Here is a 59,588-nt window from a genome sequence, read left to right on the forward strand (position 1 = left end):
TAAGAATGAATGTTTTCTTGTGTTGTTGATCTTGATAATCTGTATGAAGTGTCTATGAGTGTTGTTTTGAGTTCCTCTTAGCTGTTTAAGAAGTCAGCCTAGAGTCCAGCGCTCTTTACCCACTAGACCTATTCTTCATTGTACTTTCCATCCCCTTTGTAAAAATTCGGTGGAACAATCACACCCCTGAAGAAGTTCCTCATCTTATTGGGAGTTCAAGTATGCTTTCAATTTCGAGGACGAAATTATTTTAAGGGGGGGAGATTGTAAAATCCCACCTAACCCTAACCTTGCTGCTGTGCCGAATGCATACCTACCAACCCCAAATAGAACTACACTTCTAGGTTAGATCTAACCCCATGCGACGCTCAAACATGATATTTAACTACATCTCCTTCACGAAATCAAATGCAAACTTTCTCCACACACCATCTTCGCTTATATGTGAGGTATCCTCATTGATCTCACATATATCATTCAACATGCATCATCTCAAGGTACCCAACCTTGGGTACGGGTGTCGCTTGACCCGTATCTTCAGACACTTCAGAATGGATTTCACTAACACGGAAAATTGAGGGAGAAAAATTCGGAGAACTTCCTTCGTCCAAAATTTCTCAACCTCCACCCAAGCGTTAACAACCTTGACTCCACCTTCTACTATCACAGATGCCCAGAGTTACTTCACTCGGCTTTATTATGTTTCAAACATATTTTATTATGCGTGTTTGTCCACGTTCTTTCACTTGATATTGGGTTGTAATATTTTAGAACCTAAATATTTTATAAATTATGCACTTTACTGTTTCATATGCTTTATTGTGTTTTATGCTTTTGTTTAATTAATGATATTCATGATTTTGTGTTTCATATACTTATTGTATCTTATTCAAGTTGATTCATTATGCAACATTACAATAAATTTTCTAAGTTCATGTTGAGCCTATTATTCACTTCTATTTAATAGAGTCATTTTTGGATCGATGACTCAAGATGCCCCTACTCAATCTGGGGGATTTCACATTATATATGTTTTTTATTTAGATCTGAGGTTCATCCGCCAGCTTACTCCAGACCTCAACTATTTTCTCAGGGAGCTTTTTATAATATAAAAACCAGAAAAGTAATATTATTCATTTATTTATTAAATTAATGAGCAAATTGCAGTAGCACCCCAAATTGGAGGCTGTAAATCACTCATACCCCACTTTTTGTTTAAAAAACATATAGGTCATATTCTGATAGAATCGTTAGTTTTATTATCGTAAAGACTATTATACCTTTTCAAGAAATCTTATTTTCATGTACCAAAAAAGAAAAAAAAAATTTATTCCGCTTATGAAAGTTATTTGATGAAGATGTTATGATGAATTTTTTATTTCCTCAGATTTTGGTAAAGGCATTTTTAAAATTAAAGAAAAATAAACAATTGATTAATCGTTTTACTAATAGAATGGACTTATGTCTTGAATAAATTGGGGTGTTTGTATTTTAAGCAAATTGCACTGGCGCCCCAATTTATGTTTAAAAAGCACTGATATCCCAAAATTGAATTTTTATTATATATACTTGTCAAATTTGTCACGGAAAGCAGTTAAATCACTGTTTATTTTAAAAAATAACCCTATAATAAATAGTGTCGAAAAGGTTTTTAGTGAAAATTTAAAAAAACATATTAAATGAAAATTCAATTTTGGGGTCTTAGTGCTTTTTAAACATAAAATGGGGGTGTCAGTGCTTTCAGACCTCTATTTTGGGGTGCCAATGCAATTTGCTCTTGTATTTTTCAAAGAAAACGTAGAGCTTCAGTGCTTTAAAGCCTCCATTTTGAGGTGTAAGTTTCAATTTCCTCTTTATTTAACTCTTGAAACCAGCTGACTTGGGTGAAATGAGGGTAAATTTAGGTAATTGGAATCGTCTTTGCCAAGTGGGTTGAGCTGATTTCCCAAAAGAAATATATATATTTCTCAATCGCATCTCCAAAGATGCCGGATATGCCGCTGTGCGCTTCCCTTTTAAGCAGTTGAGAAAGAACAGGAATCCTAAATCTTTACTCTTCTTTCTTCACGGATATAAGTATTACTTCAATCCTTCCCATATTTCTTATTGAGAGAAACCCACAACACATCTTCCCCTGTCTTCTCCACAGCTTCAATCGTTCAAAAAATGGCATCAGAAAGTCAGTTTGTGCAAAATGTGGTTGTATTGAGGCACGGCGATCGGATTGACCATGCAGATCCCAAATGGGTTTTGACGGCTGCCCGCCCTTGGGATCCATATCTGACCGAAGGAGGTAAGATGCGAGCATTCTCCACCGGAAGAACACTCAGAGGGAAACTTGACTTTCCTATTCATAGAGTCTTTACTTCTCCATTCACCCGTTGCCTTCAAACTACTACTGAGGCTGTCTCTGCTCTTTGTGCTGTTAATGATGATGGTTCTCACGTTACAAGCGAAAACGTTAAAATCGATCCTTCAAAACTCAAGGTGGGTTTGTTAGATTATACAGTTTCATTGCTTTTTATTGGTTTGTTTTGATCAGCTTCTAATGGGTTTATGATTATAAACTATTCTTGGTGTTTGTGGTTGATTATTGAATCATTAATGGTTTTGATCATTACCATAAAAAACAAATTAATGGTTTTGATTGAGGAATAGGGCGTGTTTATTTCTGATGAGTTTAAGATTATATGGATTCTCTCAAACTGCTTCTCATGGTTAATGACTGGTAACAAGAACAATTAGCATCAGGAACTAAATTTCAAAATTTTTGGGTAATCAAGTGAATCTTCTTTCAAGAATAAAACTTGATTTTTTTTCTGTCTGAGTTCGTGTTTACAACGTATACTAATGCTTCTTATTTAGAGGATCTGTCCTGCTACTCTTGGTTTATGGTAACTTAGGAGTTGTATGGCAATGTTTCTGTTCCATTTCCCTGTTTTTGGGTAAAAAATAGTTTTTTTTTCTTCTATTACCATGCATTTTCATTGTTTCTTACTGTTTCTGGGGCTGAAATCATGTATGGCTACAAAGGAAAGAAAATGATTTTGTAAAAGAAGAAAAAAATGGAGGAAACAGGGAATTTTTTTATAAGTTTCTAGGGTTTCAATATAGCAGGTGCGCTTCTGCCTTTTCAAAAGAAGTGTTTTCTTCCCTGAGAAGCATCACTTTGGAGTTTTTCAAAGTGGGCTTAAAATTGTGCCAAAGTGCTGGTTCGTCTTAAAAAAGGAAAAAGAAAACACAAAAAATAAATCGGTTACTCATACATCATTTAGGCTGTTTCTGTTCAAAAAATGTAAAAGAACACAAGAAACAAGAAACATGAATGTTGCCATACAACCCTTTAATAATTCTATAATCCTCGAGAGAATTGTAGAAAAAGAAATAATTTTAAGAGGGAATGCTTAACTGCTTGTATGCTATTGTTGGGTTTTCACTTGGAAAAAATACTCATAGCTGGATGTGGAGACTTAGAGATACTTGGACACCTGTCCTAAATGGTTCTTTAGAATTTTAAGCATCTGCCAGGTCCCTAACAGGAGGTATTGTGGTAGGGTATAGCAAGGCTAGAACCGTGGCAACCCATCTGCCTCTGAGGATCCCTAACACTAAAATCAGAATAAACTAGCTGTCCAAAGCTCAAAGCAGGCTTGCTGAATCTTCCTCATAATTAAACCTACAAATATTTCAAAAACAATGTAACCAATTGAACCAAAAGTTCAATGTGCTGAAGGTTTTGAATCAGTTAAAACTTTCTGGAAAGAATGCATGGTTCATTATTTTACCTTGCAGCACACCTTGTTTACTTGATCTAACTGAATGATATTTTAAAATGAAATATAAATCATTTCCTGCATTTTGAATCACCTGTTACACTGAAATTGCACAGATTGTGTTGCCAAGAATGATAATTGACTGCGGTCTGTTATTTGGATGGACATTAAAACTTACTTTCAGGTCTCTATTGAGTATGGACTGTGTGAGTTCTTAAGTACTGAAGCTATCAAAACTGAATATCTTCCGAAGGATGGCAAATTTGTTTATGATATGTCAACTCTTGAAGGGATGTTACCTGCTGGGATGGTAGATAGTTCTGTTGAACCTATTTACAAAGAGGTATACATACTTGAACCTACCTTGATGATTCCCTCAAAAACTCTAAAAGCTTAGGTGAGTTAGGAATTGCAGTTGTGGTTTCTGTATCTTTTTGTGTCTTACTGACATATCAACTTTCTATGAGTAAATGCAGTTGCCAAAGTGGGGAGAGTCGAAAACAGATGTTAGCAACCGATATAGACATGTCATTAAGGCCCTTGCAGACAAATATCCTAATGAAAACTTATTGCTTGTCACACATGGTATGCCTTGTCTTCTTGGTGATCATTGATTCCCTGTTTTCATTTCAAGTCTTGAAATATTATCCTCTAGTAGATGCTTGGATTGTGATCATCTTGAGCTTTTCGCATGTGTATACAGCTGAAGCACTGGTGGTTGCTTTGACTGCATTACTTGAGGACATAACCTTGTCTTCAGTAGATTATTGTGCATATCTGGAGACAAAGAGAAAAGCCTCCCTCAGCGATTGTGAAACTTTGAGTGCCAAAGAGTTCAAATTGATTGGTGATTTCGGTATGCACTACAGTACTGTGGGTACATCTTAAGCGAGTCAACATCGGTTTCCTTCTGCAATCAGCTCTTAGTTAAGAACCCGTGTTCGATGGAAGATTTGTGTTCTTCATAATAATCACTCAATTCTTTTCAGAAAGATTTTGTGAAATTTATTTAATATTTGATAGGTGGAAAAGGACTTGATGAACTGAGCTGAGCTCATTCTCTTGTATGTCATATTTTTACTGTTATGTTAAGTCCTAGATAATAGACTATGAGATGGTTATGAACCCATTCTGTTCCTCTATGAGATACAATTAGAGAAAGCCATGCATAAATTATGACATTTCAGTTGTATTTTGAGCCAGTGGTCTTGTTTCAGCTGTGGAGACTACTTTGAAAGATGATTTAATTGGTCCAGGGTTTCAGGCTGGAGTGATGGACACTCACTCTGTTTTGGCTTAATAATATCTTAGTTCTGGGTTTTTATTGTTTGAACTTAGATTTTTAGACCCTTATTTTCTTTTCTATTCTTCTTGGAGATCTGGATGCCAGAATTTCCTTCACTCTGCTGACCCTATCTTGTGCTGTACCATGAAGCATGAAGAATTCTGAACTATCTTTGACAGGACTGAACAGATTCAAGGGTTGGTTCACTCACCAAACCCAGCTCTACTCTGTTGAGCAAGAGCAAATCATGTCATGTCAAACCCTAATTGGAAGGCAGAGGGTTTAAATGTTGAAACCCATTTGCCAAAAGAAAAGAACTGATATTTTACAGCCACAATGCATGACTTGGCATCAAGAACGCTATCTTTACACCCTTGCACCATACATTCATGAGGGGGCTAACTTTTAGTTGATCTTGTTAGTACTTGGAGGCGAGGTCCCTGCTTGGATGAAATTCAAAATTCGAATCTCCAACAAACCTGATCTAATCCACTCGGTCAAATTCAAAATTGGAATCTCCAACCAATCTTATCCTGTCGATTGATATAATAAGAATCTAACTGAACATCAAGTCTAGTCTCAAATGAACTCTCACAACAGTTGATCCACAAGTTAGGGTTAGCACGTTGGTGCAAAGAACGAAAATTAAATAGTAATAGCAGCCTTTGAATGGTTTTTATAGGGTTAAGGATAAACTAAATACAACTCCATTCCTAATCAAAATTTGATACCAAATAATGAAAATTCAAAATCAAAATTTTCAAATTTAGTTTGGATCGATCCATACTTATCCTCTTGATCCAGCCTTGAGGTTCAGGTACCCTTATAAGTGATACACTTCATAAAAAAACACTTTGTAGAGGATTCAAACTTAAATTTTACAAATGCATATGTGCATCAACAAAACTGCCATTCCATATAGATCGTCGTGGCCATGAGGCGTACTCTGTCCGCCGATCAAGAATCCGAAAAGGGTATCATAAAGACTCGTCTTGTGCTGCAAAAAGGCAGCTCTTCTTCTCGTGCCCTTAAATGCTAGAAGCTTTAAACATAGCTTGCACGTAGAAAGTTCACAAGTCAACAACACTCAGCTTAAAGGTAACTCACACACATACAAAACCATTGGCCTTAAAAAAGAAAAAGAAAAGGGAAACTCATTCAAAACCATCCAAAGTAAATCCTTCTCTCAATTGAGTTTGTAATAGCGATAAGTAGGATCGAATCCACAGAGATTAGTGCAGATTCAACTCATTTCCATTGTTCCTTCTTGTAGAAGTTTTCAGCCAATTCTGCATCATTTTCAATTTTGTCATTTCCATTGTTCTCTTTAACAATGCAATTTTTCTTTTTAACAATGCAATTTTTCTTAATTCAGGTGCTTCATTTATTCCTTGTTGCCCATTCAGTGGTTTTCATTCTTTCTCATTGCCTATTTGCTTGTTTTTATTTATAATTGAGTCACTTTCTAATTCAGCTTCTTCTTTAAATGTTTGATCACAAGAGAGAACGAAATATTTGTTTATTGAATTACAACATTTTATAAAAATCCTTATGATTTAGACAAAATCAAATCTCCAGCTTTGAACATAATCAAATCCCCCATCAACTAAACAAATAACACTTTGAGATTTATTGGAAAAACTTACTTTTTCAAATGTTTTTCCACCCACCTTTATTCTAGCACACAAACGCAGTTGAAAGTTTGAAACCATTTTTTTCTCTTTTTCTTTATCTAGTTTTCCTAGTGAAAGTGTTCCGTTTTCTGACCCAATGACTCCCAAATTTTGCTATAGTAGTTCGAAATATCTTCATTTTTTTCATCTCAGCATCTCCTGGGGAAGCTCATTTGAATAAATGAGGTTTCCTGATCACTGGGGTTGTTCTATTTTCATATAATTTTTCTTGTTTTCACTCTTATTCAAAATTTATCAAATGGGTTCTTCTGCTTGTGGTGATTCTTTTATGTTCATAGTTTTTCTTTTCAATCAACTTAACCTTCCTTCTTGAAGACCATCAATAATGTTTATGGATACAGTGGAAACAGAGAACACGCAGAACAATTTTATTTAACAATAGAAACATATGTTTCTTCTAAGAAATGAATTCTTAATAGAATGAAATTGGAAACAATTAAAAAAGTAAAAATAAATTTAGATCCTTTCAATCTATGAAGAATGCCACTCCGTTCACCTTCTGGTAAGCATAGTCTTTATTGATAGCTTGTTTGGTTCAAGAAATCTTTCTTTGATGAGATGTATTTCCTTCACAACATTATTCATGTTCATACGTTCTTTTGGAGATTCCTTGAAGCACTGCACTGCAATTCAATTATTGAGGTAATGGAACCAGCAAAATATTATTTATTTATTTATTTATTTATTAATTAGTTCTTGAAACCACCGAAAGGAATCTCTTTGCAAGTGGGTTGAGCTGATTTCCCAAAAGATATATATTTTTCCAAAAAGATGCCAGATATGCTGCTGTTAAGCTTCCCTTTGAAGCAGTTGAGAACAGAAATCCTAAATCTTTAATCTTCTTCCTCTTCTTCTTCCCAGATATAAGTGTTACTTCAATCTTCAATCCTTCCTATTTTTCTTATTGAGAGAAACCCACTAACACATCTTCCCCTGTTTTCTGCACTGCTTCAATCGTTCCAAAAATGGCATTAGAAAGTGATCAGTTTGTGCAAAATGTGGTTGTGTTGAGGCACGGCGATCGGATTGACTATACAGATCCAACATGGGTTTTGACGGCTGCCCGGCCTTGGGATGCATATCTGATCGAAGGAGGTATGATGCGAGCATTCTCCACCGGAAGAACACTCAGAGAGAAACTTGACTTCCCTATTCATAGAGTCTTTACTTCTCCATTCACCCGTTGCCTTCAAACTACTACTGAAGCTGTCTCTGCTCTTTGTGCTGTTAATGATGATGGTTCTCACGTTACAAGCAATAACGTTGAAATCGATCCTTCAAAACTCAAGGTTAGTTTGTTGGATTATACAGTTTCATTGCTTTTTATTGGCTTGTTTTGATCAGCTTCTAATGGGTTTAAGATTATAAACTATTCTTGGCGTTTGTGATTGATTACTGAATCATTAATGGTTTTGATCATTACCCCCCCAAAAAAAAAAGTGGTTTTGATTGAGGAATAGGGCGTGTTTATTTCTGATGAGTTTAAGATTGTATGGTTTCTCTCTAACTGCTTCTCATGGTTAATGACTGGTAATAAAAACAATTCGCATAAGAAGCAAATGCCGGCCTGATGAAAACAACATCATCAAAATTGACTCTCTGCTGGGTTGGATGAATATGAGTGGATAGATCTGGGTTGAAAATAAGGAAGGTATTGTGGTTGGGTATGGCAAGACCGGAACTATGGCAACCCATCTGCCTCCAAGGATGAAATCCAAGAAGGAACCTCACCTTAGAAGAGTGAATTCAACGCAGTCCCTAACACTAAATCAGAACAAACTAGCTGACCAAAGCTCAAAGCAGGCTTGCTGATTCTTCCTTATAATGAAACCTACAAATATTTCAAAAACAATGTAACCAAGCGAACTAAAAGTTCAATGTGCTGAAGGCCTGTTTTGAATCAGTTAAAACTTTCAGGAAAGAATGGTTCACACCTTGTTTACTTGATCTAACTGAATGATATTTTAAAACGAATTTCCTGAATTTTGAATCACCTGTTACACTGAAATTGCATAGATTGTGTTGCCAAGAATGATAATTGACTGCGGTTTGTTCTTTGGATGGACATTTCAACTTCCTTTCAGGTCTCTATTGAGTATGGATTATGTCAGTTCCTAAGTACTCAATCTATCAAAACTCAATATCTTCCAAAGGATGGAAAATTTGTTTATGATATGTCAACTCTTGAAGGGATGTTACCTGCTGGGATGGTAGATTCTTCTGTTGAACCTATTTACAAAGAGGTATACATACTTCAACCTACCTTGATGATCTTAGGTGAGTGAGGAATTGCAGTTGTGGTTTCTGTATCTTTTTTTTTTTTTTTCTTACTGACATATCAACTTTCTATGAGTAAATGCAGTTGCCAAAGTGGGGAGAGTCAAAAACAGATGTTAGCAACCGATATAAACATGTCATTAAGGCCCTTGCAGACAAATATCCTAATGAAAACTTATTGCTTGTCACACATGGTATGCCTTGTCTTCTTGGTGATCATTGATTCCCAGTTTTCATTTCAAGTATTGAAATATTATCCTCTAGGATTGTGATCATCTTGAGCTTTTCGCGTGTGTATACAGCTGAAGCACTGGTGGTTGCTTTGACTGCATTGGTTGAGGACATAACATTGTCTTCAGTAGATTATTGCGGATATGTGCAGACAAAGAGAATAGCTTCCCTCAGCGATTGTGAAACTTTGAGTGCCAAAGAGTTCAAATTGGTTGGTGATTTTGGTATGCACTAAAGTACTGTGGGTACATCTTAAGCGAGTTAAGAACCCATGTTCAATGGAGGATTTGTGTTCATCATAATAATCACTCAATTCTTTTCAGAAAGATTTTGTGAAATGTATATGATATTTGATAGGTGGAAAAGGACTTGATGAACTGAACTGAGCTCATTCTATTCTTGTATGGCATATTTTTACTGGTTTTGTTAAGTCCTAGATAATAGACTATGAGATGGTTATGAACCCATTCTGTTCCTCTATGAGATACAATTAGAGAAAGCCATGCATAAATTATGACATTTCATTTGTATTTTAAGCAAGTGTTCTTGTTTCAGCTTTGTGAGTCTACTTTGAAAAATGATTTAATTGGTGCAGGGTTTCAGGCTGGAGTGATGGACACTCACTCAGTTTTGGCTTAGTAATATCTTATTTCTGGGTTTTTGTTGTTTGAACTTAGATTTTTAGACCCTTATTTTCTTTTCTATTCTTCTAGGAGATCTGGATCGATGCAAGATTTTCCTTCACTCTGCTGACCCTATCTTGTGCTTTCCCATGAAGCATGAAGAATTCTGAACCATCTTTGACAGGATTGAACAGATTTAAGGGTTGGTTCATTCACCAAACCCAGCTCTGCTCTGGTGAGCAAGAACACATCATGTCATGCCAAACCCTTATTGGAAGGCAGCAGGTTTAAATGTTGAAACCCATTTGCCAAAAGAGAAGAACTGATATTACACAGCCACAATGCATGACTTGGCATCAATAACACTATCTTTAACACTCTTTCACCATACATTCACAAGGGGTTCACTTCTAGTTGATATTGTTAGTACTTGGAGGTGGGTCCCCTTGAATATGTAATAATCTACCTTCACGGGTAGGGGATCTGAGACCCGCCATGCGAGTGGCTCGTTGATTCATATTTTGGCTGGTTTATCCCAATTAATTTGGATTGGCTTTTGTAGGGATGTTACCATTTTGGTTTGATTGCTGTTTTTTTTTTGAAATTGTTCTTTCAAAGCAAAGGGTTAATGAAAAAAAAAAAATTTTTTGTCTAATAAAGAAAGCAGCTATTCTCTTGTTTTTTTTTTGGTTGCCAATCCCGGTTTCCAAGGCTTTGCCCTGACTAATCTAGTGTTCGACTTGGGTTGCACACCTTGCTGTGGTGGGTGAGTCTCCCAGCGGAGATTTTTTGCATCCACAAGGTTTCGATACCAGAACCTTGCTTAAGCGGACCAAGCTGCTTACCACTTGGACCAACCCTCGTCGGTGGCAGCCATTCTTTTTTACTACCAAATTTTCTTTCTTTTGGTTCCACATTCCTATCCCATAATAATAAATTGGGTTTGTATGAGCATTCTGGACGCAACTAATGAAATAGTTTTTCTGGCCACAATTTCTGATATTCCACCCATTTCATAAAGCATTCGTGGTTTAATGACAGAAACCCAATATTTGGGAGATCTTTGCCTGAACCTATACGTGTTTCCGTAGGTCTTTCTGTAACATGCTTGTCTGGAAATATACGTACACATATTTTTTCACCACGACGGGCATTTCGTGTCATACAATATTTTATACTGATTAACATACCTTCAGTATTGGAATCTTATGTTGATTCCATAATAAAATTTTTCTTTCTAACATACCATACGAAATGTGTTATGTATAATACCGTAATTCAGTAAGATTACGGTGTATTTTCGTGGTTATATTAATGCAAAGAACGAAAATTAAATAGTAATAGCAGGCGTTGCATGGTTTTTATAGGGTTAATGATAAATTAAATACAACTCCATTCCTAATCAAAATCTGACCTCAAATAATTCAAATTCAAAAATTTCAAATTTAGTTTAGATTGATCAATCCTTTTCCTCTTGAACCAGCCTTGAGGTTCAGGTACCCTTTCAAGGTGACTCTCATCCAAAACCAAGTGCTCTGTCCACCCATATAGAAAATTAGAAACTTCCCAGATGGGGAAAAAATATCATAAAATAACAAAATATATGAAATAATTTATATAAGCAAGTATTCTTTTTTTATTTGAGAACTTAGTGTTTCATGATATATATAAAATTATAAAATTATTATATATTAAAGTATATAATAACAAATATTTTTTTTAAATTTAAAATCAGACTTTAAATCTCAGTCAATTATTTAGTATAAATGTGCACTACTGTGCACACAACATAGAATTTTTTTTCCTTGCCAACAGTGCCAGTATTAAATATAACACGACATAAATTTTATTAAATCTCAACCGTGCAAAATAATATGTAATGATTATACCAACTTAAGTGAAATAAATCAAAATTTTTAATCCAAAGTTCTTATCCAAACCATTCTTTTTTATGACTAAAATTTAATGAAGTAAAGTGAATGTTAGGCACCACAAACACTACTACTCTTAAGCTAATTGGGCCAGATCGAGAAAGTAACTTCTTCGATTCAAATACCTTATAATTTAGATGCACAACCAGACAAACCTGGAGATGTTGAATCCCATATCTCCACCTATCTCCACCTAATAATCAAAGCTCCATTCATCTAAACACCTAACTCCACTTTGTTTTGGTCCCATTGGTTTCAGTGTTGGTGAAACTTCTTCTTCTTCTTCTTCTTTATAATTGAGAGAAGGAGAGTGAGAGAGAGACAGAGAGGAGGGAAGGGAAGCCATGGATGCCTTAAAGCGAAGCTCTGCAAATTCTTCTCCGCTTACACCAATAGTTTTCCTTGAACGAGCTGCTATTGTCTATGGTGGTTACACTTCAGTCATCTACAACAACACCACCTACACATGGTCGGAAACCTACCGCCGGTGCCGGAAACTTGCCTCCTCTCTTGTCTCCCTCGGCATCCAAAGAAAACAAGTCGTCACAGTCTTTGCTCCCAACATTCCAGCCCTTTATGAACTCCACTTCGCCGTCCCCATGAGCGGCGCAACCCTCAACACCCTCAACACTCGCCTTGACGCCACCACCATCTCCGTTCTTCTCCAGCACAGTGAATCAAAGCTTCTCTTCGTCGATTACCCTTCTCGTCACCTTATCTTCGAAGCCATTTCTTTGTTCCCAAAAGGCACTTCACCACCTTCGATCTACTTCATCACCGACGTTGATCAAGAATCTTTGCAATTCAATGATCCTGACCGTACATATGAAGGGCTTATCAGAAAAGGTGATCCGGAATTCCACTGGATCAGACCGGAGAGTGAATGGGATCCTGTCGTTCTCAATTACACATCAGGGACCACTTCTGCTCCTAAAGGAGTGGTTCACTGCCATCGAGGTGTCTTCATCATGGCCCTTGACACTTTGATCGATTGGTCTGTACCAAAACAACCCGTTTTCTTGTGGGTCCTACCGATGTTCCATGCCAACGGCTGGAGTTTCACCTGGGCTACGGCTGCCGTCGGCGCAACTAACATCTGTCTACGGAAATTCGATGGTGCGACCATTTATGACGCAATCCATCGTCATAAGGTATGGGTTTGAGTTGGGTTCACCAAACTGCCACACTCCCTCCCACTTTTTCACTGCAGATATTGGGGAATCTGGATCATCATCCTGTCAGGGGAGCACTCTGTGTTCCCTGGACGGTTTTACCACCAAAAAATTAGTGGGCCCCACAGGTAAAAAATAAAAAATAAAAATAAAAACTCTCATCACCCAACCCCTGGCCCCCTGTAATTTGTGATGATAAAGCCGTCAGTGAGCACAAAGTGCTCCCCAACGGGTTGAGGATCCGGACTCCATATTGGGGTGGGACTCATATGGGAATCACTGAGGCTCTCCCATTTGATTTATTTTATGAGTTTGGATCGCTTTCTCATCGGGGGAGCATATATTATTCCCTTGTTGCTTATTAAACACATAAGATGTGTGAGGTCTACATTTAATACTGGTAAAATAATTAAAAGTTGGACCCCCAATGAATCTTATATGGCTTTACATTTATTATATGGTGGAGAAGCGTCAAGAGAGTAGTATGTGTTTTCCTGATTGGGAGGTTTGACTCTGTTTTATCAACATTCAAAGGTAAACCCCACCTCTATTGCTGAGAAAGAAAGCATCAGGGGAGCTCATACATCTCCTCTGATTGGGAGGTGATCTAGACTCGTTAAGGTTTTTTATTATTCGGGTTGTGTCCAAGCAAGCCGGCCAACCGTTGGATGCTCCACCATAGGTACCATAGGTAGGGCATCCAGTAGTTGGAAGTCCAAACACAGGGGATCTCAATTTGGGTTTGAGAAGTTTGGATCATCTCATTGTCAAGGGAGAACTATATGCTTTCTTAATACTTTTCTATCACACAATAGTGGTGGATCTCACTTTCTAAATATTAACCTAATGAATCATACGTCACATTTTGGTACATATGTCTCACGTAAGCCCCTATTATGTGGTGAAGAAACGTCAAGATAATACATTTCTCTCCTTGTGGAGGGCATTTGTAATCGGGTTTGAATTGGTTCAGTTTTTGATTATTTGGTTTTGAATTGGTTCGACTTTGATTATTTGGTTCAGGTCACACACATGTGCTGTGCACCTATAGTGTTGAACATGCTATCAAGTGTACAAAAGATTAAACCATTGCCGAAGCCGGTTCATATTCTGACTGGTGGTTCACCACCACCGGCGGCGATCTTGTCAAGGATGGAAGCTCTAGGGTTTGTGTTGTCTCATGGGTTTGGGATGACAGAGACAGCCGGTTCGATAATCACATGTACATGGAAACCCGAATGGGATAAGTTACCATTGGTGGAGAGGGCAAGGTTGAAAGCAAGACAAGGAATGAGGACAGCTGCCACAATGGCGGCCGACGTGGTGGATACCGAGTCAGGAGCGAGTGTTAAGTGGGACGGATCGTCACTCGGTGAAATCGTCTTGCGAGGTACAAGTATCACTTTGGGTTACTTGAAAAACCCTAAAGCAACAGCTGAGTCAATGAAAGCGGGTTGGTTCCATACAGGTGACATGGGTGTGATACACCCAGATGGGTATATACAGATCAAGGACCGGTTAAAGGATGTGATTATAAGTGGAGGGGAGAATGTGAGTAGTGTTGAGGTTGAGTCAGTGTTGTATTCTAACCCGGCGGTTCAGGAAGCGGCCGTGGTGGCTCGACCGGATGAGTATTGGGGTGAGACCCCTTGTGCTTTTGTGAGCTTGAAGACTTCATCAGAGTCTAAGAAACCATCAGAGAAGGAGATTATTAAGTTCTGTAGAGCTAACTTGCCTCACTATATGGTCCCTAAAACAGTAATCTTCATGGATGAGCTACCAAAGACATCAACAGGGAAGATTCAGAAGTTCATGCTTAGAGATATTGCCAAGAGTTTGGATCAAGTTCATATGAGTAGGTTGTAAAACTCGAGGTAACTGCTTTGTTAGATTATATAGTGGAATGGGTTCCTCTGTTTTACTGTCTTAGAAATTGTTATGAGATTTTGATCCAGGAACACCTTCTGTTTTATATGATTTTCTTACAAGTTTTTAGAATTGGGTCTTCCAAACTGTCCTGGATTCTTGCTGTAATGCTAGATATGATCATTAACTGTGCTCTGTTTCTTGGATGAATCTTTCATCTTCATTTCAGGTCTCTAGTATGGAATGTTTGAGTACCTAAGTAATAAAAGTCATCAAAACTGAATTTGTCCCAGAAGATGGCAAGTGTATTAATCAAATCTCAAAGCTTGAAGAAATGTTAACAGCTGGGACAGTAGATACCTCTGTTTAACCTGTTTAAGAAGAAGCACAGAAGCCTAGATGAATGAAGACTTGCAGCTGTGTTTTTTGAATTTCAATTCCTGGAAAGCTCAAATTTTCATTGCTGATTAGGTTTCTCTTACTCCTGTTCTGCAACTTTCTAAGTATTGAAGTGGGACTAAGAACAGCAATTACTGTTGATCACTTTGTAGATTTCTTGCATAGACTCAATAAGACTAAGATTGCAATTCTATAAACAGAAATATTAAAGAAATTTAACTCCATGAGCATCTTAATTGAGATAATATAACACTTCAACAATACTAATACAATCCTTGAGGTGATACAAAAAGAGATTAAGACCTTAATGATATTTTACAGCTTCAGCATATTATAATGTGATGGTTGCTGTCTAAGCCATCCTTCTTTGTCAATGAAAGTCAAGTCAATTAACTTATTCACTGTACTGTGACTGAGATTCTTTAGCCAACTCACTCTTTCTGAAGTGTTTGATCCCAATCCATAGCAACTGACTTCAGCAAAAGTTATATCATATCTGACAAATAGTTAAAAGAGTTAATCATCAAATGTAATCTGATGAGAACATAGTTGCTTGTGAGAGAAATAACCATGATGGATGAAATAAGAAGAGAGAAAGAGAGAGAGAGAGAGAGCATACTCATGGCCCTGGAAGTTCCATGCATCCCATCCTTGAGGAACAATAATGGTAGACAAAGATGAATTGTAGAATAACACCCTTGAGTAGTCTCTCCAAGCTCTTCCTAGAAAAGCAGCACCATTTCCAAGCACTGCACAGTGTTTAAACACAAACCCATTTGTATCAAAAGGATTGTTTCTTCCCTGAGCTGTTATATAACCTGGATATAACCATCTCCCATAAGGATCTAGCTTCTCTGCTGTCACGTATATCACACATTTCTGTACAAGAAACAGCTTTAGTAACTTCTGCAAGTCAGTGAAGTTCCCAAAACTAAAATTGCAGGAAAGGAAAGTTGTACATATAAATTAACCTCATAAATGGATTGACCCATGCCAAAGATGAAATCAACTGCTCCTTCTATATGGCAAGATTTATAGTAATGCCGCCCTTGCATGTCCCACAATGTGTCTTGCATTCCATAGAAATTGCATTTGTAGAATGATGATTTGTCACCTGCTATCAGTGCAGCTACTGCTGGTACTCTAGGGTTTTTCCTCTTTGGATCTTCAGTGTTATATGTATTCTGTGGAGAGAGAGAGAGAGAGAGAGAGAGAGAGAGAGAGAGAAAGAGAGGGAATGAAGGTTTATATGTGTTCAGGAATGATCATATTACATACAGGGCAGCACATTAACAAGATCATTACCTTGAAACTTATATGTTTTGCAGCAAAATTGTCTGCAAAAGAACTGAAAGTAGGGCTTTCAGCTATTGTAGCATGATCACCCCATGCAATAATGGTGTTGTTTCTCCCTTCTCCTCGAAGTAAAATGAATGGCTTATCAAATGGAATTAAAACCTTCTCTCTGCATTTATATAAACAAACAGAAAACAAATAGATACATTAAAGATTGAGTACTGAACGTAATTGATAAAACCAAACTGTAAGAATTATATACAAGATTGATTAATTACCTATAGATGCCACGCTTGACTTTGATACTGATCCATTGCTTGTTGTTTGAAGGAACAGAATCAATAGCAGATTGAATGGTTTTGAAATCTCCATACCCAGATGAATCAACCATGATTTTTCTCAATGGATGAAGTCTTGATCCTCTTAACTTTGATTGATGATCACCATTGACCAAATCAAAACCCATAAGTAGTGTTACTAGAATCAGAGAAACCATTACTCTGAACAGTTTACTACAACACATCTTCTGTCTTCTGAATCATGAACTCAGAGGAGAAAAGAGTGGTAAAAGACCTTTTAAAGTTTCTAAGGAAATGATGGAATGAAAGAGGAGAAGAAATAAGAAGAAACAAATTAATCAATGTTCAAAAGGAAACTGTAATTCATTTATTTCTTTAACTGGTTAAAATTATGATTAAATATAATTTTCCTTGTTTTTTGAAGATTTGACTCTTTAGTTTCTAAGCTATTATTTACCAAAGATATTTGGTTTCTTATAATAGAGAAAAAGTCAATCTTTTCTCTAGAAGAAATCAATCTTTTCATCACAATGTAAAAAGGAAGAATTTGAAAGAGAAAACGAGAAATCGGTTTGCTGCAATAGTGCTAGACTGCCTAATAAGGTAGATAAGTATCCATTTAAGGGTGTTGAGAATGATTATATAGAATAGATTTTTAAATCTCTATCTTCATGTATCTTCTCATTGTAAGGTAGAATTTTAATTTTGGATTTGAAAATAGGTTTTGTTTGGTTGGGTGTTTGCAAATCTCAAACCCTCACATTTTTAGGTCAAAATAAGTTCATCAATCACCATCATCTTGATTTAGGGTTAAAAAACCTCAAATTCTAGGTCTAACCTTGTTAGGTTCAACCTAACATAAGCTTGCCCTAATTGACCTTGAACAAATTAGGTTGTGTTGGGCTGAGTTGGAATTTTTTGTCATTTTTGTCCTAAGAAGTCATGTTATTTATTTTCAATATTTGATTTTTTTTTTTGGTATTTATGACCTCTCTACTGAAAAGTATGGATCTTTACCACTCAACCAACCCTGCATTGGCAATATTTGAATAATTTTACTGCGATTAAAAAATTAAGTACAATTAGGACTCAGAAGGAAGAATACACATGTTGACTTGGCGATTCCTTGTTTCGATAGTGCACAAAAGAAAGTTATTGCCATTTGGAAGATTGTATTGATTTTGGAATTCCACGTTACATTGAAAATTCTTGTATTATTCGTTGGGTGTTCATTTTGGTATATGGGCATTTTTGTCTGTTAGCAAATGTGTGAATTTGTGAGAACATAAGAGATGTATTATATCATAGTGTATTATTATTATTATTATTTTTGGTTCCCGCACCAAAACGACAAGCGGGGAAATTTATTAATTGAAAAGCGAAGCCAATGGAACAGAATTAGATAATGTATTATTATTAATATTATAAAAAATAGGTACTGAAGTTGTGGCAATCTTTCACTAGACCAACTTGTCCTGTTTTCCACTAACGAAGACTTCCAATATATTATTAGAAACCAAGTATTTTGGTTGTTTTCATCAACAAAGTTGTCGATTTATATTTTTTTTGACAAATGTTCAATTGGACCAAATTGTCTCATCACCTATAAAGACTTATTATATAGAAAATAGGTGTTTTAATTTTTCTAGAAGGACAAAGATAAACATCAAACATGACTTCCCAATTGAATATTAGAAACCTAACCCAATAGTGATCACTGATTAGATTTCAAGGTGATGTGTCCAAAATCTGCTCAATCTTGAAATCCTTGATGAATGATCTGCAAAACAATATTAGACGTAGCTCGACCATGGGGTCAGGAGGCCACCTCCGAAGGTTAAATCAGTTGAGGAACTGATCACAAACCTTTGACTAGTTACAGAGCAGAAATTGAATACGATAGTAAGAGAAAACGATTTAGATACCTCGTCTAGGCGTCAACTATTTGTTTATATAGGTTTTACCTTTGATTCTCGATTCTTGGATGCGTTCGTGATCCTTCTTGATGGCCGTCTGATTGTAGAGTTTTGCTCCTGTTCTCGGAGGTAAAAGTAGTTTTCTCATAGGTCACAAATTGTCCCCCGCCTAAAGGATAGTTTCTATGATTAACACAATTCCTCACTCCTCAGAGTAGTAGTAATCGTTTATAACTCCATCATGTATCTCGAATTCCTCGGTGTCGTGCTTATCACTATTCTTCGCTTTTCATATTAAATAGAATAAATTACATATAAACTCCTAAATATGTTGCAATTAATTGTATCTACTATCTCAAAAAAAAAATAATAAAATAATAATAATAATTATTACAAAAGTATGCATAAAATTAAGGGTGTCCAATTATGGGCCCAACTAAGACGGACATGATTAAGCCCAACTGAACCCCAACCAACATGGCCCAATACTGGACGGAGCCGAATAGGTCCAATATTTTTGGACTGATAGACCTGGTTAGGCCCGGTCAAGACCTGCCCAGCCAGATCAATTGACACCCCTATTGAAAATTTGTTAAGTTTGAAACCATTTTTTCCCTCTTTTTTCTTTATCTAGTTGTCCTAGTGAAAGGGGGTCCCTTTTCTTCATCTTTCCTCTCTGGTGACCCAATGACTCCCAAAAGTTTGTTACAGTAGTTCGAGTAGTTCGAAATTTCTCTCATCTCTTTCACCTCAGCATCTCCTGGGGAAGCTAGCTCAGTTGAATAAATGAGGTTTCTAATGGGGGTTCTTCTATTTTCATATAATTTTTCACTCTTTTTCAAAATTTGTCAAATGGGTTCTTCTGCTTGTGGTGATTCTTTTATGTTCATAGTTTTCTTTTCAATCAACTTAATCTTCCTTCTTGAAGACTATCAATAATGTTAATGGATACAGTGAAAACAGATCACGCAGAACAATTTTGTTTAACAATGGAAACATATATATGTTTCTTCTAAGAAATGAGAAAGATTTTATTTTTATTTTTTTTTTATTGATAGATTCTTAGTGGAATGAAATTGGAAAACAATGAAAAAAATAAAAGGAAATTTGCCACTCTGATCACCTTCTGGTAAGCATAGCCTTTATTGACAGCTTCCTTGATTCAAGAAAGTCTTTCTTTGATGAGATGTAGTTCCCTTAGAACATCATTCATGTTCATACGTTCTTTTGGAGATTTCTTGGAGCATTGCACTGCAATTTCAATTATTGAGGTAATGGAACCTTGCAATTGATCTACCATATGACTAGGACCTTCATTCCTGTTGATCACAATCTCTTCAATTTCTTCACTGTGTTCTTCTGTGGGCTGGAGTGTTGCATCTAAAATTTGCATCACATGCGTGGGTAAAGCTGCTATTGCAAAGTTATGAAGATTTAGGTCAGCAGTAAACATCTGATCCGTTGGCCTTTTTCCTGTGAACATCTCCAATAAAAGGATCCCGTAGCTAAACACATCCCCTTGTATTGTTACGTTTCCTCCCATTCCGTATTCTAAAATTTAAAAGTCTCATTGTTAGTATGAGAACAAGAAATTTGTACACATTTATTTTTCATACAATAGGAAACACAATATTTAACACTAAAAAATTAGTAATAGTTAATTCTTTTTCAATTAAGAAACCATAATTTTTTTGATGATGTTGAAAAGAATCCAATTATATATAAAATTGTGATCCAAACATACAGATAGAAAAGCATGTTGATATATTCAATCAACTATTAAGAATAATCCCCCATATCAAACAATAATTAACGGATTGGAGTATTAACATAATAAACACCATCATCATTATTTAAGTCATGTTTAACAACCTATAGAAAGATTCAGATTAGAATAGATACATGGATACAAAGGACTACTGATACAATGCATTAATTGATAACTGAAAATAAAATTGTAATGTTATTTGTTACCTGGAGCTGCATAGCCAATAGATCCTTTAATTCCAATCGTACTGCTTTGAGCCTGAGATGAATTGTTGTCAGGTTCTACAAGAAGTCTCGCCAAACCAAAATCACCGACATGGGCAGTCAAATCTCCGTCAAGTAGAATATTGTTGGGTTTCAGATCACAATGAACAATTGGGGCAAAACAGTTATTGTGAAGGTAATCCAAAGCAGAAGCCACATCAATTGCAATGCTTAATCTTTGAAGAAAACTTAACTTTCTTGGAGGATTATGTGTCTCTATTGGCAAATGCAACCAATCATCTAGACTTCCATTCGGCATGAATTCATAAACCAGGGCTTTGAAATCATTACCCTTCGAATCAAGACTTGAGCAAGAAGTTAAAATCTTGACTAGATTTCGATGTCTAATGTTTCTCAATGCTTTGCATTCGGCCATAAAGCTCTTGTGGGCTCTTATATTTTGTAGGTTGAGAACCTTGACGGCAACAATGGTTTCATCTTGATCAATAATCCCTTTGAATACAGACCCAAAACTACCGGAACCTATGAAGTTAGCTGAAGAAAATCCTCTAGTAGCTTCTTGGAGATCTTTGTAAGAAAGCTTTAGAAACTGTTCACCAATTAATGGTGTGGATGATGGTGGTTTCTTTTTTGATCTTTTTATCCAATAAAGAGCAAGTGAGGAAGATATCAAAAGAAAACCAAGAACCACACCGACTATCACCAGGACTATTCTAAGAGCATTGGAGTTCTCTCTCTTGGTGGATCCAGTATGAGTTTTACATGTAGGCAAATGTAACTCTACAATTCCACCACAAAGTTTATCATTTCCATTCACTGAAATTGCACTTGCATTTTGGAAGATTCCTGTCGTGGGTACCTCCCCTTCAAGATTGTTGAAGGATAGATTCAAATTCTTCAACACTTTAAGTTTATCCAGATCTTCCGGGATTTTACCTGATAAATTGTTGATTGAAAGATCTAAATCTTGAAGCCCTTTCAAAAGAGTTATAGATTTAGGAATCGTTCCTTCAAAGAAATTACTCCCCATAAAAAGATATTCCAGACTTTCACACTCACTAATGGAGGAGGGAATTTCTCCAGATAATTTGTTTTTGGAGATATCCATTGTAGTAAGACTCTTCAAAGTACCAATTTCAACAGGTAAGGAACCAACTAGAGAATTGTAAGATAGACTGAGAGATATTGATAAGGAAGAAATGAGGAAGAGTTCCTTAGGTATTGGGCCTTGGAGGCTATTATTATCCAAGGTTAGGACTTGTAGCTGTTGACAAAGTCCAATGCTTGGAGGAATGATCCCATCCAATTTGTTGTTTTCTAAGTAGAGTTCATTCAAAAGAGTGAGATTACTTATTGTAGAAGGTATCTGTCCTGAAAGTCTATTTCCACCCAAGAATAATACTTGAAGTTTTGATAGTTTTCCTATGACAGATGGAATATTACCTTCCAAGAGGTTTATCTCAATGCCCAACTGAATCAAATTGTTGAGGTTCCCAATCCCATTAGGAATGGTTCCTGATATTTGATTCTTTCCTAGAACAAGATGTTGGAGTTGTGATGAGGTGTTTGCTTTAAAGTTGGGAAGGGGACCTTAAAACCATTTTCATCTAGTTGTAGGTATTTTAGATTTGTACAGTTAATCAACGAATGTACAAAATCTAAACCATTTGCTTCTCCCCCAATTCCCAGTTGATTTTCACTAAGGGATAGTATTTCGAGCTCTTGAAGATTTCCTAGGTTGTTTGGGATGGGTCCAATGAAACTGTTTACACCGAAATCAATTAACTTCAATGTTGAAATATTGGAGATGGAACTTGGAATGTTCCCTGAGAAGTGGTTTATCCCAAATTCTAGTACTATGAGATTTGGAGCAAGGTCTATGTCTTGTGGAATGCTTCCATGCAACCTGTTTAGAGGAACAGAAATCATTTTAATAGCTGAGAGATTAAATAATGAGACAGGGAGCATACCAGATAGGTTGTTTTTACCAAGAACTAGACTTTGTAAGTTTTTTAATTGGCCAAAGGATTCTGGAATGGTCCCTTGAAGCTGATTTCCACGCAAAGTGATGGTTTGGATGGAGGAAAGGTTCCCAAAAGAAGCTGGTATTTCTCCTGTTAATTCATTGAAAGCAATATAAAATGCTTCTAGATTTGTCAAAGATTCAAATAGTTCCCTCGGAATATTCCCGTAAAGATAGTTATAGGAGAAGTGAATTTCTCTTAGACAAGTGCACTTGGCCAAGCTGGTAGGAATTTCTCCTTCAAGACTATTGTTTCGAAAAAAGATGTACTCTAGTCGAAACAAATTACCAATTGCTTGGGGGATTTTGCCTTGGAAGCTATTGTTTCCAATGTCAAGGTAATGAAGAAAAGTGAGATTCCCAATGGAAGGAGATACGTTACCTCCCAAGCCCTTTCCTTGTATATCCAACTTGATAACCCTTTGTTGATGACGATGGCTACAATAGATCCCAACCCAGTTGCAAAAATGAATGGAATCGTTCCAAGAACTTAGTGATCCACGCGGATCATAAGTAGTTTTCTTGAATTCTAACAAAGCAAGTCGATCTGTCTCGTTGCTTCTGACGATCATGTTTTCACTATAATTGACTAATTCTACCAGCCTCAATGAGCTCCCAAAGAGAACAATGAAGACAAGAATAAGCTGGTGAGGTGCCATCAGAACCAAATCTAGTTTGAGTTTTGGTAGAATAGCTAGTCTTTGTTTTGATGTCTTTTGGGAGAAGAAGAGTATCACATTTATAAACATGGAATCGCATGCAAACACAAAGGAAGTTCAAAAGTCAACTCTCTCACCTTATTACTTAATTAGATATCATGTAAGATTTTCCCTAAAAAAATGGACGTGAAATAATGAATGGTGTCAAGTGGATCCAAATCTTGGAGTTTGTTTTGGAATCTAAATTGAAGATTCTTTGAGGCTTTCAAAGATTTTTTTTTCTTTTCAATTTTCTTACACACATCTTAACTACGAAAATTGCTTGGGTGCTATGCACGTACAACACTTGCAGGGAATGCTCGATCTCGATTGAAATTTCGATTTTGACATGTATAAAATTATGTTTGATGGCATAACCGTGGTTGACTTTCTCCAAAATTTCTATAATCCAAGTAGAGGATAATTAAGACTTCAATAAGATCATAGACCAATTGTAAGATATTAAAAGGAATTCTTCTTAAATTAATCCCATGCAAAGAGTGCTACGTTATTTTTTTAAAATTATTTATTTAAAGATTTGCACATCGGTGCTTCTGCTACAAAACTGATGATACGCTCTATTCGTCCAAAATTATAGATAGATTCAAAAAAGTTAACACCGTTTCTTGGTGGTTTACAGTTAATGACTGAGGTGAAATGTTCATTATCGAAGATATCTTAGGTTAAATTAAATGGAAGAATCCCTTCACTCATCTTCTTGGTTGCTTCATCAATGAAGAACCCACATTCAACCTCGCTATTCCATATTGGAGACAACATCCGAAGCACATCATGCTCTACCCAGATCGATTTGGCTTGGTAGCATTCTAAGTTAATCAGAGGACGCAAGGCTATGTTCTTCTTCGTCTGCCATGATGATTGTTATCTTTGGTGGCAGAGAGGAGCTGTTGCAAGTAATGATTCTGCTCCAGAAGCCAACAGTCAAAGAATTTGTTAGAAGCTTTACTTTAAGGGAATACCGTTATGAACAGCCTTCATGAAGTCTGCACTGTTTTGGGAGGACAGACATTATTGCTTGGGTAGGGAGTTTTGAGCCTTTGATAATAACTTCATATTATCAATGGAAGAAGTGGTGGATTCCTGGCTTTATAATGGAGTGGGATCGATTAACCTGAAGTGAAAGCCGAGGAGGATTCAAATTGGAACTGGATTGACAGTGATTTGTGTTATGCAAGGAGGGAGAGAAAAAGAGAGAGTGAGAGAGAAAGGGTTAGAAACCGAAAAGAAAAGGAAGAAAAACACACAAAGAAGGGTGGTGGTGGTTCTTTATTTTTTGATTGCTCAACTCTACCAATGAAGAAGATGGGTGAAGGAATCTAATGAAAAGAAATCTCTTAACCATCTTTATGCGTAAAGTTCAACTTCAAAGATAAAGCTCAAGTAGAGAGCATTTGAATCATTTTAATACAAGGAGTATTTTGGTTAGTTTTAAAAATTATTTGAAGTGAATCTATTTATAATTTTTGAACAATTAGGGGTGTCACGAGTTTCTTAAGAGAACGAGAGGTATGCATGTAAAAGACTTCTCTTTTTTTTTTTGACTCTTTTTCTTACTTATCTCTATCTATGATGACTTTTTTTTTATTTAATTAAGAAAATGCCATTTTTATCATTAAAAAAATGTATAAATAAATAAATAAATAAATTTATTTATTTATTTATAGAAATGTATAAATGATTACAAGTTGCATTAGATATTCGTGCAATTTGCATTTAATTACAATTAATCAAACTTGTCTATTATTGAAACTACGTGGGTTCTGTTAACAAAAGTTGATGGAACGTTGCATTATACTTTATGCAAAATGCATTTAATTGATAATATAAAATGAAAAATAAAATGAATGCATGTATTATTGAAAATAAAGCTTTCTCCTTCAAATGCGGAAATCTTAGTGAAGATGTCAACTGGAAATGCTCAATCATTCTTGGTGAAGAGCCCGTATGTTCGATATCTAATATATAATGTATAAAGTTATCTTGATGATTGTACTCGAGGTACACATAAGTTGGCCAAAATGAACTCCAGATCACAAAAAATATAAAATGGTTTATTCTAGTTATTTTCACATGATTGGAATATAATTATAGAACCCATTGGTTCATATTTCTTCTATGCTATTATTTTCAGAATTTTGTTTTTTTGAAGAAATCTATCAAAATCTAGATATGAAATTGGTGAATTTTCTTTTGAACCGAGGTGAGAATATTGTACAAGATTAATAACGGAAGAACTGTCTTCTTTGCCTTTCTTCACAGGCCAAACAGTGAAGTTTATCAAGAAGACCACTCGTATCCAATCAAAGCTCAATAACAAATGATTATATGTGATGTCGGTTTTCATAATCTCAAGCTGATATTAGTAGGGTTTGTAAGGATACTTTGATCTTTTTAATATTAAACTAACAGTGTTACTTTTCAAGGGTACATTGCTAATTGAATTTTTTTAGAGTAATAAAAAAAATTTCAGCAAGTCAATGGAGAGCATATCTCATTTGCTTTTTTGATACAATTGTTATTCAATGGTTCACTGCATATGTATAGACTTAATTTTCATGTTCCAATGAGACGATCATCAAGATTATTGACGAATTGTTAGAGATTAAAAGGAACTTTTCTTGAATATTAATCCATGATTAACAAGTCAAACCCCTTTACATTAGATATTTGTGCAATTTGCATTTAGTTGCAATTAAATAAAATTTTCTATTACGAGTGGAAAGAAGATTACATTATAATTTGGGCAAAATGCATTTAATTAACAACATAAATGGAAAATAAAATAAGTGTATTATTGGGAATGGAGTTTGATAGAAATTCAAATGCAGCAATCTGCGTGAGGAGATTAGTTGGTAATGACTACGCTTCTTAGTGCAAAAGTCATGGATTCGACTCTCTTTGGTGATATATTTAAATTATATAATATGAATATCTACCTTAAGGATGTACTCAAAGTGTACATAAGTTGACCTAGATGAACATTAGATCTATAAAAAAAAAATGCAATTGATGTTCTACTTAGGCCAGTCTACACACACACCTTGACTATTCCTCCGAAAAAATTAGGTATATGAGAAAAAATGCTTCTTCTTTTTTTTTTTTTTGTGTGGTTGGGGGGGGGGGGTGGGGTTGGCAAATGAAATTTAGTTGTGTAGAGAATCACGGGAGAGGGCTCTTGTTAGGTACAAAGTTGGAGAATCTGTAAAAGGATGAACCTCATACTTTGAAACTCAAATTTCAAGACCTGTTTGCTACAAGGTAGGCATCTCCATTTCCATTTCTAGGGCAAGGTATATGACAAAAGAAAAGTGAACTGAAATTACAAAACCATGAAACAATGTCTTCTACTACCAAGGAAGAAGAGCAATCCAGACGATGAACAAAAGGGTTGGAGAAGGCAATTAAATATGGAAAAGCAATCTGAGAAGACTGTGATGGACTTATTTCCATGGCAGCAACTGAAAAAAAAAGAACATCCTGAAAAGTTTCAGCCTCCATTGTTGTAGCTGAGAGAGCCAGCCCTTCAGAATATTGATTGAGCTGCAATGAAACAATCAACAAATCCTATAATTAAACCTCACGACAACTATACAAGAGGTTGAACTTTCGTGGATTTCTTTACCAAAAAGAAAAGTTTTTCATGGATGTTAAGTAATCAACAGAACATAATGAATATAAAGACATTAATTTTAAAATCACCTTCTAGTCGGTATTGCTGCTCCTTATTTATAGATTCTTGGTATAAGAAAATCTTTCTTTGATGAGTTGTAGTTCCCTCAGAACATCATTCATGTTCATACGTTCTCTTGGTGATTCCATAGAGCATTGCACAGCAATTTCAATTAGTGAAGTAATAGAATTTTGCAATTGGTCTATCCTATGACTAGGACCTTCAATTGTATTAGTAACAATCTCTTCAGTTTCTTCACCATGCTCTTCTATGAGTAGGAATTCTGGATCTAAAATCTCTTCAGTTTCTTCACTATGCTCTTCTATGGGTAGGAGTGCTGGATCTAAAATTTGCATTACATGTTCAGGTAAAGCTGCCATTGCAAAGTTGCGGAGATTTAAGTCACCAGTAAAAATTTGATTAGTTGGCCTTTTTCCTGTGAACATCTCCAACAAAAGGATCCCGTAGCTAAATATGTCCCCTTGTATAGTCGCATTTCCACCCATTCCATATTCTGAAATTTAGCAGCCTCATAATGTTAAAAAAAAAAAAAAAAAAAAAATTTTGTATACTAATATATTTTTTTCTATAATAGAAATTATCTTACGAGATACCACAATTATAAGTACAATATTCAACACTAAGCTCTAGATAATCATTTTTATTTTGGGATAATTACTTGGTCCTTCTATACTATAGCTTAATTATTACTTTATTTCCTATACTTTTTTAAATTACTAATCCAACCTTAAACTTCACTTGTAATTACTGTTGCCCTCTTACTGTTAAACTCCATTAGTTAAATGATGTTGTGAAAATTTTTGTTTATTTAAAAGTCTCAAAATAAGCCTAAGGTTTTATTTTACTTATTTATACTTTATACTAAATTATATTATTACCTTAGTAATTAGAAAAAAATAACCGTAATTAGGTAGCCAATTTTTTTTTAATATTTACGTTTCAATTTGGTGTTGCTTTTTAATTTTTGTTATTCACTTTCCAATTTGATGTTATCAATTTGAAGAAGTTTCCATTTCCATTAGATTCATTTATTTACTGTCTGACATTGTCAATTTTAGGAAGTTCATCTTCTTAGCAGAAAAAATAATTTTTTTTGGAATTAAAATAATAAGGATACAATTCTAAAATTGGTATTTGACATTTTTTTTAATGAGGATAATATTGTATTTTGACTTTAATTTTAAAAGGACAAAAGAAACATTAAATATTCAACTGTAACGGTCTCTTAACACTATTAGAATGAGGGGGCAACAATAATTATCATAAAATCCAAGGTCCTTTCAGTAATTAAACTATAATATAGGAGGCCAACGGTCCCTTTTTATTTTTCCAATTTTGCAACCTTATTTCTTTTCATAATGTTAAGAAGAGTCCAATAAAACATAAAATTGTGATCCACCATAATTATTATTGAAAAATGTGTTAATATATTTAACCAGCCATCAAGAACAACGCCCAAACACCTAATAATAATCATTGTATTGAAGTAGTAACATAAATAAATAAATAAATAAAAACACGATCCTTAGGTTTGGAACCTGTTTAGAAAAGTATTTGGAACATGTTTAACAATCTAAAGAAATTTTATGATCAGAATAGATAAATAGATACAAAGAAATACAAATTTAATGCATTGAATGATAACTCAAAGTAAAATTGTGATGTTATTTGTTACCTGGAGCCACATAGCCAATAGATCCTTTAATCCCAATTGTACTGCTTTGAGTCTCAGATGAATTGTTGCCAGGTTCTAAAAGAAGTCTCGCCAAACCAAAATCACCAATATGTGCAATCAAATCTCCATCAAGTAGAATATTGCTAGGTTTCAGATCACAATGAACAACTGGTCCAATGATGTTATTGTGAAGGTAATCCAAACCAGATGCCACATCAATTGAAATGTTTAATCTTTGAAGAAGACTTAAATTTCCTAGAGGAATGTGTGTGTCTGTTGCCAAATGCAACCAATCATCTAGACACCCATTCGGCATGAATTCATAAATCAAGGCTTTGAAATCATTGCCCTTTGAATCAAGACTTGAGCAAGAAGTTAAAATCTTGACTAGGTTTCGATGTCGAATGTTTCTTAAAGCTTTGCATTCAGCCATAAAGCTCTTGTGGGCTCTTAAATTTTGAAGGTTGAGTACCTTGACTGCAACAATGGTTTCATCTCGGTCGATAATCCCTTTGAACACACTCCCAAAACTACCAGAACCCATGAAGTTAGCTGAAGAAAATCCTCTAGTAGCTTGGAATAGATCTTTGTAAGAAAGCTTTAAGAACTGTTCACCAATGAAAGCTGTGGATGGGGGTTTATTTTTTGATCTTCTTTTCAGGTATAGAGTAAGAAAAGAAGATATCAAAATAAAACCAAGAACCGCACTAATTCCCGCAAAGACTATTCGGAGAACATTGTACTTTTCTTGTTTGGTAGATCCATGGTTTGTACATGTAGGCAGATGTAACTGCATAATTCCACCACAAAGTTTTTCATTTCCCTTCACAGAAATTGCACTTGCATTTCCAAAAATTCTTGTCGTAGGTACTTCCCCTTCAAGATTGTTGAAGGATAAATTCAAACTCTTCAACGCTACAAGATTATCCAGATCTTTTGGGATTTGGCCTGATAAATTGTTGATTGAGAGATCTAAATATTGAAGCCCTTTCAAAAGAGTTATAGGTTGAGGAATGGTTCCTTCAAAGAAATTACTTCCCATAAAAAGATATTCCAAACTTTCACACTCACCAATGGAGGAGGGAATTTCTCCAGACAGTCTGTTATTGGAGATATCTAGTGCAGAAAGACTCTTCAACTTACCAATTTCAACTGGTAGGGAACCGGTTAGAGAGTTATAAGATAGGTTGAGAGATATTGAAAAGGCCGGAATAAGGAAGAGTTGCTTAGGTATTGGGCCTTGGAGTCTATTATGATCCAAGGTAAGGATTTGTAGGTGTTGGCACTTTCCAATACTCGAAGGAATGAGTCCATCCAATTTGTTTTCTTCTAAATGGAGTTCATACAAAAGAGTGGGATTGCATATTGAAGAAGGGATTTGTCCCGAAAGTCTATTTCCACCCAAGTATAATTTTTGAAGTTTTGGAAGATTCCCTATGGAAAATGGAATATTACCTTCCAGAAGGTTTGCCTCAATGCCGAAATTGGTCAAGCTGATCAGATTCCCTACCCCTGTAGGAATGGTTCCCGATATTTGATTACTTCCTAAAAGAAGATATGAGAGTTGTGTTGAGTGATTGGCTTTGAAGTTGGGAAGAGGTCCTGTAAAACGATTTTGATCTAGTTCCAAGTCTGTTAGATCTGTGCAATTCATCAGCAAAGAATTTAGAAAATCTAAACCAACTTCTTTCCCTGTTCCTAGTTGATTTCCACTAAAGAATAGCATTTGGAGATTCTTAAGATTTCCTAAATTGTTTGGGACGGGTCCAAAAAAATTGTTGTCAGCAAAATCAATTATTTCTAGAGTTGAAATATTGGAGATGGAGCTTGGAATGTTCCCTGAGAAGAGGTTGCGTGCAATTGCTAGTGTTTTTAGATTTGGAGTACTAAGGCCTATATCTTGTGGAATGCTTCCATGCAGCTTGTTTATGGGAACAGAAATCACTTCAAGAGCTGAGAGGTTAAATAATGAGATTAGGTAACATACCACATAGGTTGTTCCCACCAAGAGCTAGACTTCGTAAGTTTTTTAACTGACCAAAGGATTCTGGAATGCTTCCCTGCAGCTGATTTACACGCAAATTGATGGTTTGGATGGAGGAAAGGTTCCCAAAAGAAGCTGGTATTTCTCCCATTAAGTTATTGAAAGAAATATAAAGTGCTTCCAAGTTTCTCAAAGATTTAAATACTTCTACTGGAATCTCCCCACTAAAATTATTATAAGCGAAGTGAATTTCTCTTAGACGAATGCAGTTTGCCAAGCTGGAAGGAATTTGTCCTTGGAGAGTGTTGTTTCCAAATGCAACATACTGTAGTCGAAAGAGATTACCAATCTCTTGGGGAATTTCGCCATAGAAGCTATTGTTTTGAATGTCAAGGTAATGAAGAAAAGTAAGATTCCCAATGGAAGGAGATATGTTACCTCCCAAGCGCATCCCACGTAAGTCCAAACTGGTAGCCCTTTGTTGATGATGACGGCTACAATAGATCCCAACCCAGTTGCAGAAATAGATGGAATCATTCCAAGAACTTAGTGATCCATACGGATCATACGTCTGTTTCTTGAACTCTAACAAAGCAAGTCGATCTGTCTCATTGCTTCCAATGATAATCTTCTCACTGAAATTGACAGATTCTACCAACCTCAATGACCTGCCAAAGAGAACAATGAAGGCAAGAATAATCTGGACAACTCCCATTAGAACTCAAGAATTTTGGTAGGATACCTATTCTTTGTTTTCGTGTGGTTTAGGAAAACAAAGACAATCTTATTTATAGGAAAGCATTACATGCAACCAGAGAAGACCTTTAAAAGTCAATTCACTCACCTTATTTTTCTTTTTCTAAAATGACAATTTTATATATATTGGGGGTGGTGACTGACACATACATTATCATGGAGAGTTGAACCCTAAACTCTTCACTAGCAGGTGTTCATCACTGCCAACTGAATCAATTCCCTCATCTTATTATTTTATTAAATGCTAAAATATGAATGAATGAATGGCTGTCATGTGGAGCCAAAAGATGTGAAAAAAATTAATGAATAGCTATCTGTCAAGTAGTCCAGATAACTTGGACTTTGATTAAAACCTAGATTGAAATTTCTGTTGTGACTTTTTGGAAGATTTTTCTACTGGGTGAACTGCTTCGGAGACCATTTAAAACATAATATCGGGTGGCAAGAGGTTCAAAGTCTGTGAATTCATGGTCTGGAGTAGTCTGAGAATCTAAGATCAACTAGACAAATTTTTTTTCTTCGTATGGTAACATATTAAAAGGAATTCATCTTAAACTAATCCCATGCAAAGAGTGCCAGGGAAGATATTTGTGCAATTTGCACTTAATTAAAATCGACCAGCTTGATCATTATTGAGAAATTATTATGGTACCAGTTGACCATGAATTTTTATTTTATTTTTTGGTTAAAGATAAGGTTGTATTATAATTTACGCAAAATGCATTAATTGAAAACATGATTACTAAGGCAAAATTTAGTCATCCCTTCGTTGTATTGAATAAAAAAAAAAAAAAAAAAAAAAAAAAAAAAAAGAAGAAGAAGAAAGATAAGTTTCAATTAGAGGTCGTAGGACCTCCTCAAGGGGGCATGAAAAAAACCCCTGAAGGCTTTCAATCGGTGGTAGAGAAACCCAGTTTCTTCCAAAAGTGACTTTCTACCATTAAAGAGCTATAATTATTTTCATGCCATTGGAATACAATTGTAGAACCCATAAATCTTCTAAAATATAATTTTGAATTTTTTTTTTGAACAAATCTATGATCAAGAAATAAAATTAGTGTCAAGCTTTATGTTTTTAAAATTGAGTGTATGAAAAAAAAAATTGAGCTATGATGGACAAAAGCAACTGGTCTTGAAATTGCATACTAAAACCCAAATATTCAACAACTGCAGTATCTCAATTGAGTTATTATGATCCAGCTTGTGATGCCCTAGGCTGGTATCAGGTTATATTTTCAAAATATATTCTTAAGTGAGAACAATAATACTGCAATACATCTTATTATATGATCTAGAACTCTTTCCTTTATTTTTTTTTGTAAGAACACTAAATCGCCAAAGATAATATTCTAAATACAAGCATAATCAATTTATTATCACCTTCTGATAAAGCATAGTTGCCATGACAGCTGATTCTTACTTCAAGAAAAATTTCTTTGACTACGTTTAGCCCCTCACAATATCATTATATTCATACGTACACTCTCTTGTTGATTCCATGAAGCACTGGACTGTAACTTGATTTCATATATTGCATGACATAGGAATTTATTTTCAAAGTTTTTGATAAACATTAAATGGTCAAGACAACTTAATAAATGTAAATATAAAAAGTTCAGAATCAACCCCTTGTTGGGGTAGTTGCTCTTCATTGATAGGTTCTTGACTCAAGCAAGTCTTCCTTTGATTAGATATGGTTTCTTTAGAATATCACTCATGTTGATATGTTTTTTGGAGATTTCATGGAGTAGAGCACTGCAATTTTTATTATTGAATTAATAAAATCTTGCAACTTATCTACCCTACGACTAAGACCTTCAATCCTATTAATCAAAATCTCTTCAATTTCTTCACTGTGTTCTTCTTCCAGTAGGAGCGCTAGATCTAAATTTTGCTTCACATATACAAGTAAAGCTGCCATTGTAGAGTTGTGGAGATTTAAGTCATTAGTAAATATCTGATCTGTTGGCCTCTTTCCTGTGAACATCTCTAGTAAAAGGCACCCATAGCTAAATATGTCTCATTTTATGGTCACATTTCCACCCATTCCATATTCTGAAATTTAGAAAACTCACATTGTTAGTATAACAATAAGAAATTTGTACATATTTATTTTTTCTATATAGAAATTTGTATACACTATTCGACATATATAGTCTGTCCCTCCCCCCCCCCCCCCCCCAAATTGGCAATCATATTTCTTTTGATAATGTGAAGAAGAGTCCAATTAGACTTAAAATTGTGATACACCATAATTAAGATGGAAAAGGTGTGTTGATATATTCAATCAACTATTATGAACAACACCATAAGTTTAATAATCGTTGGATTGAAGTATAAAGCAAATAAAGATGATATTTAGGTTTGCACCCTGATTTAAGTCATTATTTAGAACATGCTTAGCAGCCTATAATAAAATCCTGATTAGAAAAGATAGAAACAAAGGAATATAAGTTTAATGAATTGATTGAAAACTTACAATAAAATTGAAATGTTATTTGTTGCCTGGAGCAGCATAACCAATAGATCATTTAATACCAATGGTACTACTTTGAGACTGGGATGAATTGTTATCAAGCTCTATAAAAAGTCTCGCTGAACCAAAATCCCCAACATGTACAGTCAAATTTTTGTCCAGTAGAATATTGCCGGTTTCAAATCACAACAAAACAGCTATTGTGAAGGTAATCCAAAGCAAAAGTCACATCAATTGCAATGTTTATCTTTGAAGAAGACTTAGCTTCTTGGAGGATTGTGTGTCTCCATAGGCAAATGCAACCAATCATCTAGACTCCCAGCATTCGGCATGAATTCATAAACCATGGCTTTGAAATCATTGCCCATTGAATCAAGACTTGAGCAAGAAGTTAAAATCTTGACTAGGTTTCAATGTCGAATGTTTCTTAAAGCTTTGCATTCAGCCATAAAGTTCTTGTGGGCTCTTAAATTTTGAAGGTTGAGTACCTTGACTGCAACAATGGTTTCATCTCGGTTGATAATCCCTTTGGACACACTCCCAAAACTACCATAACCCATGAAGTTAGCTGAAGAAAATCCTCCGGTAGCTTGGAATAGATCTTTGTAGGAAAGCTTTAAGAACTGTTCACCAATGAAAGGTGTGGATGGGGGTTTATTTTTTGATCTTCTTTTCAGGTATAGAGTAAGAAAAGAAGATATCAAAATAAAACCAAGAAACCGCACTAATTCCTGCCAAGATTATTCTGAGAACATTGTACTTTTCTTGTTTGGTAGATCCATGGTTTGTACATTTACACAAATGTAACTCCATAATTCCACCAAAAAGTTTATCATTTCACTTCACTAAAATGGCACTTGCATTTCCAAAGATTCTTGTTGTGGGCACCTCCCCTTCAAGATTTTTGAAGGATAAATTCAAACTTTGCAATGCTATAAGGTTGTCTAGATCTTTCGAGATTTGACCTGATAAGCTGTTGATTGAGAGATCTAAATCTTGAAGCCCTTTCAAAAGAGTAATAGATTGAGAAATGATTCCTTCAAATAAATTACTCCCCACAAAAAAGATATTCCAAACTTTCACACTCACCAATGGAGAAAATTTCTCCAGACAGTCTGTTGTTGGAGATATCTAATGCAAAAAGACTCTTCAAGTTACCAATTTCAACTGGTAGGGAACCAATTAGAGAATTGTAAGATAGGTTGAGAGGCATTGATAAGGCAAAAATAAGGAAGAGTTGCTTAGGTATCGAGCCTCAGAGGCTATTGTAATCCAAGGTCAGGTAACATATATAGCTGTCTACATTTGCCAATGCTCAAAGGAATGATCCCATCCAATTTGTTTGATTCTAATTGGAGTTCATACAAAAGAGTGGGATTGCATATTGAAGAAGGGATATGTCCTGAAAATATATTTCCAACCAAGAATAATCTTTTAAGTTTTGAAAGTTTCCCTATAACAAAGGGAATATTACCTTCCAAGAAGTAATTTTCGAACCCCAGAAAGTCAACTTGTTGAGATGCCTGATCCCATTAGGAATGGTTCCTGCTATTTTATTCTCTCCAAACAAAGCTCTTCGAGTTGTGATATGGTGTTTGCTTCAAAGTTTGGAAGTGGACCTTTAAAACCATTACCATTTAGTTGCACCTGCTTCAGATTTGTAGATCAAATAATTTACAAAATCCAAACCATTTGCTTCCTCCCCTATTCCCAATTGATTTGCACTAAGGGATAGTATTTGGAGGTTATGAAGACTTCCGAAGATGTTTGGAATGGGTCCAACTAAATTGTTTCCACCGAAATCAATTGATTCCAGCATTGAAATATTGGCGATTGAATTTGGAATGTTTCCTGAGAAGAAGTTCCATGCAAATTCTAGTAATTTGAGATTTCTGAGTATTGAGGTCTATGTCTTGTGTAATGCTCTCATGCAGTTGGTTTACACAGAAATCATTTTTCAAAAGCTGAGAGATTACATAATGAGACAGGTAACTTACCAGATAGGCTGTTTGGACCAAGAAATAGATAGCGTAGGTATTTTTAACTGACCAAAGGATTCTGGAATGCTCCCATGCAATTGATTTTTGGCCAAAAAAATTAATCAGATGAAGGAAATATTCCCAAAAGATGCTGGTAATTTTCCCATTATGTTATTGAAAGAAATATAAAGTACCATACAAAAGACGTGAAGGATGAACTTTTCTCATGCTGACCCAAGAGACTTGGAGGATTGAATAGCTATCATGTTGACCCAAAACTTGGGAGTTTGATAAGTGCATTGTTGTTGGGATAAAAGATAAATAATTAATCAAAAACAGAAAAAGAAAAGCTAAAGTTTTTCTCTAAGATCGTTTTATTAAAATAACAATGAAAAAAGAAAAAAACACCAGTTAAAAACTAAATGAGCAGAACAGACCTCGTTTGGAACATAGGATATTAAGCGTATCAATTCTCTGATAGTGTTTCTTTCCAGCTTCAGTTTCATGTTCAACCCTATTGGATTTCCTCTTGAAGAACCACAGGCTCTTTCACATTTGATGTGGCCTTTCAAGTTGTAACCTGCTTTGCAACTGGTTCATGAGAGCTTCGTTTTCGCAAGACCTTATCTTGGTAAGTGTGTGTGTTTTTTTTTTTGGGTAGTATTTATTTTGAAAGTTGAAGAAATGAAATCAAAATGGCACAAGAGCATTTTGATCATAAAAGTTAAGTAAACTTAAGAAAAGTGATCTGGTCATTATTAAGAAAGTGTCCTTTTTATTTTCTGAATACTAAAAGGGAGGCAAATGCGGAAATGTTACTTTTCTTTACAATCATCACTTGAGTCAAACCTCAATGGGTCCAAATGAAAATTAACTTTCTCTTCTTGCAATATCCCACTTAAAAATCTAGATTCTCTCCCGAAAATGCTGAAACTTCAAGGAAATTTAATGGTTGTCCAATCAATGGCTATTGCATCGCATATGCATCTCAATGCTTTAATGAGATCATATACCACCACAATCAAAGGTCAGCTCAGCTAGTCGTAACCTATGCCTTTAAGAGGGGAGGTTAACATTCAATCCTCCCCGATAATATATATAATAGTCTCCCCCCCCTATTTAGAAGGTTGCATTAGATATTTATACATGCAAGTTGCAATTAATTAGATTTATCCATCACGTACACTACTAGGCAAAGGTATCATTGACCATGATCAAGTTGTATGTTAAGATAAGGTTGCATCATAATTTTATTTTACAAAATGCATTTTAAAAATGTAAAATATAAAACTCTTGCAAAAAATTTATATAAGTCCAATGGCACCATTATATTGATTACAAAAATAATGTGTTGCACCATATATAATATTGTTTGTTTAAGTCAACCGATAGATAGCTATAATAAAGCTGGGGGGGGGGGGGGGGGCAAAATGATGTGTTAATCGTTGGCACCATTATATTGATTACAAAATAATGTGTCCATAATTGCATTGCACCAAATATAACATTTTTTTTTTTTGCCAAATTTAACTTCTTTTTTTTTTTTACATTTTTTTTATGAAGTTTATTTGGGCCAACTTGCGCGCACCACGATTACATCCTCAAATTAATGCCGCCGAATGGGTGTGAACCCAAGACCTCCCCGTGGGAGGTAGAGTCTTTAATGTGTCATTGTTCAAGTCAACCGATGTCTACTATAAAGTTGTCATTGTACCATATATAACATTGTCATTGAACCATATATAACATTGTCATTGTTCAAGTCAACCGATGTCTACTATAAAGTTGCTGCAAGGGTGGGGGCAAAATGATGTATTCATTGTTGCCACCATATATATATATATATATATATATATATTTGTTTTGAGCTCTATGGTTCAATCAAGCCCGTTTACACGCACCTCAAGTACATTTTTAGGATAGCTTTTATATATAATTTAAATATACCACTAAAGAAATCTAATCAAATTATTTACAGTAGAAAGTAAAATAATGTGTACACCGTTAAATTGTTGGTTCAGTTGGCAATGATCAACATCTCTTAGCAAAGAAGTAAAGATTTGACTTGACCGAGTATATATCTCCACCCCCAACATATATAAAACGTCAGTTACAAAATAATGTGTCCATGATCACTAGTACCGTGATTTTGTGTGAGTCAATCATTGATGTAATGTGGGATAGGGTGGTGATGGGGAGAATAAGCAGGGAGAGGAGTGGGTCCCAAAGAACTTTGAATTAAGAACTTTGAAATTTTATGACCTCTTACTTATGAGGTGTGGGTATTGATCTTTTACCAACTGAGTTGAACCAACCCCTTGGGATCAACTTTAGTGTAAATCCGACAAGAGACCCAAGGATCACAACATCTAATCCATGGATGGTTTATATATTATCATATGGAATTTAATTGCAAACCTTAAGACTGTGAAGAACTGCAAAACTCTTCTGTGGTGTTAAGAATAATAATGGTCTTTCGCAGTCTGAGGGCAAAACAGGAAAATCATAGGCAACCCTAGTCGAATCTAGGGTTGTCCTAGCCACCATTACTTCATGCATACAAGGCTTCAAGAACTCCACTCAAACTCAACTATCTCATGCATGCAAGACTTCAAGAACCAAATTCAAACTCAACTACTCAAGAGACTCCATCAGATTACATCTTATTCACAAGTGGATCAAACTCAAAGTTGCACTCAAACACATAAGAGACATAGTTCATACCAAACACAAATGGATAACTTATGTAATTCAAACTCTAGAGTTAGAATCCAAGATTAATGTTGAGCAGGATTCTTGTAACTATAAATATATAATATGTACTACAATCAATCTTAAGGAAGCAAATCACATTCCCGTGAACATAGGTTGCAGGGATCAACCAAACCACATAAAACTGATTCTCTTTTTCTGGATTTTAAAAAAAAAAAATTAACTAAGTTAATTACAAGAACAAATAAATAATATTCACGGGATTACTTTCAGCCATTAACCATTGCAACAGATGAGGTTACACCGCCTTTCAAAATCCAACATCATACAAATATTGCCTAATAAGTAAAAACTTCTCAATTTCTTCCCAAGGAAAAAAACTTTCAAGCTTCGAATTTCTTCTGTAAATTCTTCAGAATGTGTATTACATCTTCTACATTTATATGACTGATATTGAGGTTGTTGCTTGATTTGGCTTCTCCACAATCCCAGTATAAAATCTTCTTAATTAACTTTTTCTTGAAGGGTTTTTTTTTTTTTGATGATAGTGAAAAAACTTTTAATTAGCAAATGCAGTTACAACATTCATATATATTACAGTTTATGATTGCCATAGAAGCTAGCCATGCAAATAAAATTTTTTTGGAGGGTTGGGATTGAAACATGACAATATTAGGTCAATCAACAAAGGTATAAAATTTAAAGGCCAATGAGGATTCTTCATCTGGGGATATAGTTGAGCCATGGCTTCATCATTGCACCATATTTCCTACAGTGTAACATATGATTATAATCCCACAACCTCTATGCAGGCGTTGAACCCCATCAACAAACCCTTTCACTGCTAATTTGTACAAGTAATAACACATTTAGATTGGGGATAACAAAAGGTCCGGTTACAAACGAATTTGTACAAATGCATGGAACAGGAAAACTAACTCAGATAACCTTGATATAGATTGGGCTCAATTAATGTTAAAATTGGAAAACTGTCAATACGTGCAAGGTTCATGGTTTTAAAATGGTTCTAAATTGGGTTTATGGGGTATTTTGTAACTATTAGATCCTGGTGAATATCCATTTTGGTATACTGTGATTACCCATAAATTGGCTTACCCTTACGGCATGATCAAAAAATTTATTTTCTTTCAAATTTTACCATGAATTAACTGATCAACACAACATAATAAATGTTAAAAAAAGAAAAAAAAAATTCCAAAATCACCTTCTAGATGGCGTAGCTGCTCTTTATTGGTAGATTTTTCATTTAAGAAAATCTTCTTCTAATGAGATGTAGTCCCCTTAGAACATCGTTCATGTTCATACGTTCTCTTGAGATTCCATGCAACATTTCACCGCAATTTTGATCATTGAATTAAGTAGAATCTTGCAATTGACCCATAGTATGACTAGGACCTTCAATCCTATTAGTGACATTCTCTTCAATTTCTTCACCATGTTTTACCATGGCAGGGTGTTGCATCTAAAATTTGCATCACATTTACAGATAAAGCTGCCATTGCAAAGTTGTGGAGATTTAAGTCATCAGTAGGCATCTGATCTGTGGGCCTTTTTATTTTTATTTTTTATGAGCATCTCCAAAAAAGGAACCAAAAACAAAAAAAAACAAATGGTAAAAACATTTCCACCCATTCCATAGTCTGAAATTTTGAAACCTCATATTGTTTTTTAATGGTCTTTTATACGAAATAAGAAAAAGAAATGTCCCATTAGTATTCAGCATCAAAAATAAGACGTCTAGATGCATCCAATCAAGTCTTTAAGAAAGTTCATCATAGACAAGAACACACCCCCCCCAGGGGGGGCGGGGCCCTCTGAAATTTTGAAACCTGAACCACTTGTTACTACTTGTTAGTATAGACGAAGACGAAAGTGGAAGAACTACTTTATAACAATAAGAAAGTTGTATACATTTATTTTTCCTAAGATATTGTTAGGTTCTAAAAGAAGTCTCGCCAAAACCAAAATCATCAACATGTGTAGTCAAATATCCGTCGAGTAGAATATTGTTCGGTTTCAAATCACGATGAACAATTGGTGAGCAACTATTGTGAAGGTAACTCAAAGCAGAAGCCACATCATTTGCAATGTTTAATTTTTGAAGAGGACTTAACTTTCTTGGAGGATTATGCGTCTCCATTGGCAAATGCAACCAATCATCTAGAATCTCGTCTAGCATGAATTCATACACCAGAGCTTTGAAATCATTACCCTTTGAATCAAGACTTGAGCAAGAAGTTAAAATATTGACTAGATTTCGATGTCAAATGTTTCTTAATGCTTTGCATTCGGTCATAAAGCTCTTCTAGGATTTTAGATTTTGAAGATTGAGTACTTTGAATTGACAGCAACAATGGTTTCACCTTGGCCAATAATCCCTTTGAATACATACTCAAAATTACCAAAACCTATCAAATTAGATGAAGAAAATCCTCTAGTGGCTTGGCAGAGATCTTTGTAGGAAAGCTTCAAGACATGTCACCCATTCGTTTTGATTTTTTTATCCAATGGAGAACAAGCGAGAAAGATATCAAAAGAAAACCAAGAATCACATCGACTATCACAAAGACTATTCTAAGAGGATTGGACTTTTCTAATTTGGTAGGTCCATGACTTTTGCATAAACGCAGAAGTAACTCCACACCACCACCACAAATCTTATCATTTCTAGTGACAACGGTTGCACTTGTGCATTGCCAAAGATTCCTTTTGTTGGGACCTCCCCTTCAAGGTTATTGAAGGATGAATTAATTCAAACTCTTCAATGCTGAAAGTTTTTCTAGACCTTTAGGAATTTTCCCAAACATGTTGTTCAGTGAGAGGTCTAATTCTTGACTCCCCTTTATAGATTGAGGAATGGATACTTCAAAGAAGTTACCTCCCATATAAGATATTTCAAACTGTTACAATCACCAATAGAGGAGGGGATTTTACCAGACAATCTATTTTTCGATATGTCTATCATAGAAAGACTCTTCAACTTTCTGATTTCAATTGGTAGGGAGACAACCAAAGAATTAGAAGATATATCAAGAGATAATGATAAGGAGGAAATAACGAAGAGTTGTCTGGATATTGGACCTTGGAAGCTATTGTCATAAATGGTTAGATACTCTAACTTTTGACAATTTCCAAAGCTAAGAGGAATACTTCCATTTTTCTTCTAAATGGAGTTCATACAAGTAAGTGAGATTACCTATAAAGGAAGGCATATCTCCTGAAACTCTATTTCTTCCCAAGAATAACCTTTGAAGCTTCAGAAGTTTCCCTAACATATGGAATATTACCTACCAAAAAGTTATGCTCCAAGTCCAAACCAATCAAGTTGAAGAGATTCAGAATCCCATCTGGTTTGGTTCCAAATATTTGGTTTCTTCCCAAAAGAAGTATTAAGAGTTGTGTTGAGATATTGGCTTTGAAGTTGGGAAAGGTACCCTTAAAACGATTGTGTTGTAGTTCTATACATTCTAGATTTGTACAATTGATCAAAGAAAGTACAAAATCTAAATCACAAAGCTTCCCTTGCTCCAAATTGGTTGACACTAATAATGAACCATCGAAGGTCTTGAAGATTTCCTTAGTTGTTTGGGACAAGTCCAACAAAACTGTTATGACCTAGATCGATCATTTCGATGGTTGAAATATTGGAGATGGAACTTGGAATGTGTCCTGAGAAAAAGTTTTGACCAATCTGTAGATTTTTGAAGGTTTGGAAGAGTGAAGCTTATATCTTGTGGAAGGGTCCCTTTTAGTTGATTTAGTGTGGAAGGGACCATACCAGATTGGTTGTTTAAACCAAGTGATAGATAGTATAAATATGTTATCTTGGCCAAAGGATTCTGAATCTTCCTTGCAATTCAAAGAGATAGCTTGGATAGATGAAATGTTCCCAAAAGAAGTTGGTAATTCTCGTGTTAAACCATTCATATTAATAGATTTTGGCTTCAGCTTTGATATGAATGTAAATAGCTTACCCGAAATCTTCCCAACAAGATTCTTACTGGAGAGCCAAATTTATGATGAGTGCAATTGGCCAAGCTGGTAGGAAGTTCTCCTTCAAGATAGTTGATTAGAAAGTCAATGAACTGTAGGAATTAGACTACCAATCTCTTGTGGGATTTTTCCATGGAATCTATTGTTTTCCATGTTGAGCTAATCGAAAAAACTAAGATTACCTATGGAATGAGATATCTTGCCTCCCAAAGCCTTACCCTACAAAACCAAATTGATATTCTATTGTGGATGACGTTTGCTACATGTGACATAGGGAAAAAATCATCTGCTGTGCACAGTTCTCTGTTGTAAATAGCAGTGCATTTTTATACCAAATAATTGATTGAGATTTAAAGCTTGATTTCAAATTTGAAAAGTTCAGAATAGTCTTATAGTTTCTTTGCTTTCCCCAACCTGTTATTCGATATAAAAATGCATTGCTGTACACAGTTCTTAAATTGGGTAAGGGATGTTTTCCCTGTGACACTGCCCAATTCTAGAAATGGATTGAATCATTCCAAAAACTCAAAGCTCCATAGAGATCATCAAATATATGTTTCTTGAAATCCAGCAAAGCATGTTGATCTATCTCATTTGTCCACATGCTAATCGATCCTACTAGCCTTATCAATCAACTCCCAAAGAGGAGAATATTTAAAACTCGAAGAAACCGAAGAAGTGCCATATGTCAGAAACAAAATTTGAATGCAAATGCAGAAATTTTGATTGCTAATCTTCTAATAACATCTTTGGGAGAGGAGAGAAGAGTTAAGTATCCTGTTAATAGGACTAGTATGCTAAGAAACATTGGTAGTATTCCACCAAAAGCTAGACCAATTGACAAAGTGATGGTGTCCAATATTTTCTCTTGTATGAACCAATTAGCTAGATTCCCTCAGTGTTTGACCAAATGTCAACAATTTTGACATGCATAAATTTAGGCCACCAATAAGTCAATGAAATCATTAGTTTCTTGTATTCCCACCTATACCCATTAGTCAACTTCCACAAAAAAGAAAAATCCAAATCCAACTATTTCCACTCAATTGGAGAATCTCTTATTCTCTAGTGTTTCTTTTGGGAGAAAAAATGGACCCTTATTGGACCCATTGTTAGCATCAAAACTACTCATGTTTCATGCACTGATGAAGGAATTGATTGCTCAATTGACAAATCATAGCAGTGCTAGCTCAGGTTCATTTGAAATCCACCAAAGAATACTATTACTTGTAAAAGGTTCCTTTATGGTGACAATGAATAATGATAGGCGGAAATGGTCCCTTTTATGAGTAAATTCATCTTGGAAATGTCAGTGCAATTTTCAGGTAGAAACTATTTCCCACAGCTACAAGGACTTTTTGCCTTATTTCGTCTTCCCAATTTTCAATCTTCAAGATTCTTGAATGATTTTTGTAGTTTTTTCAATCCTTAATTATGGTGTAATGTTGACCATTTATTACATTCCTTCTCTAATTTTTTTTTTCTTTTTATCATAATCCATCAAACATGATTGAATGTTTTTTTTTAATTTTTTTCAATTCATTAAAAGAAAAATGAAAATATTAAAAAAAAAAAAAATTAACAACTTCTACAAAAGAAAGTGAAAGGGAAAAAACCAGACTAGCCACATATGACAGATTCTCATAGGATAAAAAGAAGAAAAAATTGATCAAAAAAAAATTTTGCTTTAATTGGCCATTTTAAAATATCAAGCAAGGAGAGACAAAGAATTCACCTTTTGAGAAGAGCCAAGGGTGAAACTTTTGAGAGGGGAGTAACAGTAAGTAGGGAGTAAATATAGAAGATCGAGGAGTGAAATTTTCGCTACGTAGTATGCATGGAATGACTTTCAGCCATAAACCCATTCAAGATCATACAAATATTGCCAAAAAGAATAAAGAATTCTTAATTTTTTCCCAATGAAAAAACTTCAAGCTTCGAATTTCTTCTGTAAATTGTTCAGAATGTGTATTACATCTTGTACATCTATATGTCAGTAGAGGTTGTTGCCTGATTTGGCTTCTCCACAATCCCAGTATGAGATCTACTTAATTACCTTTTCTGGAAGTTGAACATCCTTATTGAGACAGCAAAGATAACAACAAATAATAGGTTGATGCCGAAAACGACAATAGCAACCACTGGTAAGAAACTGTGATCATAGCCAAAATAGCTCTTCACAAAATCTGCTACTTTCTCCCCTGTTACAAATCTTTCCTGTATATCTCCATACTGAGTCGTCAACAAACCATACAGTGTCCAAGCAACAGGGTCCATCCAGTAAGCCCAAATCCACCACACCGGAATTTTCTGTTAAGAACCGAATGGTAGAAACATAAATAATCAAAGAGTAGTTCCATGCATAATCACTAAATAAATTATTACAAGTAAAAAGGAAGGGATTAATGGAGATTATTGTGTGATTCATCAGATTGGGAGGTTGGGTTTCCATCACAGTTATATGTAGGAACTTGCCCATACACAGTTGTACATATAACCTTCTGTCATTATTAAATAACTATAATAATAAAAAAAAATTGTGTTTCTATTATCTTTTGTGCTTTTGTTCTCTCTTAGATGAGTAAAAGTCAAAGATTTAACTTACTGATTTTGGAATTATGTATCCAGAAAAGAGGTTCCACAATGCATAGAATGTCGCAGAGATTACAGCAGCGATGTGACGGTTGGGTGTCAGAGCTACTGTTACCATACCTAATAAGGTAAAGTATAACAGTGTGAAGTACATGAAGAACACATACCAAAAGAACTTTGAAACCTCCCAAGAAAACCCAATCATCGCATATGATATAATTGCATATACTACACATTGTAGCAAGACATATGGAACCTCAATGCCAACCTGAAATCGAAACAGGACTTCAACTTAATTTGTCGTCCAAAATAAGAAACAACCACTTGAACTCCTAACTTTTCAATCTTCAAAATACAAGTTAGTTACCTGAGCTATAGCATATGGCATAGCCGAATACATTCCAGCAGCCCTTTCTCTATAAAAAACTGTTCTTTCAACATCCACAACTGGTTGCACAGAAGATGCATTCTGTATCCCAAGAAATATAACAGCAGCAAACATAGAACCCATTGAATTCATTAAATCTTGGTATGACTGGCTGCAGGTTTCATCATCAAATGAAGTTAGCAGAGGACAAAAAAAATAAGTCAAGAATGTAAAAATTATCATCCTTCCCAACCTATATTACCTTTTGGTTCCAAGATTCCAAAAGATTGTCCCAAACGTGAAGGCTACGAAGACTGTGAAGAACAACCTCACAGCAGTGTATGATGGGTTACGCCAATAGGACCATTGCTGTTTCAAAAGGCAAGTGAGGCATTGGTTGATAAAAGACTGGGAGTATTGGGTAGAGAAATGGAGTTCTTTTGAACCAGGACTTGGTTTGCTTAGTTCCTCAATCATTGATCTGTTCCTCCTGAATGATTCAGTATAAAATGAAAGGAAAAAAAGAATTGCAATTAAGATTACTTCAGTATATATTATGTTCACTTACACACCTTAGAATCGGGAATTGAACTCACCTGTATAGTTCTGAGTTCTTATAGAGATCATGCAAAGTCCACTCCAAGAGTAGTTTCTTGGGCCGTCGTTGTAACCTCCAACATCCATGTTGCTGGATTTTGACCATCTTTTATTTTGCTCATTCCATCGATTGCCTTCATAGGATAAAATTGTGATAATACTGCACATAACTATCGATCTAAAATTTGGAAAATCTCTTGGAAGTACAATTCTCGATATGTATTTCTATTATAGTACTCACCTCAAAATATGCTATCAAATGAGAAGAACACTGCCCCAATGGACCTACATATATTTCCTCTCCTCCTTGCTTCAATAAGAATAACTGTTTTGTCAACAGGAAGGCATCAGTATTCCACAACCCCAAAAAAAAAAAAAATCCTTAAATATATAATTCATATAAAATAACCTCATCAAAAGCCTCAAATATGTCAATGCCTGGCTGGTGGATGGTGCACACGACAGTTCGGCCAGTGTCAACAGTATTCCTCACTGTTCTCATCACTATTGCTGCAGCCCTTGCATCGAGCCCAGTGGTTGGTTCATCCATGAATATTATGGAAGGGTTTGCAACAAGCTCAACTGCAATAGTAAGCCTCTTCCGCTGCTCTGTAGACAAACCACTGACACCCGGTAGCCCAACTAATGAATCTCTTAGGGGGGTGAGTTCCACAAGCACCATGACCTCATCTATGAACATCTACTCCATTGAACATCATTTTTATTTTCAATTATAATCAGTAAACATTCAATATATACAAATATATACGTAAGTGTACAGAAAAGAGCAGAGATTCAAGTCCACTGACCTTTCTGCTAGCTTCATCAATTTCTGGAGGTAACCGTAGCCAGGCAGAAAAGAGCAGAGATTCATATACGGTGACATTTGGGGAGTGGATGTCATTTTGCTCACAGTATCCTGATATACGAGCAAATGTCTCCTGCTTCTTTGTGTAACCTGATATGGTTATCCTTCCGTCAATATATCCTCCAGTTTTTCTTCCTGCTAACACATCCATCAAAGTGGTCTTGCCAGCACCACTAACACCCATTAAGGCTGTAAGAACTCCGGGCCTAAAAGCTCCACTCACTCCCTTGAGAAGCTCCAACCGGTCTTCTGTAACACCTTGTGCTTTCAATCTCTGTATTCATGTTGGACAGCAAATAAGAAACCATGCTGCTCTTCTAGATTTATAGTTTTAAGCTGGAAAACTAGGGTACCTTTGGCATGTCTACGGAGTATCTTATATCATCAAAAGTCAAGGAAAGAGGTTCAAATGGGAGAACCAGCCCCCGCTTCTTACTTTGATTCGACAATGTCACACATTCTGTAGGTTGAGTTCCCTCTCTGCTTGCTGCTTGTACTACAGCAAAGTCATCAAGTTAGCTCAAGGAATATGTTTAAATTTAACAGAGATCAATTTCATGTATTCACAACTGAATGAGTTCTGACCCTCAAGGTTCCCTCTTGTCGAGGATATGTTGGTAAGTTCTCTAGGCTGATTGGTAGGACTGTCTTCTTCAATTAGAACTGTCTGAGATATCTTAAATGCTGCCATATTTTTATCAAATTGTTAACAGGACGTTGAATCACATTTAAGTGTTGAAAAAAATATGGATACATCATACTTACGATTTAGATAAGAGAGAGAAAAAGTGAAAAAAACATTGAACAGCAGAGTATAACCGATCAACGCCCCTACTCCAATCCAATACCAGTACGCTTCAGTAAAAAATGCTTTGGACTTCATGACTGCCATTCCCAGTGTCTCTGTAGATAGGGGTAGAACCTATTCCATGCCAAAACCTCTCATTCTAATACACTTCTATGTATTTTTAGGATTGAATTAGAAGGGAAAAAGGATTCTTACTTGTCTCCAACTTTTCCCAAGGAACTCATTAACAGCAATTGCATTTTGAGCATACATAATAGGAGAGATCCAGTATCCCCATATCCACCATTTCCTTATGTAATCTGATTCATTGAAAAAAAGACTCATGATATTGACAGTAAAATAAAAAGCTCGCATTAGGAAAAATGAAACATGCTTGTTCCGTTTTATTATCAGAATATAAACAGCAGCAGATTTATCAAGGTTCAGTTGATTAGATTGACATGAAAAGGCATCATGAGACTTTTGAACAGCTGCTCCTTACATCCAACTCCATAATCATAGGTATTCAAACCTCCATCAAATTAACAGATGCTTATTGCCTATTTTTCTGGTGCAAGATGCCTATTGCTTATTGCTCTTAAAGTTAAATAAACTAAACTTATTTCCTATCTACAAAGCAAATAACCTAACACCATGAAAATTGAAACTTTGTCAACCAAAAACGATGGTTTGATCCAGTTTTTTAGCATACCTCGCGGCAAGAGAAATCCACCCAAGACCAGGATTATCATCAAACTAAAAGACCCAAATGTGTTTGCAATGATCTCATTCCTTCCAGCTGCTGCAATAAAGCGGAACAAACCAGATGCCATCTGGCCGAGGCATAGAAGGAGGAGGTACTGTTTGAACAGCCTGCATGCAGTAGGAACACTCTCTGAGTGAATGCCCTGACCAACAATTAATTTCCAAAAGCAATACTTGAGGACAACTTCGAAAATAGAAGCTTTAATGCCTTACTATTGGTCTTTACCTTTCAACATTTGGGTCATAGCCAATGACATAGTATGTCATGAACACCCAAATGGCAACTTCCATGAAACTGATTGGAATCTTTAGTATCCATGTTGGTATCGAAAATGCCCATGAAGGGTAGAAACGGAGGTCTCTTTGCTTGTAAAACACAGGAAGTTTCAAGATGGTCATGGCAACCTCTGAGAATCCATTAAACATAACCGAAATGATAGCATACAACAAAGCACCCGCATATAAACCACCATCAATTACTGAATCTCGGTGCATCTTGGTACGCAGCAAAATTGTCATTATGGTAAACCCGACAATGGTAAGCTGAAATCACAGTCAGAAGTATGATTATTATTGATGTTATAAGTTGAAAACTACCTAGGAAGCAACATCAGATAAAAACATGACTCACTAGGACTGCCTTGAAAATGTAGACAAATGAGTTTCTCTTCATAAGCAAAAATTCTCTTGCAAAACAAGCTTTCAATAGCTCCATCTTGTTAACACCAAACTTGTTGGTTGTTAGAGCTGCAGGGTGGCTCTTGGTTTTGTCAAATTGGGTAGCAAGTTCATCTCCTAGTCTCCGGCCGACATGGAATGACTGGAATGCTTCCGAAAATTCCTTGACAGAAATGAATCTGTAAGGCTTATCTTTATCCATCCAGTACTGTTGCTGATCTTTTCTTGATGTTACCTATAAAATGGATGAAATATTAGTAACTGCTTGCCTTATCACAAGTTAGAAATATATATATTGAGAACAGGATATGAAATTATCTCGACCAAAACATGATTCTTGGGGTTGTGGTTGGGTCTAAAACCACCATTTCTTTATCATGCTAATGTTGCATTAGTTTTGTACTCTATAGATCATGCTAAATTCATGTTGTCATGAACTATTTGGGGTTAACCTCATTTCAATTTCAAAAGAGAAGCACAGAATACCAAATGGGATTTCAAGCACAATAGAGATCTCTAAAAGAGATGCAGATATGGAAATCGCAAACTCCTACTTGATACTTACTTCTTGCAAGAAGTCAGCAACTCCCTTCCTCTCAGGGCATTTGAATCCCATATACTCAAAGAATTGAAGCACATTTTCACGGGGACCCTGGTACACAATCTGCCCATCAGATAAGAGAAAGATGTCATCAAAGAGCTCAAAAGTCTCTGGTGCTGGCTGGAGAAGGGAGACGAAGGCTGTCCCATGTAAAAAGTGGATGTAATTCCTCAATGACTTCACTATTTGGAAAGTTGTTGAACTGTCCAATCCATTTGATATCTCATCCATGAAAAGCGCCCTCGCCGGTCCAACAAGCATTTCACCTTAACATATGTTTCCAAATAAAGAACTATCTCATTTGAGATTGAGACTAATAAATTACCAGCATGGAGTTGAGAAATACAATCTGTACAGTGTCACACCTGTTGTAAGACGCTTTTTTTGGCCTCCAGAGATACCTCTAACCATCTCATCTCCGACCAAGGTATCAGCACAAACTTCAAGGCCCAAAATCTACAAGTTCAGGAGTGAAGCAGAATTAATAACATCAATGTCTTCTTGGGTTTTCTCCCAAGTTATAATCATTAACTTCCTTGTACAAAGAAAGGTTCCTAGAAGAGATTACCTTTATAACTACATCTGTGATCAAACTGGCTTCTTGCCCTTCTAGTGCTGCTGCCTACAAGTGCATAATCAATCCAAAATATCAAAAAACACATTGTCAACAAGTTTTGGTGAATATTTATCTACTCCACCTCAACGGATACTTTTCTATTTCTAAATAAAATTATATAGGCAGAATGATCAAATGCATTAGGGGAAAGGTAGCATTTTATTGATAGTTAAATCCCTATGTGCATCTTAGTAATGAACCCACGACGGAATCTCACTCCCACAGGCAACGGAAGCAACACAGAGAATGAAGGAAACATGGAATATGAAACTTAAAAGGTTCAAGTAGATTAATAATCTGAGAAGAAATACTGACTTGGGTCACGAAGAGAAGCTTTAACAGAGAGAATTTTCAGCAGCCATGAATCGACGTCACCGGAAGCAACTGTGACGCAAGCTAAGTTCCAAATAGCTCTCATATTCTCTGATTCTTCTGGCTTCTTGTTCTTTTCCATTGAAGAAAAAACCAACGGAGATCCAGTTAAAGGAAAGAAGCTAGAGCAGGAGAGGGGAAACAGGTAGATGACGATGTGATCCGGTTTAAACAGATTCCAAAACTACATTTTGAAAATTTGGAATCGGGTTCTGAGAATCGTCCGACCAAAGATAATAAGGCAATTGAAGGAGTTGGGAATCTGTTAAATGAGATCCCTGTACACTGAATCCCATGAGAACTTCAAAGTTAAAGCATGTCTGGGTTAGACTGTGACAATAGTATTAAAATAGGTGACCTCAAGTTCTTTTGTTGCACCACTTTTCACTGGCGACATTTTTTTGGAAATTGACCGCGAAGGGATCTCGACCGAGATTTCTACCTAAATCATCCATGTCATCTATTTCCAAAAGGTATGGTTTTACACTTTTGAGAAATGGACAGTGCTAATTTCAATCTCAGCGCCGAAGTCGAACTCCGTTTTTTAAGTGCCCTCAAGGCATGCTATTAAGCACGCTTTGGGCATTGACCCTCTTCATTTGACCTGTTTTGAGACAAGGACAAAGGAGTCTGACACGTATTCAATTTTGATCCAATTTAAGCTCCAAAGATTAAGATGATGGTGATCTCCTAAGTTTTGAAACCCAAAAAAGATACACATCCTCTACTTCCTAGACTATGTGTCATATAGGTGTAGGCTTGCCACCTCAACAATAATGCCAATCCAATGGTTTTCTTGATCTGATATACAAAATCAAGAAGTAGAGAAGTTCGAACTAAGAAAGAGAAAGATGGAATGTACAAGGTGTCGTGGTAGTGAAGAGAATGGATTGCAACAATTGACATTGTACTTCAGGTGTGATTGAGTCCAAGTTCGTGAAGCCTAAGCTAGGTTAATGAATACAAGCGTTGGAATGTTGGATTAGGGTTTGAGATACCTGAACGGATCCGATTCAACCCCATTTCACTCTTCTAACAGGGTCACTTGCGATTTTAATTTGAAAATATTTGACCCAACCCAACTTTTTTTTTTCTTCTTTTAAATAGAATTGATAGCTTTATCTTAGGAGGTGGGGGTTGTTATACATATCACAAAGAACATCAAACCTGTGACCTCTTCACTAAATATATCAGTTATTATCGACTAAGCAACCCTTCAATGGTTTTTGTAATCCATTTTTCTCATAGATATTAAAATGACAAATAAGAATGAAGCTTCTTATTCTCTACCTTCATAAACACGTCAATATCAGGATCTGGTTTGATGTTTGCTTCCTTCTCTCTTCTTATCAACTCACAGAACAGATCTACACAATAAAATTTTCCAAAATTTTTACATAAGCCAATTTCAAAAACTAATCATGACAAATGCTTAAAACAAATAGAAAAATATGTTTAACAGTCATACCATAGGTACTTCCAACCCCTTGACATCTTGCAGAGAAAGCCAGTGTTTCTCTCACAGTCATCTCCCCTATATGGAGATCCCTTTGACTAATATATGCAGATGTTCTCTGTGGTACAAACTCGTCCATTTCATGGCCATTGTAAGTTACTCTCCCTGAGACCTGAAAGAGATTTCAAAAAGACCCATTTCAATTATATAAACTGCAATTCATTAAACAAACCCAAGTGACTAATTGATATTAATTTCCCTCCTTACTTTCAGATTTTTATCAAGCTTTCCTGCTAGAGCTAGAAGAAGAGTGGTCTTCCCTGAAGTTGGAGGACCCAGAAGCAATGTCATCCTCCCTGGTTTGATTATCCCACCAACATCGGAAAGGATTGATAATCTCTTCTTTTTACTTGGTAGAAGATGAAGAAAGGTCAAGAACCCCTTCAAGAAAAGAAGAAGAATTTTTAAAACCAGAAGATGATCAGGGTAATTTCTATGACTACATACAAGTGAATTGATAATGTACCTGTAACAGATTGAGAGTGAAGTTGGGAATTGAAGGTAGAGCTCTACTTCCTATATGAACTTCTGCATCCACATTTAAATGCTCGAATCGAACTTCAATTGTTGGTAGTTCAATTCCAACTCTGCAACAAATCCAAACAACAATCATAACCTTATCTCAACTAAAATGGAGTGAATGATGAAAATAATGGAAAAAAATAAGAGAATTATAAGTTGTTTGATACCGATTAATGCGATTTTGGAGCCTTAGAAAGAACTTATCATTCTCAACTTCTAGTCTCTGAATCAAAATCTTTCTCTCTTCTGGGGCAAGACAATCAATGTCAACCTCCTTAGGAGTTTCTCCTTCTTCTTCATCAAGTAAAATTCCTTTTCTCATACGGTTCCATGTGGGGAGTTTCTGAATAGCAGCCCATTTCAGATCTTCTTCATCATTCTCCTCTCTATCACGAATTGATCTTTTGAAGACATCAGAAGTACTGTCTCTTTTGAAGAGAGAACTACCATAACTGTCCACACGGTTGATCCCACGAGAAGCACTTCTTCGAAATACTTTGAGCAAAAACACTTGTTTCCATGACTAGAACAAACCACCAAGGAAGGCAAAAGCCTCAAAAAGACTAAAACCCACTAAGAATATCAACAGGAGCAACTCAGAACTTGAACTTTCTGGGTTCAGAGCTCTGAGAAATTCCTTGCTGCAACTAAGAACTTGAAACTTCCTTTGGGTTTTGGCTTGGTAGTTTGGAAATCAATAGTATTGTGCTTTATACAGGAAACTGATTTGATTCTTCATAACATGCAATTAATAAATACAATAATCAAGAAACTATTAGAGAAATGATTTGAATATGCCACTGATGAGTTTGATTATAATTTTGTAAAACCATGTAGCAAGCAATTCCTTCAGGGAAAACTAAAACTCATGGCTCATACAGAAGGATAATCAAGAAAACAAAAAAAGAAAATTAAATAAATAAAAATTAGACTTCTTCATTAATTGTCATGGGCGAAAATTCCAACGCTTAAGTTGCCAACCGTTCCAAATTAACGATCTTTATAGCATGCTAAACGAGCTAACTATAAAAGTGGTTCGCATTTATGGTTTTGAGTTTTGAAGTAGTGGGTCTTAAATTTTAATCTACTAATCACTAAGCATCGACCAGTTAATCATAATTAATCAAAGATTAAAAGCAAATGAAAATATATTATTTAATAGTAACAATTTCGTTCAAATTTTAAATTTCTCATTTGAGCCAAACTTCCATAGGAATTTCAAGTAGCGTGTGCATGGTATTAATTGATGGATTTATGATCTTTGTTGCACAGGTGTGTCACTAAATGTTTGGTTTGGTTATGGGTTTTAATCCGATCAGTTATAATTTTTTTTTTTTTTTTAAAATTTTCCTTTTGGTATTGATAAGTTTATATTTAGCGGGTGGGAATTAGACCCCTTTAGTAAGAGGTGTTGATCATTATTGATTGGACAATTCTTGTATCAGTTATCGGTTTACACATTAATCTGACAAGATCAATTGTCGTTCACTAATCATAATTGTTTATTAGAATTATAATGGATCATTTTTCCCCAAACATATAAAAAAATTGAATTTTGTCTTCTCTTTTTATTTGAACATAAAGAAAAGAATTACCGAATTGGTTGAATGTTGTCAAGTTTTCAAACCCAAACCCAAACCAAACCAAACCAAACAAAGACAATTTCCAACCATGGATGAAAAGGGCACCGAGCAAGTCACGATCCGCCACAACCCACACACACAAAGAAGAAAAAATCCCAGGCCTCTTAAACTATCCCAATGTATGGATATCAGAAAAGAAGGTCAGCCCTTAACCTACAGCAAATAAGAAAAGAATTAGCGTTGTTGGTATTAGGCTCTAGTTCTCTAAGGAAGACTACAAATGTAATGCCTTAGAATTTTTTAATTACCCGAAGTTTTAATTAATTTTTTTTCCCTTCAAAAAGAAATTCAGTTGAAAACTAACAGGTATTCACAATCTAAAGATTAGTATTCAAAAACAAAACCAAACCAATTAGTTTCTATTGGTTTAGTTAGATTTTAAATGCTTAGTTTTATTACACATTTAACAGCATTATATGTACTACTATATTTAGTAATGATATATTTTAAACGTAATTTGTATTTACTTATTAAAATCAAAAGAAATAGATGCAAACTAAAGTGAAATTTGATTATGAGTGATTTGCAGATAGTAAGATAATCGTACAAAATAAATAATTTGGTTTTAGAGTACTAACAAGTCTCACATGAACCAAAATCAAGAGAAAATTTAGAATCTGAATTATGAAACACATTATTTAATTGATGACTCATGCGCCAATGCCATAATTGAGCCTTCCTATTTGTTTTCCTTACAACCAATGCTTCACTAGGAACATCAAGGACATATAAACTTTGGTGTAAGCATCCTTCACCAATCTTCCTCCCTATCTTTCTGTCCTAAAATACAACCTTGTGATGGAAAAAGCCAACCGTGCAATCCAAATCTTTAATAAGTTTGTTGATAGATATCAAATTTGAGGACAAATTTGAAACAAATAACATTTCACAAAATGTAGAGAATAATTTTATTATGCCACACCCTTGAACTGGAACATGAGTTGCATTAGCTAATGTTATAGGAGGGTGAGTTCCAAGAGGAAAGACCCGAAAATTTAAGTCCAGTGGGAAAGCTACGCATGTGGTCAATCTCTCCATAATTGATAATAAAATATTATTGTGTGGGAAAAGCAAATAAGGCAAGATATTTACCAGAGTGAGCAAGATTCTTAGAGTCAGATGGAGCTCCATTGGAATGTAATAGCTATTGAAGTTGCAAAGCGATTTGTCCTAAAGATTATTGAAGATCTGGAGTTGGATTCTGAGATGTTGTTTTGTTTTCAATTGCAAGTTTTGCATTAGCCCCCTTAGTCTCTCGGTTAAGTCATAGATAAGGGGAAAAAATGCCCAACAATGACTTTTAGAATGACCGTCTTTATTACAATGTTCACAATGATACTTGTTTCCTTGGTTCTTTCCTCTATCATTTCCAAACACAACTCTATTTGCAACATGAGCAGAATTTCAGCAAGTTCTCCCCCAAGTTTAGATGTAGGACTCAAAATATGTCAACGGTTTCTTCCCATTGAACTGTTACACACACACTTGTGAATGATGGATGGGTTGGGCTCATCAATATTGTTGTTTAATATCCTCATACTCCATTTTATACTAGCAAACAACTGAAAAATTCGATCCTACTCTTCCCTCTTAATGTAGGTCTATTTGGCAAAGCTCATCCCATTTTTTCTTTAAGGTGTTGGCAAAGCTCATCCCATTTTTCTTTTAAGTATCCTGACGAGTTAGCTTTTTGCTCGATACAAGCAATTTCTTGTTGTAACTCAAATACCTATGATGTGTTGTCAACATGGCCATACATATCACGCAAAGATCTCCAAAGATCATCTAAAGAAATAGAATATGCAAAAATCTCATAGATTGTTGGTTCCATAAAATTAAATAACAAATTCATGACAAAACTTTTAGTAGCAAGCCATTCCGCATACTTGAGATTAGTTTGGATGGTACCTATTCACCACTAATAAAACCTAGTTTAGAATGGCTTGCTAAAGCAACTGAAATCACTATAGACCCGAGAAGGTAATTTCTTTTATTCAATAGAACAAAAGTCAGATGAATGTGCATATAAAGAGATTGTGAACCAATCGTAGTGTTATCCGAGGAAGACATGATTAATAGTGTATCAAGAATAAGATACTAAATTGTAAAAAACTTATCTGAAATTTAGTTGCTAATTCACCACCATAACCAGTCACAAAAAGAAGAGCTGAAGATGTGTTTTTCAGAGAAGACAACACATAAACTCTAGCCAACATCCACAAAGGTGGAGATGAGGCAGCACGGTAGACGATAAATTTCCAATTGAAAGAGGTAGCACACTAAACGAGAAACTCCAATGGAAATAATCACACTAAAATTGAAGTAGTTGACTTTTCACCTTTCTTTCTCTTTTGCTTTTTCCTCTTCCTTTTTTTTTTTAACGAATAAAGCACGTCAAGAGTGAGAGTCGTATATATAAACTTCTTTTACTTATGTAACAAACCAAGAACTTAACACATATTGGGAAACATGTCAGGTCTCTTTTCTTTTTTTTCTTCTTCTTCTTTTTGTTTTCTCTTCAACCGCTCAATGGTCCGATCATGCTCTTCGGAAAATTTGGTTGAGAACTTTGAAACACAAGCAGACTATGGTGTTACCTCACAACTTCAGAACACAAGGTTGATCTCACAAGCAGGTTTAACATGGTCAGCTTCAAGGTGAAGCCTACATCCACAATTAAACTCCCCCATTTAACCATATTCAGGGGAGGAGGTTTATTCCATTTAAATTGGGAACAAAGAGATCGACCGATTGTAATAGGTATTCTTGGTATTAATACAGTCCGTATACAACTCAAACTTATCTTTTTCATTTTTGAAACTAAGGTTTACTCGTTTCCCTATTAATTTGGGATAAGAGCTTCCCATATTCTCGTCAACACATAGTACATGTCTTTCATGCGAAATTCGCATCTTGTGACGTATTGCTACAAGAAGAGAAAGAGGATGTCTTCCAAGTTGGTTTCTAAATTATGTGATTTCAGAGCTTCAAGATTGGTTCCTCCGTATCAAACTCAAAGAGGAAAAATTGGGTCACAGAAGTGATTACTTCGAAGCCACAGAGAAAGGTGGTGTTAATTTATTGCTTTGGTGCTGTTCTAGTGGAGGTTTTGACTGGGGAAAAGAAAGATATACCGGTATTCAAATCTAACCTAATGAAACTAATGGAAGAAGGTAACGATCTCTCTACTATTCTGGATGAGAAAATAGCGAACGATGCAAAGGAAGAACAACTCCATCTAGTTTAGACAATAATATGTTAGGATGCACAGCCTAACAAGATCCCACTGGAAGATACTCCATTTTAGGGTTGAGACAATAAAAATTCCAAAAGAGTTGAGTGTTTCAAATGAAATTGTAATGGGTACAGCCAAGAGATAACAAATTGATCGAGATTATGCTTGGATTCGTTTATTTTTCAACCACCACAGCAAACCTAACTTGCTATTTGTTGGACCAATTTGGGGTCTCACCCAATTTGCTTCTCTGATAAAGGATCATTTTATGTGGAACTTGACTTGTCTAAGCAAAGAGAGGAAGTTATTTGTCTGCAAGTTTGTTTTACTGTTGACTTGGTCAAGTTAATGGAGATCCAATTCCTCCCTAAAAATGATGAGTTTTCCTACATGTTTTGATGGTTAGAAGTCTTATTCAAGAAGCGTATGTAGAGGTCATTCCATCAACCCACCATTTATTGCATGTCAAGTGGTACCACCACTCTTTATGTACATATTTATCCAAAATGTTTTCATATTGAAGCCAACCATATTGGACTTCCCACGCATGGGAACTCTTCCCATAAGACTCTAAATCTTCAACAACATGGTTAGCTTTGTGGAAGAAAAAAAAGCATTGTTAGTTAATTGGATTGGAGCAAATCCTTTATACTTTGAAAATTCTTTGGAAAAAAAAAAGTCAAGACCACCTAATTTGAATTGGTCATTTATTACTTAATATTAAATAAAAACTTCCTAGATCAAACAAGGGTTTGTCCAAACTTTTCATATCCTCCATCATGAACCACTTTTCTTTAAAATTTTAAATTTTAACATTTTCTTCATTATCAATATATGAATCAAGATAAAGTGTTTTAAATAAAATAAAATTTTAATTAGATCTAAGGTTCATTCGGGTTAGTTGTCAGTTTACATGTACCTTGACTACATCATCAGAGGAATTTTATATAATTAATTTAGATGAAGATTCACCCTTAGTTTCAAGGAGATTCAAATTATGACATCTACGTGCAAGTGTTGATCTTTTGAATATTAATATTTTACCATGATTAATACGTTAATTAAACCTAAGTTTAACACTTTACGCCATAAGAGAAGACTAAAGATTTTAATCTACAATCTGATATAAATACAAAAATGAAACATGTAAGCCTCCCTTCAAACAAGTTTAATGAAGTAGACATTTTGTATTGGATAAGAGTTCAATGGATTATATATAGGGTAATCAATGAGATTCTCGGTCAGTCAATCAAAAACTAATCCAAATTATTCTTCACTAAATAAATAAAATATGGTTGAAATTAATCTTATAAAACTAAAAATAAGAAACCCATCATGCAAGGCTCACTTAGAAGTTGAATAAGAGTTAAAATGAAAAAAAGAGTCAAAAGAAGTTATGATGAATTTGTCTTATTTGTTTATATCTCTTCTCCTACGGCTTTTTAGTTGGCTTGTCAATTTTGTGATGAAACCCCATTGGATTCTCTCTATTAGAATCTCTACTCCCAACAGATTCTATTCTAATCTCTTTGGTGAAAATTATTAAAATCAATTCAAATCCTTCCCTTTGGTCAAGAAAATGCATCTTTATTGCTTCCAAAACCAAAAGATTGATTAGTATGGAAGGTCAAATGGAATATTCAATT

At 35.3% G+C, this 59,588-nt stretch overlaps 5 protein-coding genes and 2 pseudogenes across 8 annotated transcripts; 3 read left to right on the plus strand and 4 right to left on the minus strand.

Moving 5' to 3' along the window:
* Nucleotides 1–2,003: 2,003 nt before the first annotated feature.
* LOC149001009 (uncharacterized) lies at nt 2,004–5,094 on the plus strand. The gene is made up of 4 exons (XM_089140875.1): nt 2,004–2,487; nt 3,958–4,116; nt 4,250–4,358; nt 4,477–5,094. The coding sequence occupies exons 1-4, from the start codon at nt 2,167–2,169 to the stop codon at nt 4,659–4,661; spliced, it is 774 nt and encodes a 257-aa protein (XP_088997001.1). The 5' UTR covers nt 2,004–2,166; the 3' UTR covers nt 4,662–5,094.
* A 2,434-nt stretch (nt 5,095–7,528) lies between these two features.
* LOC149001010 (uncharacterized) lies at nt 7,529–9,842 on the plus strand. The gene is made up of 4 exons (XM_089140570.1): nt 7,529–8,041; nt 8,837–8,995; nt 9,115–9,223; nt 9,332–9,842. The coding sequence occupies exons 1-4, from the start codon at nt 7,718–7,720 to the stop codon at nt 9,493–9,495; spliced, it is 756 nt and encodes a 251-aa protein (XP_088996696.1). The 5' UTR covers nt 7,529–7,717; the 3' UTR covers nt 9,496–9,842.
* Nucleotides 9,843–11,967: 2,125 nt separating this feature from the next.
* LOC149001011 (2-methylpropanoate--CoA ligase CCL4-like) lies at nt 11,968–15,894 on the plus strand. 2 transcript variants are annotated; one of them, XM_089140440.1, is made up of 3 exons: nt 11,968–12,965; nt 14,010–14,860; nt 15,082–15,891. In XM_089140440.1, exons 1-2 carry the CDS (start codon nt 12,159–12,161, stop codon nt 14,850–14,852), a joined length of 1,650 nt encoding a protein of 549 aa, XP_088996566.1. In that variant the 5' UTR covers nt 11,968–12,158; the 3' UTR covers nt 14,853–14,860; nt 15,082–15,891. The 2 variants fall into 2 exon arrangements, with proteins under 2 accessions (XP_088996566.1, XP_088996565.1); XM_089140439.1 differs by having other exon boundaries at nt 14,010–15,894.
* On the minus strand, nt 15,567–17,101 carry LOC149001012 (putative pectinesterase 29). The gene is made up of 5 exons (XM_089139249.1): nt 16,826–17,101; nt 16,551–16,716; nt 16,223–16,423; nt 15,871–16,130; nt 15,567–15,747 (listed from the first exon to the last, which is right to left on the minus strand). The coding sequence occupies exons 1-5, from the start codon at nt 17,068–17,070 to the stop codon at nt 15,567–15,569; spliced, it is 1,053 nt and encodes a 350-aa protein (XP_088995375.1). The 5' UTR covers nt 17,071–17,101.
* A 2,777-nt stretch (nt 17,102–19,878) lies between these two features.
* Nucleotides 19,879–23,463, minus strand: LOC149001013 (uncharacterized). Its single transcript, XM_089140452.1, is given in 3 exon segments — nt 19,879–20,313; nt 20,737–22,347; nt 22,350–23,463. Coding segments are annotated over 3 exon segments (3,087 nt in total). The 5' UTR covers nt 23,437–23,463; the 3' UTR covers nt 19,879–19,924.
* Nucleotides 23,464–26,742: 3,279 nt separating this feature from the next.
* Nucleotides 26,743–33,523, minus strand: LOC149001014 (receptor kinase-like protein Xa21 pseudogene; annotated as a pseudogene). Its single transcript, XR_016170655.1, has 4 exons — nt 33,418–33,523; nt 28,863–31,566; nt 27,196–27,680; nt 26,743–27,036 (listed from the first exon to the last, which is right to left on the minus strand). The product of XR_016170655.1 is annotated as a receptor kinase-like protein Xa21 pseudogene (transcript).
* An 11,214-nt stretch (nt 33,524–44,737) lies between these two features.
* Nucleotides 44,738–53,843, minus strand: LOC149001015 (pleiotropic drug resistance protein 1-like; annotated as a pseudogene). Its single transcript, XR_016170879.1, has 23 exons — nt 53,232–53,843; nt 53,009–53,129; nt 52,750–52,923; nt 52,495–52,654; nt 52,317–52,393; nt 50,607–50,660; nt 50,404–50,494; nt 50,003–50,304; nt 49,391–49,672; nt 48,986–49,302; nt 48,707–48,867; nt 48,211–48,314; nt 47,973–48,129; nt 47,793–47,891; nt 47,561–47,703; nt 47,149–47,481; nt 46,749–47,039; nt 46,581–46,664; nt 46,339–46,473; nt 46,005–46,232; nt 45,743–45,914; nt 45,389–45,643; nt 44,738–45,093 (listed from the first exon to the last, which is right to left on the minus strand). The product of XR_016170879.1 is annotated as a pleiotropic drug resistance protein 1-like (transcript).
* Nucleotides 53,844–59,588: the final 5,745 nt, after the last annotated feature.

This window comes from Hakea prostrata, chromosome 11 (genome assembly GCF_041222555.1).
Source record: "Hakea prostrata isolate BN-2017 chromosome 11, UWA_Hpros_2, whole genome shotgun sequence".
Classification (NCBI taxonomy): Eukaryota; Viridiplantae; Streptophyta; class Magnoliopsida; order Proteales; family Proteaceae; genus Hakea; species Hakea prostrata.

What these genes read in the sequence shown, in the direction of transcription:
- LOC149001009 (XM_089140875.1), top strand. Translation starts at nt 2,167, where the DNA reads ATGGCATCAGAAAGTCAGTTTGTGCAAAATGTGGTTGTATTGAGGCAC. An exon ending in TCGATCCTTCAAAACTCAAG is followed by an intron (nt 2,488 to 3,957) that starts GTGGGTTTGTTA and finishes ACTTACTTTCAG; the next exon opens with GTCTCTATTGAGTATGGACT. An exon ending in CTTATTGCTTGTCACACATG is followed by an intron (nt 4,359 to 4,476) that starts GTATGCCTTGTC and finishes ATGTGTATACAG; the next exon opens with CTGAAGCACTGGTGGTTGCT.
- LOC149001012 (XM_089139249.1), bottom strand. Translation starts at nt 17,070, where the DNA reads ATGTGTTGTAGTAAACTGTTCAGAGTAATGGTTTCTCTGATTCTAGTA. An exon ending in ATATAAGTTTCAAGGTAATG is followed by an intron (nt 16,424 to 16,550) that starts ATCTTGTTAATG and finishes AATACATATAAC; the next exon opens with ACTGAAGATCCAAAGAGGAA. An exon ending in TGGGTCAATCCATTTATGAG is followed by an intron (nt 16,131 to 16,222) that starts GTTAATTTATAT and finishes TTTCTTGTACAG; the next exon opens with AAATGTGTGATATACGTGAC.
- LOC149001010 (XM_089140570.1), top strand. Translation starts at nt 7,718, where the DNA reads ATGGCATTAGAAAGTGATCAGTTTGTGCAAAATGTGGTTGTGTTGAGG. An exon ending in TTGAACCTATTTACAAAGAG is followed by an intron (nt 8,996 to 9,114) that starts GTATACATACTT and finishes GAGTAAATGCAG; the next exon opens with TTGCCAAAGTGGGGAGAGTC. An exon ending in CTTATTGCTTGTCACACATG is followed by an intron (nt 9,224 to 9,331) that starts GTATGCCTTGTC and finishes GTGTGTATACAG; the next exon opens with CTGAAGCACTGGTGGTTGCT.
- LOC149001011 (XM_089140439.1), top strand. Translation starts at nt 12,159, where the DNA reads ATGGATGCCTTAAAGCGAAGCTCTGCAAATTCTTCTCCGCTTACACCA. An exon ending in ACGCAATCCATCGTCATAAG is followed by an intron (nt 12,966 to 14,009) that starts GTATGGGTTTGA and finishes TATTTGGTTCAG; the next exon opens with GTCACACACATGTGCTGTGC.